This window comes from Tachypleus tridentatus, chromosome 9 (assembly GCF_004210375.1).
Source record: "Tachypleus tridentatus isolate NWPU-2018 chromosome 9, ASM421037v1, whole genome shotgun sequence".
Classification (NCBI taxonomy): domain Eukaryota; kingdom Metazoa; phylum Arthropoda; class Merostomata; order Xiphosura; family Limulidae; genus Tachypleus; species Tachypleus tridentatus.
Window position 1 is genome coordinate 95,453,129 of NC_134833.1, and position 67,102 is coordinate 95,520,230.

Here is a 67,102-nt window from a genome sequence, read left to right on the forward strand (position 1 = left end):
AACCGACGTTGAAACATTACACGTGGATTATGTGGATGTACATTACACTCACCTTGTCTCATCTAATCTCAGCCATCACATCAGTAACTAAATGTACTAAACTTTCAAGAATGGATATAATTTTGCCCATTTTATAAAGTACTTGATAATGACTAGAACGTACTAATTATGCATTAAGTAATTCAGCATTAAATTGAAACAAAACAACCTCCTATGCAATTAAATAAACAATTCAACATTACACTAAAAATAAACTCTTTATTAAAAAACATGTTGGAATCAAAGTACAAATCAAACACTTTTCAAAAATCCACAAATAAATATAAATATTTTAGATTAAAAAACACCCTTGGATATTAAATATACAAATATACACGTCATTGCAATCTCAACGATGAAAAAACTAATTCCAAGAAAAGAAAAAATTATATTGTATTATATGACTATTCTATCCAGTAGCACAGCTGATTTATAAGACTAAAACCGAGTTTCGATACTCTTTGTATGTAGAGGATAGATACTCTGTTGTGTAATTTTGCGCTTAACTACAAATAAATACATGGCTATAGAGAGTACTTATATTTTTGTATAAATTACTTCAAATATATTTAACTGTTTATTCACACTAATAACTACATGTGCAGGTATATTCATAGAAATACAGAAATGTTCATTAGTGTTGAGTATTAATATTATACACAAAGATACAAAAATATCATACGTCAATATCTTCAGTCGAAAATTATGTCATACCACAGACACGTGATGGCAACGCTTTGACTCAGGATAGCATTTTAAAAATTTGTCTAAGCATAAGTATACCAATGCTCTTAAATGTCAAACTATTTGAAAGTTTACGTTCATTTTTCAAATCTAAAAGAGAAAGTAATACCGCGTACAGCACGGCATGGCCAGGTGGTTAAGGTACTCGACTCGTAATCTCACCGTCGCGGGTTCGAATCCCTGTCGTACCAAACATGTTCGCCCTTTATAACAGCCGTGAGGGTGTTATTATGAGATAGTCAATTATATTATTAGTTGGTAAAATAGTAGCCCAAGAGTTGACAGGGGGTGGTGATGACTAGCTGCCTTCCCTCTAGTATTATACTTCTAACTTAGAGACGGCTAGCGCAGATAGCCCTCGTGTAGCTTTGCGCGAAGTGTCCAAAAGGCATATACCAAAATATAATTTTCAAATTACAAAAGAAGTAAAAAAAACTGAATTTTTGTCAATAAAATAAAACACTAAACTTTTCATTATATCATTAACTATACTAGACGGAATCAGTTTATTTGTTTTCAACGTTTTTCTAAGCTTAAACACTTTTAAACTGTCATAATTTATTAGGCTTACATTTACAGGCCAAAAGGTAACACAAAGCAAATTGATATTGAAAAAAAAATTGATCAAAATACCAAATTTAGTTTGCAGAATAAGATACGAACGAAGTGTCAGTTTTTGATTGTCAAAAGATAGAAACAGGTTACAAAATGCAAAGTTTTTGCCGCAAAAATATGTAAAGCAGGAAACAAAAATCCATCTTCTAATTGCAAATCATGAAAATAAATACCAAAAGGTAAAATTTCGATTGTAAAAAAACCCAAAAAACACACAGAATTAAAAAATATTAATTTTTAATTACAAAATAATACAAACGATTACCAAATATGTTACAAATATGTCATAACCTAAAAGTGAAATTTAAATTCCTAAACAAAAGATGACTCTCAGAATTTCGTCAAAAAACACAATAACATGCCCCATAAATAGTTCTCCAACAAGCGTATGTTAATTTACACTGAGAAAATCCAACCATTAACCATCTTCTAAAATAAGGCTGAGACATGCAACATAATCAATGTCAGATCAACCAATTTTATTCCTAAAACCTAATAATATTACTATTGCAACATTGTTCTTTCTATAGTGGTTTTCGTAAATCATTAGATGAAAATAATTCAATGACCAGTCTACTTTATGAGACAAAAATCAGTTTATTTCGTTTTTATACTTGTTGTAGGTAGATCAAAAATAGCTCATTGTAATGATTTGCATTTAATTACAAACAATGCAGTTAGATTTATTTTAGATTTTAAAGAACTTTTAACTTTCAGTCTCATTATTCAAGATCTCCTCTTAACTTCCTATATCTTTCTTTCAATTCCCAGTCTCGTTCTTCAAGAGCTTTTTATAACATATTGTCTTTCTCTTCTGAACTTTTGGCCTTTCTGGTTTATTTTTAATTTTCTATAACGTTGTCTTTGTTCTTCCTTTAATTTTTTATCTCTTTGTTTTAATTTTCTCTTCTGTTCATTCTTTCTTGTTCTTCTTCAAATATTTTGTTTGTTTTTCTATTTGTTGTTATTTCCATTGTTTTATCATGTCTAGCAGGTTTGCTGTCTCACTCTATCCTTGTGGTTGTCTTCTTCAAAAGTTGAAATTTAGTATTTCTCTCTCTCACCACAGAACCCTACTTCTGACATCAAATGTTGTAATGTTATTTTATCATTGGCGTGTTATTTTATATTATCTGTTGAAAGTAACTCAAATTTCAATCCTGTAATCAAACACATTTAATTTATTTCTTCCTTAATGTTATTACAAGCTGTAACTCTGTTTTAACGTATAGACTCAGATTTACACCCATGTTAACTATTCTACACAATGTAAAAATAAACTTACTTGGACACAGATCCGAATACTTTATTCACTGAATAAAGTGACCTTCTTTTTGTTTCAATTAACTTGATACTTTACAAATGTCATGTATTTATAGTATTCTATTTATTTTAGATTTTTATTGGATTACCTCAAACTTAATAGTCAAGTTCCTTGTGTTGATAAAGTAAGGTTTTGTGGGAATACTCTGTTAATTTTCGGAAACATACGTTGTTTGTTTTTATTTTCTTAAAAGCCATTATAAAGACCTTTTCAAATATATAGGTTTTCATTTTTCCTCTGAGGATTAAGCAAAATATGGCGTGATTAAGATTAGGTGTTGAAAACATCAAAAAATCATAATTTTTACAACATTGAATTGTAATTTATTGATTCAACAATTATCCTTTTATGCTATGTGATTGAAATAATGTGACACAAATGCAATTCAACAATTTGCATAATGATGAACATGTAACACGAAAGTTAAAACTCTTAACTTTGTAAGTTTATCCAAATCAGCAGCAAAAAGGTATAGATTAAACTACTATGAAACTAGATTTATTTTCGTCTCGTGTTTATTTTCATGCTATAAAACATACGAAAATCTACGTGGAATTTGGAAATAAATTGTATGTACACCTTGAATTTGTCTTATTTCAATAAACGTATGTCAACTTTATGATTGTTTCGTACTATCTATTATGCCTTGTAAGATACTCATTTTCTTTGACAAAGGTTCCATCTTTAATGATGTCAGCAATTTCAATGTCAGAGTCACCAAATTTAACCTCATTGGGGTCCTTGTTTTCCCAGTCTATACAGAGATACAGATCAGTACAGGTCATACCATTATGTTTGTAATCATATCGAGTTGAAGCGCGATTGCTATTTTTACGTCCACAGCACACTTTACGAACTCCAATACTGACACAGGGACTGATTGGAGGTTTGTAAGGAAAGGCATCAAGGTACCGCTCACTTCATTCCATTTATTTTTCCTCAGATCCAGATGTTATTCCATAGCAATGTGAGCCTGGCTCCGTATAGAAGCCTGAATGTGTGCACGAAGAATATGTTCAAATAAAGGAGCTTTAGCAAATGGCAAGTGCTCTCACTCTCTGCTTGATATTTGCAGAACAGATGCCACCTGAGCTGTTTGCTATCAGTGGTGCACACAACCGTTAGACGATATACCATGCACACAACTTTTATAAATGAATCTTCTGTTTCAGAATCAATGTCAAATATATTTCCAAGAGCTTTAAAGACTGCTGTGATGCCCTTCTCTATATTGAAAAAGAGCCTGAACCACGCCTGTTTGCTTTTATCAATAAACTTCTCTGTGCTATCGCTTTCCGTAAATACATAAAATTTTGGTAAGGGTAATGCTTTGTCCGGATATAGCATTGTAAATTTGCTGTTCGTCAACCTTTCCAGATTTCATACACATTGTTGTATTTGAAATCAGTCTGTCATAGTTTGAAATGATAAAGATAAAGACATCGACATCAGTATAAGGAAAGAACATACAGAGGTCTGAAGTTAAAAGGGATTTAGTGAGAGCAAATGAAGCATGCCATATCATTAGAGTGTCAGCTTATTCATGGTTATTAACACAGATTAGTTCATCTTCTTTACCACAGAGGGTGTTTTCATCTGCAAATACATATAGCACTTTGCCTGTATATTTGTAGGCTTTAATAGATATCTCTGAAAGATACACAGTCATATCCTAATTGATTTTACTTCAGAATAATAATTTGTGAGTTTGAACGTTTGCTATATTTGTTTTGTCATCCACTTTGTAAGTGATCTCCTTTGTATCATTCTCCCTTCTCTGCCTAATGCTGTTTTGTACTGAATGAGCTTAGTAAGTGTCAAAACTAAGCGTACCTTATCATATGCATTTATTGTAGTTCGCAAGGTCATCATGAACTGATAAGCAAGATCAGTAATTGTTTTTGCTACACATTGGCTTCTTCAGTTTTTACACTATAACTATACCATCTACAATATCTATCTTATTGTGGAAACCATTACATGGATTATTTTGTTGCAGCAATCTGTATTAGCAAAATGTATTAGAGAAATTGATCAAACTAATGTAGAATGAGCATACGAGTTCCCATCAACTCCATATGTATTATTTGCATTTGACATGGCCCTTCTTCCATGTACTAACAGGTCAAAGCTTATGCTTGAGTTAGAGAATCTTATTTGCACAGAAACTGACCATGAGGGACTTAATGGAAACTCGTATGCTCATACTACATCAGTTTTATCAATTTCTCTAATACCTTTTGCGATGGCCATGAGTCTCTGAAAGAAAGCTCTTGTGGTCCTTGAGATCTATCATGCATTTCTCATGCATGAGTCTCTGAAAGAAAGCTCTTGTGGTCCTTGAGATCTATCATGCATTTCTGTGTGTTTGAGTCGTGCGTGTCTGTATGTGTGGAATGCTTAAGGTCTGTTTTCTTTACAGGAGTTCAAAAACTTACTGGTCCATGAAGTTGTTCCTCCACATACTATTTGTATATCTGCTACTCAAGCTCATTGCTCTGTAAAATATAATGTGTGGTTTTTGGTGGTACTATGGTCTGGGTGACGAAATTTTAAAGTGTGTCATTATTCTTCATTGTAAATGGGTTGTACTATGGTGCTGTTGTATTTTTCAACCTGTTGATGTTTTCATGGTCAATGTAGATAAAGCGTTCGAAAGAGCATGATGTTTTCTTGCTTTGTTGTCCTTCTTTGGTTGTTCTTTGTACTCTCGACTCATCTTTTCCAGCTCTGAACCAAAGAGAAAGAACCTCTGTCTTCCATTAGAATTTGTTGAAATTTCAATCAATCCTCAATTTTGTTTCAATTCCTATTTTCTTGTTCACGTGCATAATCAGGTTCTAGGAATCAAATTGGACATTACTGTTTCTAATAGTAAAGCTACCATCCGCAAAAGCTTTCCACATATTTGGATCACTCTTTTCCAAATCATGCATGTTAGCTAGCTATTTAGGACACAATTTATTGTATTTAAAGCGGCCATTGGTAAAGAAAACTTTGGCAAGTTGCTCACTAGATTGCAGATACTAATTTTTCAGTCTTGATGTTTTTACAAATTGCAGAAATGTATCGATCTGACCCATGTAGTTTACTTTTTATTTCGTCATGGTATTTTCTTCTGATCTTGCTCTGATGAACTCGTTCAACTTTTGTATAACTTCATTGTCGCCAAAGTCTTTTCTTTTAAATTTCTGAATGGACTTGTTTTGTTTTTTCGTGGCATGTTTGAAGAGACTTTTCTTGGCAGGCTTCCTCCGCAATTTTAGTATTTGCCTCACGTGGCTTTCTCAGCTCATGGTGTTTATTCAGAAAGTTACCTAACAGCAATTCAAAGAGGTCCGTGTAGGTATAGATGTAGGCACTCATGGCTCTTTTGTAGCAGGTACAGTAAAAAAAATTGTTGTATTTCGGCCATACAGTCCTGACTCTATCCAAGCATTATCTAAGCCAGAGTTAACAAATGAAGGCGGAATGGCTCTTAACTGTTTTGAAGAATGTATAACAGATCAATGAGGCGGTTCTGGAAGATCACAAGACTGTCACCACCCTTGATGTGGTTCTATATGAGAAAGCTGAACAGTTGGTGGACACTAAACCAAATATGTGAAACAAGTTCATCTTATGGCTTAGGAAGCTGCACTTACAATGAAAGCATAAATTAAAGATCGTGCAAAATATATCTTCAGGCACCTCTGTGAAAAATGATAGCGTAAGCAAACATAACTTTCTGTTCATGTCCATATATGATAGTAAATAACCAGTAAACATAAAATTAACAAAATGTTATTATTATTACAACAGGCTTAAAATCCGATTTTCCGACAAACGTGACGCTTATTTCAGGGGTGACGAAACCTCGACTCGCGAGCCACATACGGATGTATGTTGGCTGAGCTCTTTTCTGCATCACAATTAATATAAAAGGTAAATAAAAAAATTTCAAGTTTTATAATTGTTTACCAGGTATAAACTGAAAGTCCACTGAATTAAAACGTAAGTTTAATGTTCATGGTGAGTAAATACAGTTAAGAATTTAAATCCTTACTTTAATGCTAGATTTGAGTCAGGGATTAAAGAAATTTCGAATCAGCAAAGATTACAGAGAAATTATGCTGGAGAATCAGTAATCGTACAAGCCGGTGTTGACAATATTAGTTTTAGTGGGCGTGGCTTGCAATCGCAGGATTGTGGCGTGTGTGGCTGTGTTGAGGGTAATGAAATTAGCTGTGTGTTAGTTTGATACTCGGTGCTGTAGAGTTTGATTGCGTTGCACGTATTGGAGCTTATTGCTTCTTTCCACTTTAATTTTTAGAAATGTCTGTGAAAATTTTATGAAGGAAGATGGCATCATCAAATTGTAAGAAGCAAAAGTATGAAGATGAAAGCAAAACTTTTAAACTAGAGTGGAAGCAAAATTTTGCACTTACCGTTAAAGGAGGTAAACCTTTGTGTCTTAGTTGCAATGTGTTATTCAGTCATTACAAAGGCAGTAACGTAAAACGTCGCTATGAAACAAATCACAAAAACTTTTCGTCTGATTATCCACCTGAATCAGAATTACGGAAAACAAGTAAACTGTATTAAAATCATTACTAAATAGCCAGCAGACACTATTGACAACGTTTAGTAAGGAAGTTAATACAACGACTGAAGTAAATGTTGTTATATCATGGAATATTGCTCGTGCTAAATGCCCATATTCTGATGGTAAAGTTGTTAAGAAAAATATAGCTGAAGTTGTTGCAGCGTTAGATCCAAATAACACAAAACATCAGCGACTAATAGTACAAACACCAGCTTCACGCCACACTAAAGAGAAACGTATCTCCCAGATCAGTGTTGATATTGCAGGCAAAATGTAAAATTACTTAAAGAATTCCCTTGACAAATCTACAGACATACAAGATAATCCACAACTGGCGATATTTGTTAGTTATGTTTCCTCTGATGTAACTGTGAACGAAGAGATGTTGGACTTAGTGGCAGTAAAAGAAACAACTCGTGGTGTTGCCATTAAAAATGCTCTTCATAGAGCCTTACCAAATGCTGATTTTCCACTGGATAAACTCGTCAGTGTTGCAACAGATGGAGCACCTACAATGGTGGTGAAAAATGCAGGATTAATTGCACTTATGAAAAGTGATCCCAGCTTTCCAGAGTTTCTCCCCGTTAATTGCATTATTCATCGTAAACACCTAGCAGCCAGATACTTCAAGTATGAAAATGTTATGAAATTCATTCTTGAAATTGTCAATTTCATACGCTTAAATAAAAAGACCCACCGACAGTTCAAACATTTTACTGAAGAACTGGAGCTTGAAGACAAACCCAGTGATGTCTTCTTCTACTGCATTGTGAGGTGGCTGTCAACCATCAATGTCTTAAATAGGTTTGTGGAACTGTTAGAGCCTATTATTACTTTTCTTAAAGAAAAGAAAAGATTCTATCCTCAACTAAGAAATAATGAATGGACGCAAGATCTAATGTTCCGTTCTTTACTGATATAATGAATCATCTATAAACTCTCAACTTGGCACTCCATGGGAAGGATAAGATTGTTCCTGATTTTACTTAGACAGTTTCCAGCTTTCAGAATAAAATAAGACTTTTTCAAAGAGACATACTGTCAAGAAACTTTAGTTACTTCCCCAATCTCAAAAGGAGAGTAAATACATTCCCTGATATTAAAATAAAAGATCACAAACTGGAAGAATATAACGACAACTTACAAAAATTGCGTGATAATTTCCTAGACAGGTTTGAAGACTTGCAGAAGCTGAATCCCTGCTTCACCTTTCTTGTAAATCTATTCATGGCTGATGTGATCAATGATGGTTGTCCAATTCTAGTATTTCTGGTTACAGAATCATCTGCTGTGGAAATGGAACTAATAGAACTACAGGAAGACTTGAGTTTAAAGATGATCCATAAATCTCATTCTACAATTGAGCTCTGGAAGCAAGTTTCAGAAATAAAGTATTCTGAACTGAAAAAAAACTAGTGTGCGACTCATTTCAATTTTCAGCACAACATACTGCTGTGAATCACTGTACTCTCTGTAATGACGTTTGTGAAGTCAAATCATCATGCAACCCTTACAAATCAACACTTGAAATAGCTAATTCGTACAACCTTGAAAACATATCAGCCGAAATTTCAACGACTCACAAACAAGATGGAAACTCACAAAACCTCTACTAGCAATAAATTGCCTGATAATTGTATCAATGTCTGTTCGTGTCAGAAAAATATTATGATAAGACTGAAATTTTATCTGGTGGTATCTGATTGATATATCTCTAATTTTATTGTTTTACATATTTTCCTTCATATTTTGACCAGATATTTACTAAGAGAAATAAATATCATTAAAAATATCTGTTTTAACCCCTTTTATTTTTATTTTTTGGCAGTCTCATTTAATGTTTATGAAATACAAGTTTGCATATTTATTTTAGATGTTTCTGTAGTTTCATTACCGTTCAATACGCTCAATATAGTTAAAACAGTAATCTGCCAGGATTTTGAAAACATTTGGTTTATATATGCGTATTTTATGATTATTGAAACTGATACAATTTAACAGTTAAAAAACTACATACATTAATAAATATTATTACGTACATGTATTCCTTAACATTTATATAAAATTTATGTAACAAAATGTGCATGTAACAATAAAAACGTGTGTAATATTTGTTTATGTGTTGTGACTCTCAAACATATGAAGTTATCGTATGTGGCTCTTACATTAAGCAAGTTTGCCCACCCCTGATATATATATATACGATATGTTTATGGAATGAAAAACGATTATCATTCAACAATATAACGTAAAGTGAGGAAAAATAATATTTTCAACAGATTTTTCTCTTTAATATTACGTGAAAAAAAATCTGTTTGAATTAGTTCGAAGTGCGGAGCTTCCATTCAAAAAATCCTCATTAAAAAATAATATTGGAGCATATGGAAACATATATTTGTTATTTCCTAATGCTACAAAGATTGCAAATAATTAATTATATAAAATTAACAAGTAATTATCACAAAAGTACACAAGGAAACACAATATAAGATCACATTACGTCATGACAAATTCGCAGATTCCTGTAGCAGACAGATACATTATAACATCAAACTTTAGTTTACGATATCATGTTAATGATTTTTTTAAAATCGTAAATTAAAATAAAGCTTATTTTGGTTATGTATTTTTATTGTGAACTGCTTATGATATAGATCAGAATTTCTTGAAAATTTCTTCAGATCATTCTCTAAGCTAGAATAATCTTCGTTTAGAAAGTCATGCTTACGTTAATAGTACTGGTGTGTTCAGAATACTAAATTTTTATCAATATAAAAAAAAGTTGAATTATAATATACAAAGCATAAAAGCAATCCACAAACTAAATTATGTGTAATTGAAAACCTATGATATATTATTGCTATGAACATGTCTTATACTCTCTACTTTTCTATATGAGAATAATTTTATGTAGAAGTCAAACAATTTCTAATTCATTTTGGTTCTCGAGTTTGTTAAGAAAATTTTCACTTGAACTTTTTTACAGCTGCAGATCACGATACCCAAAGAAATGTAGTTAATTTAGCACAATGACATATATTTATTTTACTGTTCATGTAATTTGTGTTCTGTTTACTGGAGATACTGAAAACCGATTTTAGGAGGTAATAAACCCCCAGACTTATTTATGAGTTATCAGGGGACCAAGTGGTAAACAAACATAAATCGGTACAAGTCTATCGTTTCATTATATAATTTCTTAAATAACTGAAAATAGTGCAAACATGCAACATAACTACAATATGTGTATTATTTGGCAAGAATATTACAAGTTAAAACTACAGAAAATGCCGAGTCATATTTTCTAAGGCTAACAATTTTAATTATCTTTGAAACTTCAGAAAATCCTCCTTTTTATAAAGTATATTTACAGAAAACAAAAGGTGACATCCTTTCAGAGCGTTAAAATACAAAACTAAAGTAATAGTCCAGGGTTCACATTTTAAACGAGAGATTTTAAAGAAAGTTTTTGTTATTAAATTTCAATTTCAAAAACTTGTACTTTTGTTTGGTAAGAGAAATCAGACTGTTTACGACTATTTGATACTTAATTCGCACATGCGTCGTAGACAAAGAAGGCGTATGGGTTGTACAAAGAAAGCCTTTGGTGATCAGGTCTTTCTGTAGAAATCATTAGAACAAGCGGTTTGGAAATTGTACTGTAATTGTGGTACGTTACACTTGATGTGTTTTTGTATATGTAAAAAAAAAAAAAGGCCCTGGCTTAATCTTAACAAATTCTGATTTATTAATATTACGTGTATATTCATATTAAGTTAGTCCTCATTGAAGTAAAGTGAAGAACTGTAATAATACTACATAGTCACTTTACATCAACTAAGCCTAACATAACTATATGACATTATTATCAGTATTCGTGATTAAATTTAAGTACTGAGTAGACCACCAGGCCATGTTCAGAGGACGATTTTCCTAAAGTTAAAATAGTTCTTTCGAAAGAACTAAAGTTATAACTTGTACTTTTTAATTTATTTCGGTCTTATTTAAATATTAATTAGAAATAGTATTTGTATAAATATGTTTAAGTTTTATGTCGTATATTTTCATATTCAGATTGTTTGTTTTGCCTAGATCCATTTATATAATTTAAAATTAAGGATAACATCTTAAACAAGGGACATGTTGGTTTATCTAGAACTATTTTATCCCAGTCCCCTCCATTAGGAATTAAGCTAGGCTTTAAATTTTTTTTTTCAAAATAAGCCCTTATTATATGATATTTTATGAAGAATACTATGTGACCTGTACAGTAAATATATTCTTAGTATTTCAGTGGATGTGACCAAAGTACTGTTTGCCCTACCACTACCCAACAGTACACTGCTTAGATGTCAATTATTTATTAAGAGACAAATCAAGAAGAATCACATGAGGTAATTTGATAAAAAACCATATAAAGCATCTTTTCTGAAGTTTTCAACTTTTCCCATCACTGATGTGAGGGTAGCCTATAAGTTCCTGGATAATGTTTTTACCTCCCTTTAAAAGAAAATAGGTATAACATTAGCTAATTCCCAAAGCCTTCCACCTTCCCATTATACAAGGGATTATGATAAATATTAGAAGGGGAATTGCACATCCAGTCTTTTATCCTCAAAATTCATTATGAAAAGATTGTCCAGAAGCTTTGTTTTTAAGCTTACCTTTTTTTTTTAACAAACCCAGAATTATTGTAATAATTTTCAGTCTTTACATCCAGCAATTGTTTAATGAGAATATATATATATCCAACCTTCATTAGTAAAAACACAAAATTAATTTAGTAACCCAGCTATTTTGTAATTATCAGAAACAGCTTTTCTCTATAATGTCTTGAAAGCTTTAAAAAAGAAATGTTAACATTTCTGCTTCCCTTCCAAAATGTTTTGCCTTCAAATGTTTGGAGACATTTTATCCTATTTGTTGAAGCTTGTAACCACTATAGGCATAGTATCTTGATTTCTATGATGTAATAATTAATATTCATTGATACTAAAGTATTAGAGATGTTACATCTACTATTATACAAGAGTATGTTATCCATAGTTGGTGTAGTTTATAACAAAAAAAAGTTTTAAATTATAATTGTAACAGATTTCTTTATTTAATAATAAAGAACAGGTAAGGCTTTGCACTGTTGTTTTTAACTCGCTTTTCTGACTAACCATCTGTAAGATCTGTAACAACAGGCTGTGTTTCCTATGCAGCTGCAGTATAAATGTTCTTTGTACTATGTTAATGCATAATTTGTTTGCTCTGTGGCATTCTACGTAAATGGACATGTACCATAGATTTGCAATTTCTTTAATGTTAAGCACACTAAAAAGTCAATAAAAGTAATGCAAATTTATAGTGTAATGGGATTTAAACTATTTAGACTCAGCATTTGTTTTCATGTTAATTTGTGGTCATTCTAAAATAAAATTTATATCTATTTCATACTTTTTTATGGTGGTTACAATGTCAATCAAATCATCAAAACTTGTACAAAAATACAATAGTGAAAATAACAAATACAATAATTTTTTTATTTAACCAAAAGTTGTAAAAATTTTGCATATGAAACCTAAATTTTTTTATGAATAAAAGTACTTTTAGTTTTAAAATCAAAATTAAATTGAATTGTTGCTACACAACATTTGAAAAGATAATGCACTAGAAAAAAATTACTTTGTAAATCTTAAAAATTTGTAAAGATATATTGCTGTATTAAAAGTAATAATGTAAACTAAAACACAAAATGGTTAGGAGATTAGATATAAAAGTGCTGGAGGAGAAGACTGTTTATTCTAACCAGCCAAACATTTTTGTTCTAAAGACTGATAATTACATAAAATAAATTCCAAACCATAAAATTTTGTCACTGGTAATGAAATTAAAAAAAAATACTGCAGAAATAAATGCAGCTTTTTTCATAGATGAGATAAGACTTGTGTAACCATTGGCCCACATTTATTTACTTCTCTACCAGAATATTTGTTACCATAAGCAATAATGTTTTTGAAAGAGCATCGTATGAAGCTGGATGGATTTTTTTTCTTATCTGAATTTTATTTTAGGGTTATATTCAGTTAAATGCTACCTAGGCCTAAAACTCATAAGTAAAATTTTTTATGAATAAGTACTTTGCTGTTATTACATTGTAGATGTTTATCAGAAATTTCAGTAGTAAAGAAAAGGAATATTAAAAATCAAAACGTTCAATTAACTTTTGTCATCACATAACTAATTAGATAAGTTGTAACAGTATATGAAATTTGACATGAATAAATTTCATTTCTTAATGATTAAGACCTGAGTTTGTAATGTAATATTTTCACCAAATTATTTAAGTTTTCATATTTTTAGGTTTCCATCTTATTGTAGATACAAATGGGCCAATCACTATAAATACACATTTCACACATTTAATATTTGTAGATTTGTTGAACATCAGTTAATTTAACTTATTTCTTGTAACATTTAATGTGCAAACTACATTTCATATAATATATAAAACATGAATTTTAGAATTGTAAATTTCCCTTTTCAGTTGAAATGTGACAGTACCACTATCGTATTATTTATGTTTGGTATTTGTGGTAATAACATAAGACTGTACTGATCAATTTGATACAACATAATTCATTAATTGTAGTGAGGAGACTGAAGTTTTGGCCATTGCTAAACTCACTCATATAAATCAAACCAAACAATTCATGAATTGTGTGAGCTTAACAGTTACAAGTAATCAGCTGACATATATTTCCATATAATATATTTTTGATTTCATAGTTTTAAATATACTATCACATTTTAGATCTGTATTTTGAAAGTAATTACATTTACTAATATGAAGTAAAAGATGTAATAAAAAATAAACTGAATTATCACGTGCATATTTGAACTTAGAGTATCTTATCGAAATGTATCACCTAAAATACAACAGAAAAGGCTTATGACTAATTATGATAGTATGGTTTTTCCAACAAATGTATTAACAACCAGTCAATATTCATAACTTCTGGATTATCAACTTGCAAAAAGAAAAGGCAATATCCCTTTACATTCACAGGCTAAATGTAAACATTAGAAACAAGTAGCATTTTGCCAACTAACCACATCTGGACTTTAAAAACTTGTAATGAGACACTATTCTAAGACACGCAAATATCAAAGTTAAATTTCTTTATGTACATACACAAGGTGAAATATTTGTCAACTAATGGTGAATGTTTAAACTTGATTAAAACAAAGTTTAAAAGCAATCATGTTTCAAAGTGATAACTTGAATATAAACTTTATGATAAACATTTTTTATATAAAGCTTGTTCATAAACAACATTTGCAGTTTTCTTTCCATCTGTCAGCATATAAACATATTAAGGTGATCTCACAGTTGTACTCCCTGTATCTCATTGACCATGACAGAGGCATGTTTGCTTGATAAACAGTGCAGCAAAGTTCATACTTTGACCTTGAATCCCTTTAGAATATTCATTGTTGTCTAAAGCATCAACCTGCCAAGATTGAGATTAACTCAATAGGTTGGGAGTAATTAACTAACAGGTTTTACAAAACAGATAAGGTTAAATTTAATTTTGGCCTTCGTAAACATTCCTTGTTGTTCACAGTGTTTACATACAAAATTTGGTTGAAATTAGCCCAATAGGCTCTGAGTTACAGTGTACATTGTATATTATAATTCTTTCAACCTAGTAAGTTCTGGTAGTAAGAGAAAAAGGCCTTATTATAAGAGGTGCATAACAATAGGTGTGATTGAATGGCAGTGTGTACTCTTCTTACTAGAAAACTAGACTAATAACTGGAATTTAAATTATCAGGTTTATGGTAGAGTAATTCATTATTAAAAGGTATTTCTGTTCCTTTAGTGAAAGATGAGCAAAATATATTATTTGCAATGTAATTGTGAAACCTTTTTATTGAGTAAATCAGGTATATCAAGAAGAGCTTAAAACCAGTAATCATAAATTGTACCAGAAGGATGAAGCCACTAAGATATGTGGCTTGAATACTAAGGATGCAGTGAAGTATAACTAGCCATATGAAAGAACACACCCTAACTAACCAATACCATGGAAGTGTGTGTTTTGTGAAAAAGAAACATGGAAGTAGTTTGTGTGTGATTTTTATTTTTTTAGATTAATGATGATATCCTTGCTGAAAAGATATCCTAATATCATTCTCAGAAGAATGAACAAGCATAAGATATAAAAGTTTTATTTGGTGCACGTAAAGCTGTACATATTAATGTTTATTATAATTCTGAATATTGGAAAGCTGTTTAAACTTATCATGGCATTTTGAAGGCCATATCATTGCATTTGTTGACTTGCATTTAAAATTGTATTGAACTACTATTTTATGAATTTATGTCGGTAATTTCAGTATTAAAATATAAATTTTCATTCAAGTTTTATTATTATGTATTAATTTTGTAATTTGCATGTAAATGTTGAAACACACCAAAATATCGATTTTTGTATGTCTTATGATATGTTGAATACAGCATTGGTTTGTATTAGATGTTTGTAATGTCAAAATACTAAGTCTGTATTTTCATACAAGTTGACTCAAATAACCAAGTGCAGATAGCCCTTGAGTAGCTTTGCATGAAATTCAAAAATAAAGCAAATAACCAGAGTTAATGAGCTAGATTATAAAAAAACAACTGTCTTTTCTATTTTTTGAGATATGGCTTATATACCAAATCAAACACAGTATCCCTGTTTGCCTCTTTCCATTTTTGGAAGTTGTCTCATGTATACACTTACTCCAACATATGATGTGAATAACCAATAGAAAGCTCAGAATGCCCCTCTTATCTCTTAGCCATTTTAAAGTGCTTGGAAACCATTCTTTCAAATCAAAATTTCAAACAGGTAGGTTGTCTTTAGGCTGATTCAAATTACATATTTTGTTAGACAAGATGTAGCATAGTTAAGCTTGATAAATTATATATTTTTGTGGTTATTTCAAATGTATGTGTAAAACTTCAAAATAATTGTTTTGTTTCGCATCTTCCACTTGCAAAACTTAAATGCTCGACAACCTGTATAAATGAGTATAAAGGCTGCCAGAACTAGAAGATATAACTGTTTGCTATACATATTTACTGTTTTATGTTGTTTGAAAAATAAGTCAGTGAACTTGTTTGTAAATAATAATATATATGCATATGTATATAGTCCACTACAACACAGCCAAGATAAGTAACTTTGTCAAGACTAAAGGTCAATTTTATATTATTGGATACATGACATGAAAGCACAAGCAATGTGTCAGTGTAATAAAAATAAGAAATGTATATAAATGTATAATCATACGTGTTTTAAGGTTTATAGATTAAACATTTGTTTTCTTGTTGTAATTTGTAGCCATTCTAGAATCAGAAAGGCATAGTTCATATTTTTAATTTTTATGGTGATTACAAGACTGGTAAAATTTACAGACCCCATATAGTTAAGGTAGAGAAAATGACAGACAAGATATAATGTTTTACTGGAAACAAATGTTTAAAATGTACTTAGGTGGTTTTGCAGAGTACACAAATAATATTTGAGATTTTTGGGACAAATTTTCTCAATTATAACATGAAAATTTCTTTGCATTTGGACTAGTAAAAAAAAATTTTACAACTTTTTATTTAAAATACTTCATTAAAAATGTGATATGCTATGTACAAAAATCTGCAGTCGTTAAACATCTGCCAAATTTTGAAGTTGCACATACTGTGTCAAAAGTTACAATATGAATACTTGTGTATATTATAACAAGCATATTGCAAAATGGTTAATTTTATAGTTTTACTGCCTGTATAATTTAGAACATCACCATCTGTAAAAAGGAAAATTGTGAGAAGTGCCTTAACCATGTCATAAGTACTATGACCAGAATGTGTTAATTGTATAGTTTTTGTAAGTGCAGGCTGTAAAATGGCTTGGACTAGCTTCTTTTGTTAAGTTGTTCCAATAAAACTTCATGTAGCTTTGAAACATACATTTTAAGTCACAAAAAACAAGTGAGATACTAAAGCAATGTCTCAAATCTACTTATGTCCCTTTTCCCAAAACAAAACTAGAGGAAGATTTTTGTAAAGGAAGAAATTCTCTCTCTCTTGACTATAAATATATCCATCAACTTCACTTATTTCTCTTTAAAATTTATTGACATGCATTAATACTAAAGTTGTGACATGTGTGCTTTAACAGTGTCATGCATGTGGGATTAATGGATCAATATCCTGCTTAATTTTATTTATTACTGTTTTACATACAAGGCATGTATTACAAATGATTGATGTAAACTCAACTTGTATGTTACTATAACCAAACGTTTCTTTTTGTATATATTCTAGTTTGCAGCAAAACCATGTCAGGAAGATACAGAGATAGTGGCCCTTTGGATTGTAAGGTCTATGTTGGTGATCTTGGAAATAATGGTACAAAACATGAATTAGAAGAAGCTTTTGGTTATTATGGTCCATTGCGAAATGTATGGGTGGCAAGAAACCCTGCTGGGTTTGCTTTTGTAGAATTTGAAGATCCGAGAGATGCAAGAGATGCTGTTCGAGCTTTGGATGGAAGGTGAGTGTTAAATTAGATTTGAGGTTGTGTCAAAATTATGTTTTCATCTCTGAATGAAATAAGTGGATATATATTCATTAGGGTGATACAGATTTTTAATTTTACATAAAGATTATTTTCCATTTAAACTTAGCAGTTTGTGTTTGTTTACCATGCATTGCATGGTGTCTTTCTTTTTTTTTAAACCAATTTTTTTTTTATTACTATGAATATTCATTTTCTCTGACAAGGTTTTTATTGCCAAACTGTAAACATTACAGTAGTATACGTAATGTTCTTTATTTTCCAAACACATGGTTTTGTTGTGTTTAAGTTGGAGCTTTAACCTGAGTTAACATGACATTGTTTAGTGACAACAAGACCTGTTGGTTCATCTGGAATGTTTCATTTTTTAAGCCAAATTTAAAACTTAGTTTTTCTTCATAGCCCACTATTACTGATTTACACCAATAGATGGCATTAATGCATGAATATATTATATTGCAGTTAGTTTGATCCAGTTTAAAGGCATAGCTTATGTATTATACTGTCTATATTACATTGGTAAAATCTTCTGTAACGTGTGTTACTTATTCTTCCTGTTAGAACTTGTATACTGTTATGAATTATTTTCAACAATTTGTTGAGCTGGTATTTAGAAATGCATACAAGCCAATGTAACCACCTACGGAAATATAAAACTAGTAACAATGAAATTTGATTGGTGCTAATAAATAACAGATTGCTAATCATCAAGTTTGTTAGTGATATACAGATAATTTTTCAGTACTATTTTGTATTGGTTTCATAACATTTATATGTATTATGTGAAGTATAAGTTTGGGTTCTATAGATTTATCTTTGTAGTGTATGTATTGTTCTTTATGATAGGTGTATGACACATGCAAATTAAATATTATATAGAAAAGCTGAATTGATTGTATTGGATCTGAATTATTAAATATTTTCATAGCTGAGTAAACTAAAAATAAATTTTCTGATGGTTAGTTCAACAATATATGAAGCTACACAACTTCACCAGTATAGACAATGATGGCCAGACTCTGTTGTGAATAAAATAAACCTAAATTTTGAGATGGACCTTGTATATTTAAAACACTTTGTGAAAAAGTGTAGAATTCATTGCACATGAAAGATGTTGTCTGGTAAGCCATTATCAACACAATTTACTATGTAGAAAATGAAACCTTTGTTCACAGTTCCTCCTTACCCATAATACTTTCAGAATTGCATTCTTGTGCAGTAACAATTAATTATGTTTTACATATAATTATGTTAAAATGCTAACCTTGTCTGCATAGTGATATTGTGGTTATTTTGAAACACCAGTTTCATTTTACATATTACAGGAAGGCTAATACCCCTACAACAGATATAATTAGAAATGCCCTATTCTATAGTCAGGTCAAGTAATTTGCCTTTTGCAAGTTACAACTACATTGTTTAATTACTAGTGTACAACTGGAAATTAACATGATTGTAGATAAAATGAGATCAGGTGTCAAGAGGTATGTGAAACTGAACTTCTTGAACTAATAAAACTTGGAAAACAACACAATTACGAGAACATAAAACGTAACAAAAATGCATCATATTCATAACCATTAATAAGCTGTTTTATGAAACCACTTGCTAGTTTTTGTGAGAATTTTAATGGTGGTAGTGTTCAGAAGATATCTTCAACATTTATGAACTGGAAATAAATATAAACCTAAAAACACGTAATTTTTACATATAAATAGTTTTATGAATGTGTAAAATGAAGAAAAAAAATTTACGATAATAGTTCATTATACATAGCAGTTTGAGGGTTTTGTTTGCATTCTTGGCCATGAACTGAAAGAGTTTCTCCTTATTTCAAATCAGTGTGTAAAATGTGGCACATGACTGCTATAACAACAGGGATAGTGTGTGTCCACCCTAACAGCCTGACACTCTAACAGAAGACATAAACACAATGCTGGAAGAAACAATTACAAATACTTTATTTAGAAGTTCCATCTGGTAAATAACTTTATAGGAAAACTGTCGCAAAACCTGGGCAAATTTGAAATTCATGAAGTAAGGAAAGCTGTGATTTTATGTGGTTGTTTTAAGTAAAAATATTTGTAATAATACAGAGAAATAACTGCAGAATATTGAAACCATTTATAAACTTATTGTAATGTATTTTTTAGTGTTCTTTATATTACATGATGAAATCTAACAAAATTGTTTGTTTACAAAATATCGGAATGAAAAACGTAGTTGTGTATTTTGGAATATAAATGTAATAATGTAAACTGACAGTGCAAAAAGGCAATTTTTTTTTAAATTTTTATTTGTACTAAAAATACTTGTATTTGAAAACAAACATTCATGGCATAAAGGATAATTCATAATATAAATGCTCAAGATAATTTGTTTGAAGATGTGTATACACGATAACAAATGGAAATCACAAAGTCAGTGATGCCTTTATCTCAAAACATTCCGTATATTGAAACATAGGTTCAAAGAAACCTTAAAGGTTTATATTTTGTGTTTTCACTTCAGCCTTTCTTTTTAGCCTCAAGAACTTAGTTTGGTTCTTGTAAAATCATACTTGTAATTCTTGGAACTATTATTTCTGGTAATAGTGCATGCAAATAAAACCAACCCAGTGCAGAGAGCATTTTTTCATTCCAAAAATTGTCATCTTGAGTCATTTGTTCAATACTCATGTTGAGAGATGTTCAAATAATGAAATCATGAAATTTTTTACAAGTTATATAAAGTTAACCATGTACTTGGTAATAATGTATGTCTGTATCTTTTATCAAAGTATTATCAAGTAAAGTACAACAGAAATCTTTAATCAACAGTGCACCTTGTAAAGGAGTCATTCCCTCAGCAGGCACTTGACTTCAGTAATACTGTCAGACCTGACAATGGTATCTGGGGATACTGCTGAGTATCCTTTCTCAGTGTTTGTAGATATTCCATGCTACTATACTTGGTTTCCAATTTTAGTGGAGTAATTAAATGGGGCATTTCTTTCATTGCTTTTTCCATACACTGTTGCAGATGTAGAGAAAGAACTTTATAAAATTCTTTAACAAATCATTTTTCAGCTCTATGAATTTCATAGCACAAGTTTTTCTGACTCAGACCCATAATCCTTCTTTCCATTGTTATCCACAAGTAGAAGTTTCTTGGATTTCCAGCAATTATCTTTTGTCTTGGGAGCTAAATGTATTTTGTGAACTGCCATCCTTTGAGTTTGAATGTTAGCTGTATACTTCTTTAAGAGTGCAGATGGACTTATGGTGGTGCTGGATTTCCAGGCCAGTTATGCCATGCTGGCCTAAGTTAATATTAAGCTTGCAATATATGGTCTTCTATTCTATGATCTGTGTTTTGATCTACAGGTCTGTTTGCCACCAATAAACATGGTCACAAGATGCATACAAGTCTGCTAAATTGGTTGTTGAATTGCTTATCAGACGGTTAATCTTTCTGATTAATGGATTGACAGCAGTCATTATTCTTTTTGGTGTTTTATAAAATATCTTGTTTAAATAGTTTGTTTTGATGTCAGTTATTTTGTCACTGGAACAGTAACAGGATTTACATTTGCTATGATCACCATGGTAGGGTGCATTCTTTAAGTCTTCCTTCAGTTTCTCCATGGAATTATTGTTTTGTGCATTATGTCAAGTAGCTAAGCATGTTATTTAATCTCAATATTCTGTCTTTACTAAAGTGTTTGCAGTTTTCTGCACTTTCTCCTTACATTTGGAATAGTTTTTATGTACAGTCTTGCAGCATGATTAGTACATTCCATTTTGCCTACATTTCTGCCAGAAAAAAATATGCTCCATACCTTTATATATAGATGAACTGCCATCATCAATCATTTTCTTATATGAGAGCTTATGCATCTCATCTGACTTTTGAAATCATTCTACAGTTATGTCATATTCCATTGTACAAGAAAAATCATTCCAGTTTCTCTAACAAAAGTGCTCAAACTTTTCTCCTTTCTTTGCTGATGCTGTACGTACATAACAATGTATTTCTTACATCTAAGAATAATTTTTTGTCCTGTGACCAATAATAACTGCTACTCCTGAGTTGGCAGTGTTCCTATATCAATAGCTTTTCTTACTCCATCTGCAATTACAGTAAATACATCTCCATACATATCCACGCTACCAGCTTCTACAAAAGGATGTCTTTTCACAAGTTGCTGATGGAACAGCACTACCCATTTCTAAGCCAGAAAAAGTAAAATAATTTTGGTTTATTTGGTATGTTTATAAGATAAATTAAAGCATCAGAAAGTAACAGTTTGAAAGCCAGAATGCATATTAAAATATTTGTTATTCACAAGGATAAAAATTAAAGCTTATTGTGCAACCATCTTTCATCAAATCAGCATAGGAATTACACACCTTGGCTAATGGATAAATAAAAAAAAGTATTTAAATATAATTTCTTTGGTTTTACACATACATTATATATAGATATACATAAACTTTTAAATTTCAGTGAAACGTGCACTCTTACATGCTGAATATTACCTTACCAACTTTTTCTTCACACTTTTGAAAAGTGTTGAGGCTCAAACAGGTACATTCATGATAGAACACACTTTTTCCAATTGTGGATGTCCAGCATCTCAACCTTTAAAATTTTTAACAGCAGAAACATTGAAGTCATGATGTCATACTCGTGCATTGTCTGTTTGCACTGTCACATTCTTACCACATGCACATTTAAACACTAAAATACTTTTCAATCCTTAATGAAGGACATGTTTTTGGGCAGTTGAATGAATGATATGATAACCTCCTCACTTCTGTGATAAAATGTGGAATTTCAACAAATCATTATCCCATAAGCCTCTGTAGGCCATGATTGTTGATACGAGCATGTGGTTCTATCACATATGGTAGTTCTTGGGTATCTTTCAAACTGAAAAGTAATGAGATATATAGTGAAGTTGCCTTATATCTTAGTAATAGACAAAACCTCATTTTGATGTGTATGTGTGTGTGTATATATTTTTGTTTTTTTAGAAAGTTAATAGAGCTAAGTAAACAAAATCAAAAAGAAAGACTGCATTAAAAACAGCAGATCCAAACCTCTGACTGATTATATTAGTTTGTTATAACCAAAATCAAGCTGAAACAAAAATTAAATTGTGGTGGGTAGACACCCTCTGTCAGTCTTAACCTCTGTTTGTCAATCTTGCATAAAGAAAAATAAATTACTCTTGTACACCACAATTCCATTAAAAGATTTAATCTTTGTTTTAAATTCATTGATAGAACAATTCTGTTATGCTTTCATAAACTGGAAGAAAGAAAATTTAGCTCCAAAAACAGATATTAAGTTTATGCATTTATAATAACTATATTTTTTTTAATAATCAGGCTTTAAAGAAGTAATAACGTTTCAGTGGGAGGTAACTATTCTACTTGTATAGCAAATTTATATCTTTTCTATTATGAGCACTGCATAAATCCAGATATTTTTAACTTAGATACATAGAGGACTTAATCAGTATAAATAATCCTGAAATAATGTTATTAACACTATTTATCTAGTAGAATTAGAAATTGCAAATACTTCAATATCTTATACAGAAGTACATTATTTTGAATAAAGAATTAAAATTATTGATAAGGATATTAATGTAAATATGTTTGGTAAAAGAAAAATTTTGCCTTTCCAATTTATTATTAATGCTCTTGTGATAGTAATGTACCATACTCTTCTGTTATAAGAACTATAACTTCACAATTATTCAGATAACATAAGATTTATAATAAATTACATTTTATTAATGTTGAAATACTGATACAAAGATTAATAGTTAATGGATTTAATAAAGAAACTTTAAATAAAATTAAACTATTCTGTAATAAATATAAAGAAATAAAAATTAAAGTTTACTGAAAATTTCTAATATATATTTTTATCCACTATCACATATTCTCATTGGATGTGCTGTACTGAACTCTAACTTCATCTACCATATTTCAAGGCAATCCATATAAAAAATATACGAGAAATAAAATATCCAATTTTGGTTATATTTTTTTCCTCCTTCTCCCCATTCTTCTAATTCTTCCCACCAAAAATACAGAAACTTTATTTGATACACTTGTGGGTCTTTACAGCCTATAATTTGTCATGTGGTCCAAGTATAACCCACAAGTGAAAAGTTATTCAATAGAAACTGCTCAGTTTTGTTATTTCACATGGGCTATCAGTCTGAAATTTTTGATACAGCTTTGCCTAATAGTGAAAATGGATTTGTTAATTTTTTTTTGTTTCTTGAATTAAAGGTGGCTGATTCACAAAAACAAAATTATATGGTGAAAGCACATGCAGATATATAAGTATTGTTTAGACTAATCATACTAATTAGTTTCTCGCTCAAGTTTTTAAAAGAATCATATGGGTGGATGGCTGTTACTCATTTCAAACTTTTAAGCACATATGCCAAATTTTTTTAACTTCTCCAAAGCTATCCTTAAATGGCAGCCATCATCAGTTGATACTGATACCTAAAACATTCTCGCTCTTTAAGGGTTAAGTAGAATATTACGTCACTTTATATTTTGTGTAGTTTCCATGGTATTACAGTGAGGCCTGGCATGGCCAGGTGGTTAAGTTGCTCGACTTGTAATCTGAGGGTCACATGTTTGAATCCTGGTCACACCAGACATGCTTGCCCTTTCAGCCTGAGGGCATTATAACGTGACGGTCAATTCCACTATTTGTTGGTGAAAGAGTTGGTGGTGGGTGATGATGGGTGGATGCCTTCCCTAATGTTACATTGCTAAAGTAGGGATGGCTAGTGCAGATAGCCCTTGTGTAATTTTACACAAAATTCAAAAACAAACATTACTGTGAAGGAAATTATTAACAATGTTTTATAGAGGAGAAACTACCAGTACGCATTTGATAAAGAATGTTCTGTGAAGTATATGTCTGTTCTGAATAATAGGGTTGTGATCCTTAATCTGATGTTGGTTACTGTTGATTGTCTAATTTTTTTCTTGTGATTTTTTGGTGGTTATTAATAAAAAGTCATTTCTAGTAAAAAAAAATACCACAGGTGTGAATAGTTATGGCCAAAAAGGGTTGCGTGTGTGAGGTAACGAGTGAAATCCAACTGGTAGTTACGCTTAATAGCATTGACAGTAATTTTATAATTAAAATTACTTCATTAGATAGCTAGGCCTTGTGTTTTGTTCTACCTACTGTTATGCCCAAATTGAACAAAATATGCAACCTGGATAGCTAATGAATGAATATTTTCTTTAAAAAGTCTAATCAGTGCTATAAGTGTAGCTGCTGGTTTGGTCACTAGTTTTGATTTCATTCTTTTAAATATAATAAATATAACCAAAAGACTACTAATTGTGACAGTGATTAACATTGGTTTTATTTATCTTACCTGTTATCACTTGGATTCATTCCTCATTTCATGTAAGATCACTTTGTGGAAGACGTGTGAGAGTGGAGATGTCTAGTGGTAAGTCCAGGCACACCCAGTATAGGGGACCACCGTCAAGACCTTTCAATCCTGAGGATCGCTGCTATGACTGTGGAGAAAGAGGACACTATGCTAGAGATTGTCGTAAAGTGAGCAGGCGATACAGATCCAGGTAAGTGACAGCCAAAAGATAGCTGAAAGGTTAACACTCCAGGGTAGGAAGCATGTTTACTACAGTATTATGTTTCTTAAACTTATTGAGTTGTATTTCTTGATGTGTGTATAAAGCACTGGTAATTCCAATTTCCTTGGTTTTAGTTTTTTTTTTATCTAAGTAGATCAATTTCAGATGATCAGAATTCAGTGCAAAAGAAAATGTTAAAACACTGGATTATTTGTCAGAGCTCACAGCTGCTAAACATAAGTAATACTTATATTTCTAACTATGTTTTTGTAGGCTAAGTCATCTTCATGTGGTAAATATCGGCTAGTTGCGGCTAGAGTTGATACATCAATGACACCTGTCATCACTGGTCAAGTGATCAGCTGCAGCATGTCATCATTCGGCTAGTTTTTCTGCATAGTTCAGCTCAGCACATGTCACAACTTTGTTTTGCCAACATACCAGTGAGATGTTGGTCATCTGATTCATCTCAACTGTTCTGGTTACTTCCGTTTTCATCTTCAGTGTTTGTTACATCTGTCACTGTTCGTCTGTTGTCATCTTTGATCAACAGACATCGAGGGTTTACACAGCTATCCTGACATTTCCACCATAAATATTCAAAAGACATACAGTTCACTTTGATTTTTTTTTTAAATACAATAAAGTAGAATGGAATATTTCCAAAATTTAAGATTTTATGTTATTTAATTGCTCTTGTTTTGGCAAACAACGAAAGATAATTCTTTTACCTGGAAAAAAAATTTTTTGAGGAAATAGAGCTACTTTTTTATATGGATCATTTGATAATGTATTTTCATGTTAGAGTTACATACTAGTTTTGTGGAAATGCTGGGATGTTGCAACACAAGGTAAGTTTAAATACGCAAAATGTTCAAGATAATTGGAGGTGACATGCTGAAGTAACAAACACAGTCATGCTTAGATGTATTAACTTTTTGATAAAAAAATGTTTCAGATTTTTTCATTAAGTATACAGATCTACATTTTCATTTAATTGATAACAGCATGGGATGTATGCAGATAAATGTACAGGACAATTATCTTGTACGTCACAATGTTGTATGGCAGCTAAAATAAGAAAGAGGGCAGTAGAGTTTTGGGGAAGAATGTATAAATAACTCAGACTGAAGAAGGTAGTGAGAAAAGTGCTCTTTATAAAGTAGGGAAAACTGGTTAGATGTGCAATATAAGCTATTGAACTTGCATACATATTAAGTTTCATGCTGCAGAGGTGAAAAGTTTGCTTCAAGTTTAGTTTTTTCTGACACATGATTTATTTAGACTCTGTTGTTTTTTTATTTCTTATCTTGGTTCTTTCCTGCCTAAAACATGGTTCTGGAATAGTGTGTCTAGTATCTTAGTTTCTGTTTAAAGGTGCCATCTTGTGGTAGTAATTTTAATATACATATTCTTCTCACTTTATTACTGTCTTCCTGTTGTTTTTACACTTGTCATGAAATGGCCTTGCAATAAAATGTTTCTTAGTTGAGTGGTAAGACGCATTTATCATTTAGCTTTGTCAGCAGATTGTAATTGGTTCCAAAAGAACAATGTTTTTTTTGTTTTTTTCTAAATAACACACAACTTAAACTTAGGGTATTGCTAACAAAATTTTTAGTGTTGCATCTTTTTTTCTATTACACAAAAACATTTTCAACTATTGACTCTGTTAGCAAGTTTAGTGAGTATGCTAATATATTGCATATCAAAAGTAAATTGAGTTTACGTTATTGTATTTTCTGCTGTCAAGGTTAGGTATGTCCTAGTATTACTTTCCCTAGACTGTCAATCCAAGAATTTTGATTTGGATAACATTGCTGTTAAACTATGGCTGTGTTATAAGTTATTTGGTCAGACAAGTGTGGCCCAAAAAATTGACAGTGTTAACTGACTGCCTTCCCTATAATCAATTAATTAAAAATTGGAGATTGTAGGTAGTTACTGTGTAGCTTTGTACAAAGTTCAAAAACAAATGAAACTTGCAGATTAGTAAATTTTTATTATACTCACAAAAACTATACATTGAGAGTGATAGAAACTGTAAGGAAAACACTGATGTTATCTGTATTAGAAAAGACTAAGTCCTCTAGATCTTGAACTTTATGTGACGTCTTGGGAATAGTTTAAGAAAATTTTCCTTTTTTTTTATTGTATTTATTGCTGATTGTTCAGTTGTTTGTTTGATCATGAGAAATTAACCCAACTTTTCTAAGTATGTAGCTGTTATTAATACTGTCAAATGCCTAAATAAGAATTATTGAGGTATGCAACTTTTTTAAATTTATTTAATTATTGTACCATTGGATTTCAGTTTGGAAAACAAATACAGCTGATATGGATTCAAAGCTATTAAAATGTATTGGATAAAAATATTGGATGGCTTGTAAGAATGTGGTGTAGTTAAATTTTCTTAGATTTTAAAATGCAATGTGAAATGTGAGTTTTGGGGGGGTTTATTAAGAGAAAGTAATGTTTACTACATGAATAAAATGAATCCAGAATACAGTGAAATTCTAATAAAAATGAGGTAACTGCCTTTTTTTTTCCACATTGTTCTTAATTTTTCCACTGCAGCTTGAAATGAATGTATGTAATAAACAGCATTTCAGATCTTATCTTTTATTAACCAGAAATGGTCATCCAAAATTTTTGTAAAATTATTGATTTCCCAATATTTGACCAGCCAAGACTGTCAGACATTTTACTGGGAAATGTTGACCATGAATACTCGCTTGTACAGTCATGTCAGTCTTTTATAGCTTGGAGCAAAAATTTTCCAGCTGTGACTTTGATTTTGTGTAATTTAGTTATGAAGATGCATCCAACAAATAATGAAAGATGTCTGGAGAACACTCGTGTGATAGAAGTGTCCTTTCAGTGCCTTTACCTCTAGCTGAACAATAAATGATGTTGTGTTAAACATGCACTTTCAAGTTTTATGATTGGTAAGAGTTGTAATTCTTATTTACATAAAGTATTATTGGAACACGAGTTGGAAACTGTTATGAATATGGTCAACTATGTTTAATAGAAACATCTTTTGCCCCTGCTGATGTGGATCAGCTAAACCCTGGTTATGTGAGTGTACTGTGCTAAAACTAATGTTAATTACAACAAACAAAGGTGCAAAGTGATCAGGCATAGCATTAAAACATGTGGTAGTCTTGTTCAGGTAAATCTTTATTCCTTTTAAGTGTAAAATTGTAATATGTTTGACACTTCTATTTAATGAAACCCCCCCCTAATGTTTGATATCATCACTCAGTCGGATTGGACATCCTTCACTTTACTATATATACATTGACCATAAGAACATTTATGAATAATTTATCTCTTTCCTTTTAATAAATCAGTTTGGATTGCAAGCTGATATATTTTTCTTACATTCAAGGTCTAGATCGCATCGATCACGTACTAGAAGCCGCTCACGTGGCCGTTCTGCTAGTCGCAGTCGATCTCGGTCTCGAAGCAGAAGCCCAGTGGCCAAGGTCAGCAGAAGTCGTAGTGGTAGCAGAGAACATAGTGTGTCTCGAAGCAGATCTGGCTCACGCAGCCGGTGAGTCCATAGCGAACCATGGATCCCAGGTTGGAGAGCTTTCTCCTTCCATTTATATATATATTGTAGTGAAACAGAGAAAGGAAAGATCTATATTTTATAATTTGTCAATATTATTTAACAAAAACTAAATTGTGTTGGAATAGCATGGTTGGTGTGTTTTTACTGAACAAAGGTTGATTTTACATTTGTGTAAATTAGTGGAACTTCATGTTTTGCTGCACATCCAGTAATTTGGTTATTTAGTATATTCTACTGTACAGTGATTGAATACAATATATTAAAATGTTTGATTCTTACCATGTTGTTACAGTTAATATTGCCACCTTTGTCTTGACAATATCCCTGCAGTATAGTTTCCATCATAAGGCTATCAGATTCAGAGCGCATGCTTTCTGTAATTCATCTTTGTGATCCGTACAAATTCAGATAGTAATGGAAAATGCTATTTTGCAATTAGGCCATGGAAAATTTAATGAAACCTGAAGCAATCTTTTATGAGGGGTCAGTGTTTTAAAAATGTGGTGAATTGAAATAATTATTACAGTACACTGAGTATTTTTGCTTCTGCTTTGTGCTATTTTACTTATTAATGGCATAAATGGTTCATTCTCATAAATAATGAAATTGTGATGCACCTTTGCTCAAGGTAAAATCTGTTAATCTGTGAATATTTTCTTTTCCTCATTAATATCTAACATGTGAGCCAGCCAGTATCTTTATGTGGAAAGATTTAGATTGTTTGACTAGGCAAAAAGATGTGTTTAGAAGTACTGAGTTTCATTCAGCAAGATATATTGAAATCACTCTAAATTTGTAGTTTCTGGAATGTCTTCCTCGTGGCTATTCTCGACTCAGTACTAAATAATGCTCAGCTAGCTCTGTAACAGGTTAACAAATGTTTAATTTCAAGATAAAATAATCCATTAATGATGTTGAGGTTTGATCTGTTCTTCTCCCTCTGCCGTAGACTAGTTTCACAGAATCATTTCTTATCGATACTGCTTGGAAGAACAAATCAAAGAAATACAGTAAGGTCACTTATATTGATAGGATGTAAACAATTTCTAGGGTTTTTCTTGATAGCCTTTTTCTCACTACTAATAACTTGATTTAGGTGTTGTAAATTCTGGCTGTGGTGAACAAGATGTACAAATTAGTTTAATTAATGTAATCTGTGAATTATATTCTTGTAGGTTTTTGATCTGTATAAACAAGGTGAAATTGACATGCATAGGATTCTAATCATGTGTCACACATTACCTCATAAAAGTAATACCACTTGTATATTTATGTGGTGTATACTTTGTAAAATGAAACACTTACTGCTAAAGTTATTGGATCTTAGTTGGCTGAATCATGTTATTACTTTTCATCTGAGTTCTAAGAAAGTGTTCAGGGCAGTGTTTCTTTACAGCTGTATTGCTAAACAATTTGTGTAGTGAATCAAGAAACATTGGAAAAAGATAAGTACTTAAGTGAAAATAAATTAATGAGAGCACTTTTAACATCAAGAATGTAATGTTGACATACATGATATGTTAAGACAATATTTCACAAGAATTGCAGCTGCACAATGCACTTTCTAATTTTGACATGGTAAAACAATAAATCTATTTTTGTTGTATGAAACTCCAGCAGGTGATTTAGCCAGCAAAAAAAGTTTGGCCCTGTGGTAAGGCTATTGTTATCTCAGTGTCAAGCATCTGTATAGAATCTTTTTAATCAACAAGTGGATAAAGTCAAAATCTTAGAATAAATTTACTCAGCTCATAGATCATGCATGGGTTGGTAGAATTTCCAAATAAATTTCAGTTGCATGTGCAAGATATGAATGAGGCATATAATAATTTAGGAAAGTAAAGTTTTATATAACAATGTCCAGAAATAGCAAAATATTTTGCAAAAAAGGGCAGAAGCAAAGACCTTTCTAAAATCATATAGTTTTAATGACGTAACTGATGTTTACTTTATTCTTTACATTTAAACAGAAAACTCCAGGGATGTTCTTGTTAAAAATTTGTTGTATCAGTGAGGGAACTGTTTGTTAGTCTTGTAAAATTAAGTTCATAGAAGTTGCCACACTTTTTTACCATGGCTGCGTAAAAGTTATTGCAGATTTCATTCTGTATAGTCCTGGAGATCAAGTTAATCCACGTTACTTTTTTCTGTAACCATTAAGTACAGAAGATATTCGTATCTTGGAATTTTAAAATTCTGATCTAAAGATACCTTTACAATCTGAGCATATTAAGTATACATCAGAAAGAGCTCTTGTGTATTTTTACCAAAATCATTCAATCTTTGGTGGCATTACATTACCTATTAAATGTCAAGTAATATCAACATGAAGTTCTTAAACACTCACTACCACCATGACTATATTTGCTGTGGTTGTTGTATGACTTGCTGATTTGTATGTTCAAAGTGCTTGTGAAATAATGTACTTAATACTGTTTAGATGTTGCATTTATTTACCTCTTTGTACAACAGTCTTGATATGGTTGATCCACATATGTAAAAACACACTTTTCTACACAGACACAAGAAAAAAACTAATTTAAGTTTTGTTGTAATTTGTAAGTGTACTATACTTGATAAATAATATTAGATTGGGATATTGTGTATATACTCTATCAAATCGGCTGGTAAATTTTTGATTGATGTCAAGTTCAATAATGAAGATGAAAGTTGTGAAATAGAAGTTACCTTCAGTTTTCTGTGCAACTGTAATTATTCTTTGTCATTAGATCACATTGAATTTTAACCTGTTAATTTTAGAGATTCCTTGTTTTTCATTTTATAGGTCAAACAGGGGTAAAAAGAAAGAGCCATCAGACAGATCAGCTTCCAAATCCCCTGTAAATGACAGTCCTGGCAAGTAGTTTGATGTTGCATCAGCCTTTTAACTTTTCACATTCACCTGACTCAACATAGAAAATTTTGGTTTGTGGTTGCTCTTAGGATTATGTAGTACATTTCTATAACATAGTTCTGATATGTAATTTTATCTTAGTAATTTGCTGAACATCACAAAGAAATTACTTGATTTATTCAACATATAACATATTTTTTAATCACCAACCAATCTGTGTTTTTGTGTTTTATGTAAATTTGTGTTTTCTGTTTCATTCTAACATGGAGAATTATCTGGTAAGTAAATGGATAATAACTACTAAATATCATTTGTTCATTGTAAGTTTTTAAAAAGTTTATCTAGATTTCAGGTATATTTCAAAAAAAAGTTTAATTTTTTTGCATAAATGAAAGAATGGAATAACAAATAGTTGATTGTAGTTCTGACATAAATTTGACTGTGTGTGTTATGAAGATGCATTCATTGTTTGCATAGTGATGTCACATTTGCTTGTGAAGTTCAGAATTTGTGGAATAAGAAAAATTTGAAAATAAATGTTGCATGTAGCATAGCATCTCTATACTTGCTTTACGTTTGTATTCATAACATCAGTAGGAAAACAGTTCAGCTTTATTACTTCTCAGCTCAGACAAAATCTTTGTTTTTTCTCACAACTGACTGTGTATCATTTGTTTTGGTGTACTCTGAACCCAAATAAATGTTTTTGTAAGGAACTGCATATTTGTTTCAAGTTTTATTTTATACAAGTGTAAAACTTTTCAAATGCTTGATAATGTACAATAATGCTGAAGGAGAAATTATTGTTTTGTAATTTATTATAATTTTGTCAAAGTTTGAAGATTAAAGTCAACTTCAACATTTTTCACATATTCTCACTGATTTTTACGAAACCCGAAACATGACTCTATTTGTGTTCAGTATACTGTAAAGTGTTACAAAAATGTTCAGTGTTAAAATTCGCATGGGCCAAACATTTTATATTTACCTTTCTTTATGTTGTTTAATTTAAGATGTAAATTATTTGATAGCTACCCGTTAACAATGTAATTAACTCTACAACTCTCTTATTAATGTTCATGTATTTTGCTTTTCTATTTTGGTTATTGGTGTTGATAATATATTGATGTATTAAATATTGATAATATGGAGTTTAAGAAGTGAAATATATTAAGTAGATTTGTGTTGCAGTGATTTCAGTCTAAGTCTTTAAAATACTTTAAATCCAGAAATATGTTTAATGGCCAGAATAATGATGAATAAATATTGTATAATTTTGTAATTTTCGGGTGTTTATGATTCATACAAAATGCACACATGTAACATCAATTGTGGACAAAGATTTACTATGCAAGCATGTTTAGAAGTATTGGTTGTGTATTATTTGTTTCTTGTAAATAAGTAAATAACCTGTGTATTTTTAGGAGACTTATTGTTCTTAAAAACTTTTCATTTATGTAATATATTGCACTTTTTAGTTGTTGCAACAGGCAGAGGTAGGCAGTAAATGAACTGTTAAAATAAATTAGAAGTAGAATGTGTAAGGGAATTTTACGGTTAAAATTGAAAGGGATCAGCATAAGTAGGTGTAATCACAAATTACCTGTAAACAAATCTGGAAAATAACACTTGGTAGCAATGTAAACCTACCAATAAATGTTTCAAGAACCCAGTAAAAACCATGACTGTCAAAGTAAAATTACACTTTCCTTATTAATAATCGTTTCTGTATGTGTAGGGAGATGATCAAGTCTCTTGAAATACATTTTACAAATATTTAAGTTCTATATTACTGTAGTAATGGAAACTGTCAGACTTACTTTTGACCTTCTCTCTGAAGGAGTAGAAGGTAACAGAGTGGATATAAACTCAAAAAATGGATTGATGACTTGGGTAAACTTAAAATCATTCAGAAAATAAAGACAGTATGTGCATATCTTTTTATCTCAACCTTTGTGCACACAAAAACCATCCCAGATTTAGCTGTGCATTTGACTGGTGTATTTTAATACAAGTTTTATAACTCTTTGTGGCATAATACAATTTAAAGTGGTGTTAATTAGTTTGAATTACAAGATGGAATTAAACTCGATTCTTTGAAGTCAGAACTATTAGACTGTGTGTATGTGTATATAAACACACAGAACCACAAAATGTTCAGATTGTCGTAAATTTTATATTGAAAAAAACTGAGCTAACTTGGTTAGCGTAGGGGAAAAAAATTAACCACCCCCTTCTCATGTATTTGAACATTTTCATGATAGGGAACACACAATCCACAAAATTTAATTTTCTTCTATAGAGGAAATAAATGTAAACGGGAAATTAAGGAAGTTATCTAATTTAAAACTGTTAATAAATGAAATTGGATCAGTTAATTTATATTTTCAAGCAGATAGGGTATGGACCTTATTTATTTTATGGTAACCCAAAATGAACTTTTCTTAAAAGTGGTAGAATATAATAGTGAAACAATTTCATGAAAACCTTTAATCGAAATGTATGATAGAAGGTATTCCAATCTATATATTCGAATTTCTGAAACATGTTCAGGCTAATTTTTATTTTAAAACTAACTACAACTTATTATCATTTTGTTATTTCCTTAATTGAAAATTGATATGTTAATTTCAAACTTGGTAAGTGATATTTGATTTTTTCCCCTATTTTAATTTTAAACCATATTAAAGTAGAAAGTGTATAGGGTGATAGCAGAAGTAGTTCAAGATTAATTTTGCAAATTTATTTTCGATGGATTACTGTTATTTTCTTGGGTACCTATTATTGATATAATTTGTTCGTAATATGAATATTTACTGCGAATTGTTTTTATCGTTTGTTTTAAATGACAAGCAAAAATTGTTACACATGGTAGGAAAATAATTATCCATGTATATTTCACACTTCGCTATTATTTTCAGCCTTTTTGGTTTTGCATAAGTGTAGCCAACCCTCAAGTGGTAGAGCGGTAAGTCAGCGGACATACAACGCTAGAAATTGGGTTCTGATACCTGTGGTGGGCACAACGCAGATAGCCCATTGTATATCTTTGTGTTTCATTACTAACAAACAAACATAAGTATAGCGTTAAATTTTATTTTTGGCTTTGTTTTAGTTTGTTTTCATAACGTGATTATCATGTAACCTTCTGACCAGTTAATATAGTTATATTAACCAACATTTATATAGGTTATTTCAAAGCCTTCGATTTTCATAGCAGGCTATACAGCTTAGAATTCTTGTAGTACCATCAAATATTTCTTACACACTAATCTGTAATTGTGTCATTTAAATGACTCAATCTGCTAGGGTGGATGGTGTGTTGTTACTAACTATTGACGTTATTTTAATCGGAAGTTCAAAATTAGGGATGTCAGAGCAGGTTATTTTAATAGCTTTGCCATGAGAAAAAATTATATGTATGGTGTTTTTAGTGGTTTTTATTTTAACTCACTGCAGCAAATCTATATTCCCCGAATCCTCGTATTATTGTGGCAGTCGTTGAATCCAATGATAGATTTGGTTTTATTTTTAACATATTGCATCATGGACATTGTAACAAACCATGCAGTGAGCGAACATGAAACTTAACATGCGAATTTCTGTCGTAATTTTACCACTATTGAATCAAATAATATATACATTCTTAACAACAAACCGAAGTTTAAGAATATCGTCGAGTTGGTACAACAAGAAACAATCAAACAAAAGTTTATTTCAGGGTTATTTACACTATCGGGAACGCCTCTTGTGGTGGTTGTTTATGCTAATAATTATTTTAATTGTAGTATTCAAATCTCATTGACAAAATTAGACAGTGGACATTTTTTAAAAGAATTTTTTTTTCCTGGAAATTGCTGCACGAGAAAAGTGAATTGTTCTTTTTAGTTATACGCAACTCATCGCATCAAAATGGTTCAATATACAGAACTCAAAATTTCTTTAGTTTTGCTGATACAAAATAATGTTTTTATAACTACAAGTGGTACCGTCTAATGAGGAAAAATAATTCTAGTTCCTCAGTGTTACATTTAAAAATTGCATTAGTATAAATATAATCAAATCCACACGTACAGTGTTAGTGAAGGTCTTGTTCTTGTAAGAGTATTTAAAATTGTGCTCTGTTACAAATTTGTTTTTTCTTGGTAAGTTTTGTCCTTCTTCATGAAAAGGTTAAGATCCTAAGCATACAAAACATATTATATCACAAGTTTTTAAGAGTAGAAAAGGTTATCACATTAACAACAGCACAAATCTCTCCTTAAAGTTCTTTTTCATTCCTTTGCCACTGTTTGGTTTTTCGGGATCTTAACCTACAATCGTCGGATATCGGGTTCGAATCTCGTTACCGTACATGCTTTCTTTTTGCAGCTGTAGGAGTGTTAGAATGATGATCATTCTCAGTTTTCGTTGTTAAAAGAGTTTGCGGTGACGGATGTTTCTAACAGCTTCGCTTTCGTTTACTACCTTTAAATTAGGGATGGCTATCTCAGATAGCCGTTGAGAAGACTTGTGTAAAACTAAACGAACATTTTATTACACGGGAATTCATAATTTACAGAGAAGGCATAGCTGATGGAGCACTCGGTGTTTCATTTCTAAGTCTTAAAGTTCATAACGTTACACAAGGGATTCGTACCAAGGTGGGAAGAACACAGACACCCAGTTGTGTACTTAACAAGCGAAAGTTAATAATTAACAATTGTCTAAATCTCTTATTTAAAGTTTTTATTATTATTACTAATAAACAAATATCTTTTCGGTCAACAGAGTTAAATGTTGAAAGGTCTTCTCAGGAACACTGTGCTATTTTACATTAAGAATTAAAAACGAAACCTACGTTTGTCGGCATGATGAAAGATAAACTCTTATTAGTTGTTTCAACCAACAAGTTTCGATAACACGATTATAACCAGGGCTTGTGCTTACAGTGTTGCGTTGCCTATGTTAAACTCCAGTTCTTACTAAAAGGTTATACAGTAGATTTTATTCCCCAGAATCAAATTTTTAACCCTTTAAAAACACTAAAGATAAAAAAAAGGTTGAAAACAAACACGAAATTTATCAAACCAGTTGTAGCTTGGGTAAAATGTAAATAGGTCAGACAAGAGTGTTTGTTTCTTTTGTTTTCGATTTTCGCGCAAAGCTACACGAGGGCTATCTCCCATAGCCATCCTCAATTTAGCAGTACAAGACTAAAGGGAAAGAAGCTAGTCATCACCGCCTACTCTTGGGCTACTCTTCTCCCAACGAGTAGTGGGATTGATCGAAACATAACGGCTGAAAGGGCCAGCATGTTTGGTGCGACGAGGATTCGAACCCGCGACCCTCAGATTATGAGTCGAATGCCTTAACCAGCTGGCCACCCCGGGCCCAGACAAGAGTGAAAAAAAAAAGAGGAGGGATTGAAGGAAAACCAGTATGATATAATATGTTCAACTGTAACTGAAGTACTATGGTAAATACGATCGGAAAATTGAGTATCCTAAAAATACGAACAAAGAGAAAAGAACTTAAGAGAAAGTAAGTGTCTGGAAAACAGGTGTTTGTATAAATTGAAACGACGAATCAATCCACTTGACCTAATAAAATAACTGTCTTAAGTATTCCCCTTATTTGGCCCTTTGTGGTCAGGTGGTTAAGACACTCGACTCCTAATCCGAGTGTCGTGGGTTCGAATCCCCGTCACACCAAACATAGTCGCCTTTTCAGCCGTGGGGGCGTTATAATGTAATGGTCAAAGAGTTGGCGGTAAGTGGTGATGACTAGCTGTCTTCCCTCTAGTCTTCCACTGCTAAATTAGGGACCGCTATCGCAGAGAGCTTTGCGCGAAATTAAAAATGAAACGGTTTGTTGTATCTCAGCTGGTTAGATTAGCCCTGACATTGAGTGAAAGGCCTCATCAGCACCGAATATAGTAGATACATTGTGGTTGGCATATTCTTATTTATTCAGGTTCTAGCTTTTTTATTCAACTGTCAAAGGGGATGAGACATATAATGGCGTTAAATCTAAACTTAGATGAAGAGATGGCCTTAGTTCGCGGGATTAAACCCCTTGCTAGCGCCAGCCCTGACTATTATATTATTCTTGGCTTTCATTCATAAGATCGTACAATATACAGTCACAAAGACTCTTGACATCGAGTGTAAATGAATAGCCAAAATCACCGTGATAAGTACCTGTTCTTCATTTGCTGCGAAAAATCTACTGCTTTATAAACTAGTAGACAACAACAAAAAAAACTTTTTTTGTCGGATTTGTAGTTTCAATGTGGTTTCTATCAATAAAATACGTAAGATACAACTAATACTTTATGTATATATATGTATATAATATATGAATAACTGTATAAAATAGTTTTCAAGAAAAAAACAAATACCACCCGTCTTCTGGGTGATGTTTGCAGCACTTATTTTTAATTAAATGAACACGCACGTACAAAACCTAAAAACACATGACAATTACACGACTGTGGCAATATAATATTCAAGTACAATTTTAATTTAAGCTACAGGTCTGTAGCTGTCTATTCACAGAAACTATAAAATCATTTTATTTTGGTAAAAAAAGATAGGTTTGTCTCACTCCTTAATTATACAAACATAAACCCTCTGAGGACGTTATATGCTGGAGGTAAACCAGTTCGCGCAGAGTGTCGAATTGTGACATTTCAAGGTCAGTGTTTGTTCAGCACAGTCAGGCCAGACGTCGTGAGCAAGTTCAGACGCTTAATATTAGTCGTATGGGTAAGGCTGTTTTCTGTTAATACATCTCCTTTACTGTAATATTGATGTCCTAGTGTTATAAGCTCAAACTAATTCTAATGTTGTTGACATATTGAGATGATGTAGGTCTAAAACGATGCATCCACATTTATCCCTAAAGAAAGAAAATTCATTTCTAGAAAGAGCTCTATTTAATGGTTTCTTGTCAAGAATGAAGTCAGTTGTGTAACAAGAAGAAAAAAAATAGGCATTTAGGTATAGGTAATAAAATTCATCAGGCTCTATAGGAGGTAAATAGGGTATTTGATACTGAAAAAAGCAGAGACTATTAGTGTTAGTTCACGTTACTTTCAAAGGAAAGAAAATGAATGTTTCAATATTTAATATAAAATATATAATTACTACAAAACTTGGCGGGTGTAGTTTATCCGAATTTTCTATATACACATAACTTGGAAGTTATGAAATGCACATAATAGCTAGTTGAAATCGCTTTTTTTTTTTTTCACTTTTGAAGCATCAAAGCTTGTAAGCAGTGAAAACGTGCCCGTGAAATTTCAGTTATTTTATCGCTAGGAGTGAGTACTGGATACCTCGTACTGACAGCTCAACAGCAATTTTCAATTTGTATTGAATGCCAATCCTTCAAAAATCTGTAAACAAAAAAAACTTACTCTTATATTCAGTTGCAGAATCAAAGACTGCAAATCTCATGAAATATTTAACTATAGGAACTTTTAAGTACGATTACGTTTCGGTGTAGTAACAAAATAAGTCATGAGAACAAGTAAAGAAACACCTTTATCTATTGCTGTGGATGAGCGGTTCGTAGAACGGCTTCGAGTTTTCTATCTTTTCTTTATTTTTTAACAAGTACAAACTTTTATAGTTTGCATCTCTCGACCGATTTGAGTTCTAACTACAGTTTTTGACTCAGGAGGTCAAACCCTTTCGACTGATTTATTTGACCCTTTTATAGTCTTGTATATTAATTTAATCCAATCCTGTTTAAACGAATTTTCAGTTTGAGGGTAGATTCGTAGAGATCTTCATAAGTAATAAAATTGAATAGGGTACACGCGCGCCTCACGCTTGATATTGCTAGCCCACTAAAATGTAGCTAATAAATATGGAAACAAAGGTGTCATAAATTATTTTGTTCTAAGCCTGCTTGAAGTAATTTCAATGCCGTGTATATTGAGGATTCCCTCTTGTTGTAAGATATAAAAAAGGTAAATGCTGTTCTACCGATAGGCCTGGTAAACATGATTCCGAACTAAGGTTATATAACATGTAAACTATTAATAGTTCAGAAATGAAGTTAATGTGCATTAATCTAAAAAAAAAGTGTAAGAAAAAAAGAAATCTAATAATCCTAGCGCTTTCAGAGGAATGATCTTTCTTCTTCGGAGATGAATTCATCACGAACTTTCCTGACCAATTTCATTGAATCTTTCGACATTGCTTGGTTTGTGTGTGTTTTTCTTTTTTAGCAAAGCTACATCGGGCTCTTTGGTGAGTTTAGTTTGTTATTTGTAACATTTAAACAACTTGTGTTTATGGTGTTAGACCTTCAGGGAATAACTACGTTTTAAAAAAGTATTATACATAAAAATAAGCCCTTTATTTAACCTCGCTTGGCGTCATTAAAAAGAAACTAGTTTTGTTTGTGAGATGTTAGTTCAGTCAGAAAAGGTAGGGAAAACTTAATATAAACTATAGTAGTCATCAAAACCCCATTCCAGTTTTCTCACCGTTCGTTTGCTATTAATTCTGATACTTATCAATCATTTCATGAGAAAAGAGGGGTAAATTTATCCCACTTTAACAGGTGATTAACTCTGTGTACTTTTTTTTCACAGCCGAGAATACGAATGTTATACACTTCCTAAGTATTGAAACCAGCATTCAAAATAAAACTAAGTTGCTTTGTTGCCTAGTTACAGCATGGTGATATTGCTACTACAAGCACACACACACATACACATACACAAATATGCTTATGGTTATCGGCCGTTTATGTCTGTATTTATGCATTACTTTGTCCAAAAAGTAAATAGAAACTTAAGAAAATAGACACAAGACACATGGGACAACAACAGCAAAAAAAGCAGTATGGACAGTCGGCGTCAGTAACGTACTGAGGCATACAACCAGCATTTTGTAGGTGCTACATCAAAGAGAGCGATTAATTTGATTAATATAATTAACATTTCAAACTTTAAAGATACAGAAAACTTGCACTTGTAGGGGCTAGTTCTTCAAATACTGATATTTAGTAAAAGTTTAAAAGTATTGGTCCTAAAAGGGAAAAAACAAAACGTGATATGGCTTATAAGCCGCATAAATTTGCAGCTTAGCAAATACTCACTAAATTAGAAGCAGATCGTGCACACGTGTGTACAAACTTTAATACATTTCTGTCAAATTGTGTTCTAAAGTAATCGAACAAACCAATGTGTAACTTTGACAAAAAGAGACAATTATTTAGGGCTTTGGATACAACTGTAGTAATCATTAGTGTAACGTAAGTGAAGTTATTGCCGATCGTATTGTAATAACGGAGCCGAGAACAATAAGTTTTGTCGATTGTGTTCCAAAGTAACTGAATCATCTTGTATGGCCTTCGAAGAAAAAACAAAGATGGTTATTTAAAGTTATGGACACAACTGTGACGGTTAACTGTGGAATGAATACTTGTATGTATGTTTGACTTGTTTTAATACATTTATTGTAAAACAACTGGACTGTATGCTGTTTGTTCATTATTGACATTTACCACCAACAATTCACAGACACTTACTATAATTAATCTAGCCCATACATCCATGCCTAAAACCTGACATTTACTAAGATAAAGACGCTTGTGACCTGAACACATTTGTCCAACTATCAGGAATGCATTTAACAGTAAGGTAAATGTTTTATAAATCTCTGCTGGGTGAGGGGGAGACACATTTGCCAATAAATATAGCATATTATAAAACTGAAACTTGTAATGCGGAAATAAACCTGAAACTTTGCACTGTTAGCATGGTAATGCTAAATAAAGTTCACACTAGTAATAGCATTATCAAGGGTATCAACACTGGCATCAGGCATCGAGTTACCAAGGTATATAACAATACTTTGTTATCATGCTTCTCTCTAGTAAGCCTCCCGCTGCTAACCTGGCGCCACCTATCATGGTTGACGGATTACCTCTCGACTTCTTTCCCCGGGACACCGCTTACTTTATCCGCACATACAAACCTCGAAATAAAATTTATGTCCGAGCTTACTAGAAGCTTGCTTAAATGGGGTATCATTTTTCAACAACAAAAACCCAGACGATTTCGAATATCTCCGTCAGCCTTGGGACACTAACCCGGCTGTTACCTGCCAACCACTCAAAAGCAGCTTTAGCCTTCACACGGTCTTCTTAAGGAACCTCCACCAATTTTTCTCGACTGACGAAATCTTTCTAGTCTTAGAAGAAATCACCCATTCTAAGATTCATGCTGTTCCTCATCCAACTTCCAAAAATCAATATTGCCATCTCATGGAGAATTGAATTGAATTTGGTGCTTTTTTTAAGAGCTGATAAAAACAGAGAGAGACAAAGCCTACTTTTCAGCAATCCTCCACAAGCGTCAGGAAAAGCTGTGAAGAAGACTGGAAAGCCATACGAGCTGGATAGAAAAATTACTGTTATAATCAATCACAGTTTGTTACCTTGTGAACTATAACCTTTTTAATCCAAAAATTTGCTGCTTCACCACAGCATTGATCTCCTTTGACTTCCTAGTTATCACTCTGATCATCCAAGTCTGTTTGCTTGTTTGTTTGTTTTTTGAATTTCGCACAAAGCTACTCGAGGGCTATCTGTGCTAGCCGTCTCTAATTTAACAATGTATGACTAGAGGAAAGGCAGCTAGTCATCACCACCCACCGCCAACTCTTGGGCTACTCTTTTACCAACGAATAGTGGGATTGACCGTCACATTATAACGCCCCCACGGCCGAAAGGGCGAGCATGTTTGGCGTGACGGGGATGCGAACCCGTGACCCTCGGATTACGAGTCGCACGCCTTAACTCGCTTGACCATGCCGGGCCTCATCCCAGTCTTCTACCTTTTTTTACTTTCAGTCCCGGTTCACAGCTCTCCCCCATCGTTTTTAATGTTAATGGAAACTTAGATCAACCCCAGGTAATACGGTATTTACCATACCCTTCTAGTATTATCATCACTCTATTCTAGTGGAACCTAACCTTAATTCCACGAGCGGGGCTGAAGATAAACTTTCATGATTAATTGAACTGACTGGCATATTATTTCATTAAGATCATAACAACTTCCCAACAGACTGCAGATTAAATCTTAGTATACTGCTGTATTCTCGATTTCTATCATTTTAAAGTAGAAAAACCTCATCACAAGTCTCGCCCAGCCCCACCCTATCCAAATCCTCGCCACTTCCACTCCTCTCCTAACCATCACCCGCTGCCAACCAAGAAACTCAAACCGTCTATTTAAAATAAATAATTTCAAGGATTTCGTCAAACTCACTTAACGCCCTATTCGTAGACACCTCCATTGATTATTCTTGTCCGCTGTACGATCGAACATACAATCCTCACCTACAGTTCTGCCTCATTTATCGCCAACCTCTTCCCAACACAAACATTTTCCTAAATAATATCTTCGCAGATTGAGAGATTTCACGTTACACTAAGTAACCCACAACCTCGCCTGTCACACTGCCTCCTTATATCTTTATATTAACCGGGCACTGGATTGGCGTAAGTTAGGTATGGGTATAGGTATACTATACGAATAGTATACGTCTTGAGAATACAGAATGTTTTTTAGCTTTTGTAAAACTAGTTGGGGTACCTGTTTCCTGAACGGAAGTTATGTAAATCCATAATTAATGAAAGTTTGTTTCCACTATATGTGATTGTACAAAAACGCCCATGAAAACTGCTAAATAAAATGTGAACCTGAAAGTTTCTGTGTATATCTATGTAACCAATATATTTTTATGTACCTTAGCATGGACCTATTGTACTTACACACCAATTTTGGTGATGATTTATCAACATTCTGGGATAGTTACACGAACATACAATAGACAATACTATTTAAATAGATGCAGATTAAACAAATTGGCTTTTAAATACACCTATGACCTTCGCAGTAACTACCTTATTTAACATTCTGCAACAGGCTTAGGTGTAATATACCAAGCAGTTTTTGTTGTAGACTGGCAAGATAATAATAATTACAATCAGATTGTTTGGAGCAGTTTTTCGTTTCCTTGTAAATCTAACATGCATGCTTTTTTGTGCATTTTAATATGTGCACAACCTCAACAATCAGTGGTAAAGGTTTTAAAGTGTTGCTTAAACTTAATCTGTACTGCTGAAAATGTTTTCTGCCCGAAGGTTCTGTTGGGGTTTTGTAATATTCCTTGCTATTATGAACCACTATCATGGTTTATGACACTGACATACAAATGCCATAAATTCAAATAAAATTGCACAATAAATCTATTTTCAAAGATCTATGAAAAAACTCGTATCATCTCGTCAGTTGTCTGTTAATAATGTTTCACTGTTGTTGTTTTTTTATAAATTATACAAATCTAAGTTATTAGGATTATATAATAGTCTACATGTTTAAATTTTTGGCATAATGTGAGGTGCTGTTATGATAATTTCTATTAGTTTGTAGGTTTTATGGAATATTTTTTGAAAAGAATAGCTAGAAGTCCAGTCCACTTAAAGATTAAAAAATATATCATTGAATTTCAAGTTCCACAGTTAGCATAAACTACATTAACCGAAAGACCTTATTTCCCAAAGTACTTCTTGTAGAAATTCCGCTTACTTATTGTTTACGCCACTGAATTGACTGAATAACTAGTTATCATTAACATAGTAATAAAATCATTCATTGGTTACTCATTGACTGTTTAACATAGTAATAAAATCATTCATTGGTTACTCATTGACTGTAATCGCTCATTCAAGAACTCTACTTTATTCAATTTTGACTAATTACGCCTAACTTAATTTTGTCTTTTATACATTCTTTTAATGGTTTTTATTGTTAGGTGACTTCTTTTGGATTTTTTAGTAAAAGTAATAATGTAAATTCCAGTACCATTGAGCTGTTTATCAGGTTGATATACCTTCTCAAAGTCTTCTATGAAACTAATCATTTGGTTATTATTTCATCTGTGCATTCCATAAGATAATATCTACCTTGGATGGCCTGTCTTTCTTTATTTTATAAACCACACCTTACTCAAGATCTACTTAAAACTGGAGATAGTCGTCTCGTGAGACATGGATCGTTTAACCATACTTTGTTATCATGGTAAATTCTAGTCTTATCAACATTTATATCACAGTAGTGTTTCATCTTATCATTAGCTAACCAGAATCTTTTATCAGGTTATGTATAACATGTTGTGTTCTTTAACCTTACTGCATACTTTGTGTAATGGTTCTATTGTATGGGCTCAACTGGCACTTTCAATTCTCGTTAAAACATAAGTGATGCTAGTGTTTTTCTTGTTCAATAACTTGTGTCGAGCGGGAATGGATGATCTCTATCCCACGTTCTTTACGTTTATCTACATGAATAGCTAATCGATTTAAAAACATGTGGTTGTATCTCTTCATCATTACGTTAGAAGAAAGATGATTGGTCATTGTCCTGATCCATTTATACCATGGATTTGACACATCTCAGAACCACAGACTGGTTCAAAGTTCCTTTCCTTGTCTGAGTAAAGTTTTGTAACCACTCCAAATCTTAAAACAAATTTATTGACAAAATTCCTTCCTAAAATTTACCCGTAGAAACAGCATATGCTTCTGGCTATTTAGCGAAATATTCCATCATTTTCCAACACAGTTCTGCTGTAATTGCCTTTGTGAGTCTTTTCACTCATAATTCAATACTTTACATCAGTTCTTTGTAGATTTCTACTTGTAAGTTCATTCTTTTATCCCCTCCAGTGTCCTATTAACTCAAGTGTCCAATTGTTAGGGTGATAGAGTACTATTGATTATAGTTATCACAGAAGCACCAACTCATGTTATAATATCTGTCCATCGTATTTTCTCATTTTTGACGTACCAGGCCTTCTCATGGGCATAATAAATCTCACTATACCCAGTACATCTTTGTCTGTGGGATCTATGAAACCACTGCCTGTCATTTAATTTATACTTCACTATTCTCGATTGATTGAATAACCAGATTAATACTCAATTTTTCTGTTTGAACATTTTTGGTTACATGTTGTATTATATTAACTTATAATATCTGAGTGTTTCATCTTCAATTCTGCTCTGTTGTGCTTCAGGCATGTTGTCTCTTTTATCAAATGCTTACTTATTTTCAGCTCATATTCTTTTGTAATACGAAGACTTAAGATAATGCATCAGCATTTTGATAGTTCTGTCTGTGAAGGGCCCGGCATGGCCAAGCGTGTTAAGGCGTGCGACTCGTAATCCGAGGGTCGCGGGTTCGCATCCCCGTCGCACCAAGCATGCTCGCCCTTTTAGCCGTGAAGGCGGTATAATGTGACATTCAATCCCACTATTCGTTGGTAAAAGAGTAGCTCAAGGGTTGGTGGTGAGTGGTGATGACTAGCTACCTTCCCTCTAGTCTTACACTGCTAAATTAGGGACGGCTAGCACAGATAGCCCTCGAGTAGCTTTGTACGAAATTACAAACAAACAAACAATCTGTCTGTGAACGTGCACGACATTGAAGTTGTAATTCTGAAGTTTCTGGAGTATTGTGCTACCTGGTCTTCTGTCTGAAATGTAAAGTTTATTCCTTACAGTTAATTATGAAAATTGCTGAAACGATATCAAGTATATCTTTTCTGTTGCAGAATTCGCATGCCCCGAGTTGGATATTTGTCGAATTGTTTTTAATTAAAGTAAATTAAGACAATGCATTTAGATTATCATATTTTGAATTACAGTTTTAAGTATAGACTGGAAACAACTGAGTAACGTGACTGGAAAAAAAAAAAAAGGATCTTGACATAATGGTCCATAAGTCACTCAAGCCATTGAAGCAGTGATCTGTTACTAGTAGTAAGTAAAACCAATATAATTTTAGAATATGTTCAAAGACGTTCCGATTATAATTCAAAGAATTTAAAATTGTTTCTGTACAATTTATTTAGGCTTCACTTAAAATACTATGTTCAGTTTTAGTTTGATTATCTAAGAATGAATACTGAAATACTGGAAAAGGGTTCAAAGGAAAGCTACTAGGATAATTCTACATATGGAATTATATAATAGGGATAGGTTAAGACTTCTCAACTTATTTTCTCTTGGAAAAAACAGGGTAAGATGGGGAACATATTGAAGTTTTTAAAATTATCGGAGGATTAGTGAAATAAATTCTTATCTTTTTGTCCTAGGTTTCAGATTTGGGAAAGACAAATTAAGACAATTTTATTTTTCCAACAGGGAGAGTGAGTTATGAATCAAGTTGCTCCTGACATTGGTGGAGTTCGATGATTTTCTGAATAGTAAAGTATTGATATGACAGGCGTAAATTTAGAAATACTACTCATTATATTCTCTCATTCACGTGCCGAATTACACTTGTCCAAGTAATCATCATGTTTAAAGACGTAACAGTAACAGATGACGTTACTGTGATTGCATTTCAGTGGGTATGCAAGGACAAATTTAAAGTACGAAATGTTGTTCATATCATTAGAAATTATATTTCTAATATTTTAATTTAAATGTTTGTTAAAGGGTGCTTTATGCAGTATCTAGAAAGTTTAGTAAAGATAATTCCTCTTTCGAATGTAGACATTACTTGTAGTATGTAGATACAATATAAATAATTCGTGAATTAGTCAATCAGAAAAATAGTTAGATAATGGGTGAATCATTTCCGTGTCAATATGTGAATCAGTCAGTTTTTCAACTCTACGATTCAGTTTGCTTGCTTGTTACTAAATGATTAATACCAAGGAATATTTTGCAATTAAGAGATTTGTGTTTTATATCGAATTTAGGCCTACCACTAGTCTCAGAATTACTGTTCAAATGTTGTTTGTGAAGTTAGTCCTATAAGTTAAAAATATTCTATAGCAAACACTACTGAATATAAGTATTATTTCTAAGTGGATTTGCCATTAATTTTTTAAAATAATCTAAAACAAATCCCCTAAACGATAGAATAACGCTACAACAGCATATATAGCCACCATTCAACTTTATTACTTCTTTAGTTTCACATATATCTGGGGAAATGTGATTAAATACCATTATTGTATTAAAATATTGAAATCCGAAAACTGTTGTAGGTAAAAAATAAAATTTCATAAAACATTAGAAAACAACAACAAGAAAATAGCAAGAATTTAAAACAAAGCAGTTAGAACTTCAGCTGTTTTTTTTACTATTTTTATGCGTAATTAATATTTCGTAAAATTAACCTTAATAACAACTTAGTGTTTATTCTATACTTAGATACACTTTCTTAAATAAGTCGTTTTCCTTTATCCCTAGCATTTAGTTGCATTGAACTTTCTTTGTTTTTGTAGTTAGAGCATTCGCAGTTTGAAAGTGGCAGGCTCGAATCCCATCAGCGAACATGCTTGCCATTTTTAGTTGTGAGGAGATACTGTGACGATACTGTTTGTTGGTAAAGAGCAGCCCAAGAGTCTGTGGCGGGTAGTATTGATTAACTACCCTCCTTCTTGTCTGTAACATCCAAAATTATACTCAACCAGTACAGATGACTCTTGAATAGCTTTGCGTGAAATTCGAAACAAACAACCCTTTCTCTGTAACGCAAAACCGCATAATGGGGTTATGTGCGAAAAGACTGACATTTACAATAAGTAATGAGATATTAATGTGTTTCAGAACGACTGGTACGGGTATTAACACTTTTACTATTAAAACAGACAGCAACATTTCAACCTTCCTAGGCCATCAAGAGATACACACACGAGTTGACGTCGAGCAGGGGGATTCGGGTGGGAAGGTTAGATATGATGACGGCATAGCGCCACGAACTGTCACCATAGGACGCGCAATAAAGGATGGATAGAAACGATGATGTATATATCAATGAAGTGGAACAGGGTGAGTTGTTAATGGAGCGATGCTCTGCCGCCATGAGAGTCATATATGACAAAAGAGATTTTCCAGAAAACATGTTGCTAGTTCCACGAAGTGCAACCAGACGGAGTAATGATATAATATAGGCTGATATTAAATTATAATAACAAAGTCACAAAACGAATAACTTAATCTCATTTAGTTATTCGTGTGTATACAGTTTCACTTTATAAGTAAATCATTGAATACAACTTACAAAGGCTGAAAGTCCTGTAGAACTCGAAATGTGTGTGTATATATATTATATATAATATAAGGCTCAACGTATGTTTTTGTTTGTTTGTTTTGTTTTTGGAATTTCGCACAAAGCTACTCGAGGACTATCTGTGCTAGCCGTCCCTAATTTAGAAGTGTAAGACTAGAGGGAAGGCAACTAGTCATCACCACCCACCGCCAACTCCTGGGCTACTCTTTTACCAACGAGTAGTGGGATTGACCGTCACATTATACGCCCCCACGGCTGGGAAGGCGAGCATGTTTAACGCGACGCGGGCGCGAACCCGCGACCCTCGGGTTACGAGTCGCACGCCTTACGCGCTTGGTCATGCCAGGCCATGTTTTTGTTTTAATTTATATATCTATTTGTCTTAAATGTGTTTTTCAAAGATGTGCAATGTTACTAAGGGTTGCATACATATTTCAACTTGTATTTAATTGCATATGTTTTACAAAAATGTTTTCATGCTTCCATATGACAGCATGTAAGTTTCAACATGTCTCATCTTATTTTTTATTTACTTGTAACACATTTAACTTACCGTTTAAAAGTTTTTACAATAGTAATATGTTTATAAATATTGAATAAGACAGTTGAAAACTGTTATATGATATAGTACACATTTAACATATAATTATTATTGCGAATTGTGAACCTGAAGATAACCTAGGAAGGCCGAAACGTTGTTTTCTGTTTTCATAATAAAAGTGATAATACCCATATTAGCCGTTCTTAGACACATTTTTATTTCAAGTGGGTTTCTCGTCTTCAAGAAATATTAGAAAGTTAATTTCTAAGACTGAACACTTGAAGTGTAATAATTAATACTGTATTTTGTGTTTTTGTTATCAAAATTTTAGGAAGAAACGCTATGAAAAGAACGCTCAAGATACTTATGTTTGGAAGAAAATTTTCGGCATCTGCGTCGGATCGTTTCAGACATCAAGTTGTAAACACCACTTCTTCATCCAGAAAAGATCAAAGCTCAGAATTTATTAACGCCAAGCAATTTCATTCTATCCCTTGCCCTCTGTCATTGCCTGTTGTCGGTCATCTCTATTTATTCTCGAGATGGGGCAAGTTTTCAAAAATATAACTTATCTTTCTATATGGTTTGTAGTTATGTTTAACGTAAAAAAAGTTGACAATTTATATACTAAAAATAACAGTGAAATTCAATGTTTCAGTTGTTTCACCAGTTATTAGGTTATATTGCATTTGGAGAATTCCACACCTCATCATTAACCCTGATTTGACAAATTGCCCTTGCAGTATAAATGCTACGTATTCTTGAAATCCTACTGTATGACTGTAGGCTCACTCTTTTGAGCAAAAGACAACTAAAAGCATTCTGTGTGATTATACTGTTCAGTTCCCTGGTATATGAAGTCTTTTCTTTTATTGTCCAGAGTTACTGATGAAGGGGGAATTTTCCGAAAACAAGGATACTTTATATTGTCTGAAGCGTGGAGAATGAGATGTGAGAATGTTTCTGTTAATCTGGGTTTTACGGAGCTATCGGCATGTTTATGTTACGAAACTGTGGTCAATCTTTGTTAATCGGGGTTTTAAAAACTGTAGACATTGTTATTTTATTCAGGGTTTTTACTTCCTTAGATATTACTCCATTTGGAAGAGGATTAATTTTAATTGACAATAATTTATTGCTGATAGTAATGAAACTATGATGGAAATATTATGGGCATATCAATTCTTTAATTGTTTTTCTGGTTTTAAGAGAACAAGAGTAATAATATTAATACTAACAGTAGTTATGAACTTGAAACATACTTTCAAATGTGAAATCCCAAAATTCGATACGTTATGTACTTGTATTATGAGTAAACCAATACGTTATTCAACTATAGTAAATTTTGAGGAAAATTATCGTGTTTTCATCAGGGCCGTACTCTTTTGAAAGACTTTACGATGCTTACGAAGACTTAAATAGGAAATATGGTCCAATCGTTCGACTTGACCTGGGAGTTTGTTTCTTGGCGCTTTTTGACCCTGAGGACATCAAGGTCATGTTTCGTCATGAAGGTCGTTATCCCACAAGACCTATATTTGAAGCACTGAAGTTATGCAGAATAAGGAATCCACACAAATATCGGTCAGCTGGAATAATTTCAGAGTAAGTCATGACTTGAACACGCATCTGCAGTGGTTACCTTCGGCGTAGGCAGTAGAATGTATTTGAATAGGGGTATGGGTTATGTTAACCATGACCGTTAAATTCAAAACTGAAACAACGACTTTCCATGATAGTTATACACGATTTCTATATTCCCATTCAAATGGGAACTTCGTTAGGGGTTCAGGTTGAGAGCATGTTTCACATACTCCCTCTCCTCGTTCTCCCGTTTATAATCTTCAGTTTACAATGCAAACTGGTGTTCATTGGTGTCACTAGGCATTGGTATATGGGGCTCATGCCTCGATTCTATTTTAGAGCTGATGTTTCTAAAAACCAGCATAGAAAATCATGATCGATATCATAAGGAAACGCCTAACATTCGTGCGCATATGGGCTCAGACCCCGAATCTTTTAAGCAACAAGCGACACCTTTGCTACTAAATAAGTCCATTCATAAGCCTTAGAAGATTCAACTGCACTTCAAGTAATTAAGGACTGATGTGTTTCAGGGTGCGTTAAATGATTGGTTTGTTTTGAATTTCGTGCAAAGCCACATGAGGGCTAGCTGCGCTAGCTGTCCCTAATTTAGCAGTGTAAGACTAGAGGGAAGGCAGCTAGTCATTACCACCCACCAACAACTGTTGGGCTACTCTTTTACCAACGAATAGTGGGATTGACCGTCACATTATACGCCCCCACGGCTGAAAGGGCGAGCATGTTTGGTTTGACGGGGATTCGGACCCGCGACCCTCGGATTACGAGTGGAATTCCTTAACCCCTGTCCATGCCAGGCGCGTTAAGTGAAGTAGACAGTAGAGGCCTTTTTGGCTTAATAAACGAAGTCCGCTTGTTATGTAAGAGTCGAACATTTCATATTTACACAAGTTACTTTTGCAAGCCGTTAAAATACGTTTCTTTAGATGTGCAGTGCTTCTAAGTGGGTTTCTAACAAGAGTTAGCTGTAAAACAAGAGGGGATCCTCAATATCAGCGGCACTAGAAAATGTTTTTAGGCAACATTAGAATAAATTAATCTAAGAGACCTTGGGGCGGCCGAATGCATCAATCGAAAGAATTTGACTTCCTGAGAACAGAGCTGTAATTAGATCTCAAAACGGCCAAAAGATTACAGTGCTGTGAGCTAAAAGTTAGTACTAGAAAAAACAAATAAACAATAACAACAGAAATTCAGTGCCTTTCTAATAACTGCTATATCACTTTTAAAACACAGTTCATTGTCAGAACATAAAACAGCTTCTCAGCATCGAGCTTATCTGAAACAGTTTCGTGTATTGTTTTATTGGCGATGTATTCAGTAATTATGTTCAAAACTGGATATTGCATTTGTTTGAAAGTGTCAGTTTAGAGCTTTAAAATGAAGGTTGTTAAACGACAATATTGCACAGGTCCGAATAAACACCAAATCATAACTGTAACAATCAATAAAATACTTTAAGTAGGGCTAAAATTAGAAGTATGTACTTGTGTGATGGCAGGGGAGTGTGTTTTAGGTGATGGTTTTAATAAACGAAAATACAGATATTCATCAAAGCTGCATTTTATTCGGGTTTAGACAAATTAATCCAAAAGGTTCCAACATCTAACCTAATCATCATGCCGAACCCTAAGAGTTCTCAGTTGAAATGTTTGCAGTATGATTTGCCTATTTATTTAGCATTATTTTGTTTTGTTTTTTTATCATGCAAGAAATGGTAAAGAGTGGTATAGATTAAGACGCGCCATTAATTGGATGCTTCGACCTGACGCCCCTGACCATTACTTATCATCACAACAAGCAGTCGCTGAAGATTTTGCAGAAAGAATTCGATACATAAGGAATGAAGGAAACGTGTGCCAAGATATCTTAAATGAACTCTACCGGTTTACCCAGGAATGTAAGTTGAAAATGTCAGATATTAGTGCATATACGTAACGCTCGTTAAGCTGTTAGAGTTGGGTTCTGTTGTTGGCTTCTTTGCAAACTTGGATCTTAGTATGTTGCTGCTATGAACAAAATATCAGTGATTCATAAGGTAAAGAGACACACGTTTAATTTAATTTCTAGTTTTTATCAAGGCTTTCTTTACCGTTTGTTTTATTCATTTTGATATTCCTTTAAAATTATTTTTCATCTTGTTTGTTTTTTTAGCGGTTGGTGTTTTGTGTTTCGATATCCGTCTGGGTTTAGTGTCTGCTGGTAAGAATAAACTTCATGACCGTGAGAAGAAGGTACTTAGTGCTGTGAGTGACACTTTGGATTCTATGGCTCAGACACTACTAGGATTTCCATGGTGGAAACTTTTCAGAACTCCAACATTTAAAAAGTTAGAAGCTGCTCAAGATTTTTATTATTCGTAAGTACTGGAATATCAATATATTGACTGGTTACTTTTTCAGGTTACTTTTCTAATTTTGTGTTGAATATCATTTCTTCGCGATTTAGCCTAGATTTAGTGTAGTATAGAATCCAAAATATGCAGAAAATTGTCTTTTATTATTACACTGTGGACTGTCATCCACAATTGGTTCACATATGTCAGCATATATTTTTGATGGCACATGTAGTGTTTAAGCTGATCTCAAAGATCTTTGAATCTGACTGAAATCTTAATAGATAAAATCCACTGTGTATTGTTTAAAGTATCATTTTGGAAGAACCCTTGTAAATTATCATTAACGATAGGGTAAAATTTGGATGTTACCCACATTTTTAAAGAAATTAAAGGATCCATCTCTAGAGAAGAAAACATTCCAGACACTAATATACCATTTCCAGTAGCTTGAAGTACCGAAACAGTGTAGACATTGTCCAGTGCCTACAGTGAGTTTTTCATATTTTACTAAACTACTAGGACAGAAAATGAGGAAGCAAAACTTATCAAACCACTGTTATATCGATATGACAGTAAATTTTATTGTAGGTGGCGTAATGTAGTTGTAAATATTCTCATATGGCAGTGATTAGATTTTTTGATTCCTTTAAAAAGATAAATGTAATGCCTGGACGTTGTTGCCAGTCGTTTCCACGCCCGTTATTCTAAGCTCAGGATTATTCAACGGAAGTAATGCATCAGATCATTGCGCTCGTACTTCCCAATAGCTAAGAAAATACAACGTCTACTTCCACATTTTATTTTTCATTGACACATTAATTGGATCTCAATACGAATAAGCATATTTGTAATTAGCTTTAATGGTGTGTCGGCCACCGCAATATTCTGCTTATGTCTATGAACTAATTGTAGAGCTATACATCCTGAGGAAAGGACTACAATCGAACAAAAAATGTTCAGATATCTTGTATGTGTGTGTTTTCTTATAGCAAAGCCACATCGGGCTATCTGTTGAGTCTACGGAGGAGAATCGAACCCCTAATATTAGCTTTGTAAATCCATAGACTTAACATTGTACCAAAGGGGTACTCCATGAAAGTAAAGAACCATTAAAATAGCATATAGATATTTAATGAAAAAATGAATTAACTATTTTAGCATCTTATACATTATTATGTAATAAATCGATAAAGTGATGAAAAACAAAGAGTTGTTATTATTATACAGACAATTTTCATATTTTTCGTACAGCATTTCTTTTTTTTCCATTTTCAGCATGGCAATGGAAAACCTGGAACGTGTAAGACCACATCTTGAAAGAGCTGCAAAAGGGAATGACTCTTCCAGCCTGTTGTTTCTTCAGAAACTTTTCTCTAATGAGGACATTGACAAACGAGACATTGCACTTTTGATGACTGAAGTGTATTTTGCTGGAATTGATACGGTGTGCGTTTTTGTCTTACTCATGTTGAAATTAAAATTCAGCAAAAAAAAATAGTAGTTAATGTCTTTGACCACATCTTGTAACTTTATAACTTTATGTATTGGAAACAGTTTCTAACTCCGTCTTGTAATATTTTTCACTCATAATCTTAAATCATCATTTATAGCTATATAGTTTTTTTTCATGTGAGTTGACTTAGTTGGCGAAATAGCTTGAAATAATATTTTCCTTTTTTTCGGTTTGAAAATACTGTTTATGTTATGTTTTTCTTTTGAAATAAAATTTTGGTAACGTTTTCGTCTTAATATTTATTTTTAAAAATAACTTACTGCTCGTAGTATTAAACTTAATATTTCCTTACCATTTCACAAATTGAATAGGTTTAAGACAAAGGCATAATCACATGCGTTTAGTTTACAGGGTCAGTGTAAGGTCATAAATTAGCAAAATATTATTGGTGGCCTGGTATTTTGTTTAAGTGTACGGACTTAAAGTGAATACTTACGACTGGAGGAGGTTATTTGATTATTTTAATTCTCTTTTCCATGTTAATTAATTTCCTCCATTTGTTTGTATGTGTGTGTGTGTAGACAGCCAACTCTCTTGCATTTCTTCTATACAACCTGGCTCGGAATCAAAACGTTCAGGAAAAACTTTATCAGGAGATAAAAACAAAAATACCACCTGCAGGACAACTGACACCTACCATTCTCCAGAATCTGACGTACCTTCGAGCATGTAAAAAGGAAAACCACAGGTAATTTCCGTTTAATCATATATAACACAAACAATTATTGGAATAATCCTTATATTCCTAATCATAACAGGTCTTTTTTATCTTTCAATACAATTTTCAACAAATTATCTATTTTTGTAACATTTCACCAAATATGAAACCCGGCATGACCAGGTGTTTAAGTGTGTGTTTGTGTTTTTTCGTATAACAAAGCCACAAAGGGATATCTGCTCAGCCCACCGAGGGGAATCGAACCCCTGAAGGTGTTTAAGACACTCAACTCATAATCTGAAAGTCGTGCGTTCGAATCTCCGTCACACCAGTATGCTCGCCTATTCAGCCGTGGGGGCATTTTTATGTGACGGTCGATTTCACTATTCACTGGTATTTTATCCAAGAGTTGGCGGTTGGTGCTGAAGACAAGCTGTTTTCCCTTTAGACTTACAATGCTAAATTAGGGACAGCTAGCACAAATAGCCCTCATGTAGCTTTGCACAAAATTAAAAAAAAACAAACAAACAAGTTACCAAGTATGTGCAGCTTGGGAGAGGTTTTGGTCAACTTATGAATATTAACTGGGTTAATTGCTTTCGTAAAACAAAATACATTTATTGTAACTTATCTCTAGGACGAAAAAAATGTATACTTGTCACATTCTTTCTCTCTTATAACAATATCATATAAATTTCTATTTTTATGAAAGAGTTTTATTTTAAAACCTAAAACAGTCATTTCTATGCTTTAGCCTAGCTAAGAGAGACAATATTGCATAGTCTGAAATTACGTTTAAAAATAGCCTGTTGGATATATTTTTTTAATTTACAGGGTAACTCCAACATCAGGTGGAAATGCTAGATTTATCACTGAAGACGTTATTTTAAGCGGATACCACATACCCAAAGGGGTAAGAAAAGGATAAAAGTAATTAGATTTATTCTACTTGAAAAAACAAAGGTTAGAAGTATAAACGTTAATTACGCTGCACAACAATTTTTTTGAAGAATTTTGCTTCCTGAAATGTTTTTGCTTATTGCGACAGGTACCTGGTGGGTATGCACACACATAGTTTTGGTTTTGCTTCATCACGTAGGAACTCTGAGAAATAGACAGTTAACTGTTTATCGGCAATAACGTATTTAATTGCGTTTATATTTCTAATACGCTATTAATTTCAAGATAATTAAAAGTGTTTTCCTTCTGATTTTCGTTTGTATTCAATGCCCAGTGCAGTGTGTAACAGTAGTTAACAAGCATTGACGGATTCCAGTTGCCCTGATATCGTTTTTCCATTGTAGCAATGTCCTGGTGAAACTGAAGGTTTCGATGAAACGGTAAGTGATGGGCAAATCTAGATGTGATTTTCGTGATCAGCAGCCAAAAATCTATAAGGAACACCCAACAGTGTTCAAGAAGCAAAAACTTTGTTGTGCAGCGTTATCTAATAATGTTAATACGCATTGGTTTTAGTTGCTTGATGAACAGACATACAGTTTATTTATTAAACTAATATATGGTGAGTTTCTTTACTTCAGACTTTATGTATTGGAATCAACCCCACCATCTGTAAACTGGATAAGTATTTTTCGGACCCAAAAGAATTTAGACCAGAGCGTTGGTTAAACAAAGAAGAGGAAAATCATCCATTTGCTACCCTACCATTTGGGCACGGAGCTCGGCGTTGTGTCGGTCAGAGATTTGCTGAACAAGAGATGAGTTTGTGTATTATTAAGGTTAGCCACAGGGATTTAAAAATCGTTATTTCTTGTTCTGTTTCTCAGTTTTACTTCACGAGAATAATTATTTGCTTTAGTTCTTTGCTTTATTAAAGACTGGAATTTATAAATGGTTTATAAATAATTTATAATTAGAACAAAATTTATGTAACTGAACACAAAGTGCTTTATAATTTTAACGCTGCTTTTCTACTATTTTTAATCTTCATGTGTTACATTTGCTGAGTTATTTTTTTTATTAGTCACTTTACTTTCATAATTTAGTTCTCTTTTCTTTATTGACTCGTGGTCAGTGGCATATGGGTTCACCCAAGTCTAATTATTAAATGGTTACTTTCATTAATGTTTTTTATAATACTTGCTAGTTACTAACTAGTTTATGTACAACGTTTCAGTTGTTGATCTGGTACCGTCTTCAGAAAAATGAAAAAAAAAAAAAGACGTAGAAGATCATATCTCAGCAACAACTGATATATGATTGCCACAATCATGTTGTAACTGCTGTACTATTATCTTTTATCTTAAAAAAGGGCTGAAAAATACATGCCAGACTATATATTGTACCAGATAAGATATGAAAGTGCAATTACTTTATTCTACAGATCCTTCAGAAGTTTCGATTAGATTATGCAGGTGAAAAAAGTGTTAAGATGAAGATGAAACTGCAGATTATTCCAGATAGACCGATAGCAATCCGTTTCCATGATAGGAAGTAATTACAAGAAATATTTCATTTATTATCTGACAGTTACTTAACATTTACTTTATATATTTACTACTGTTCTTATTAGTTATAATTCAAATGCATTTTAACTGAAGTATTGAAACTTTTGAATATTCAAACCCACAAAACACAGAAAATATTCTTTGTAGTAGTTTATTAAATGCCTTGTGAATATTTGTTCAAAAAATGAATTTAGATTTAAAGCATTTTCCTAATTATTTACCCATTTAAAAATGATTTTATGTTATTTTATCACAGAAAGCATAATTATTAGTAACAGTGCACTAAGTTAAACCAATAAAATGCAATTCATAGAAGATAATAATTGCATTCTATTGTATAATTTAATAACTTTGAGAGCAGATGCTGTTTTGTATTTCAGACAAAAACATTTACAGAAATTATATGCATGAAGCAGAACATAATTAATGACTGCATCACAAATAACATATACCTAGCTCTACAGTTGTTCAATTAAAATTCATATGGGAGTTGGAAATAACATAAAAATTGACTTGAATGCTAAACTTATTCCAAGTTTTTTTTACTAGAACAGTTAAGTAATGTTTGTCATTCTCAAGTATATGAAGGATTTCTGCACTAAATAGAAGGACAGTTTGTTTTTTTCTGTCATTAACATGATCAGTAGGGTGGTTGGGTGGGCTCAAGCCTTTCCTTTCCTGCCCTCATCTCCCACAAGTTCTCTTTTTCTCAGTCAGAAAAGCTTATCAGCAAATACTGAAAATTGTATACCTTGTTTGCTGCAAGTTATGAGGAGAAATAAATATTTCTGTTTTAAAATAAACACATGACTTGTAGGTCTTTACAATAAAGAAATACTTGTGATGTACCTTATATTTGAAAAGATGAGTCACTTCAGTGATACATGTACCACTCTGATAATGAATTTGTATCCATGTAGGTAGTGGTCAAGTGCTTGTCCTAAACATTAACTAACTTCAAACAGTGCCTTCTTTTCATACAATATTGACTTTAACAGTGCTAAACATTTTAGTAGCATGTACTCTATGTCATATTGAACATATGATAACTGATTCAATGCTCTCACAAATTCTCATTTTCACTTTGAAACATGCAGCCAGGTGCATCTGTATGGTTAAGATGCCATTCAACTGCAAACTACATAAGATGAATTTACTTAGCAACTCTAAAGTGGCTGACAAATAAAATACTGACATGAAATAAATGCCATGAATCATAATTGATACATTTTGCTGATGTGAGTAACAGCAATAGTGAAATGATGTGTTTTACCTGCTTGACGTCAACAATGAAACATGGCATCCCTTCAGAAGCACAGCAGATGTCATCCAAGCACTCTTCAATGGTTCTGATACTTTTAACTTAAGCATACAAATGGTTTTAGTGAGTGATAAGTCCCCAGTGGCCCAAGAAAATTGTCATAGCTGTTACTTGATTGGATATGCATTACTAGTGTTGTTGAGTTGATAAATCAGGTTTATTCTGCCTAGGGAGCTTTCTGACCCACAAACACTTTTATAAATTTTAAAAAGCAGCTTTGTGACTTCAACAACCATTTGAGATAGTGTCATTACCGTCACTTTTTCTTAAGTATAAATCTACTTCGGTACAACTTCTGTTGTTGGTGTTATTTCAGTCAAAACAAGGGTGACATTTAGTTTGGAAAGAAAATCATTTTATATGCAGATTTCTTAGCTGAACAAAAACAACTTTTATGCACAAAAAGGGAACCTTTTACACAAAACAACCGATATAAACTTTTCAAATACAAGAACAAATCAGCTTATAATAAACGTAACATTAAATATGTGTCAGGTCACCCCTTAAATAATGTCCAATTTTAGATTCAGAAAAAGAGAAAGGATTTCAAATGCTTTTAATGTTATTTAATCAATAAGGCATGTTCCATTATTATTAATTACTTACTGCCAACGATTCACAAGCTTCTGAATTCAATTTCTATAAATATCTTGGGGTTTGGAAGAAAATTGTAGAGAGAGTAGTTTTGACATCTTCATGTCCTCCAAGCTCTTTTCTATGAAGATTCTGCAAACTTCAGAACAGATGATAATCAGAAGGAGCAAGGTCTGGAGAATAAGGAGGCTGTAGAAGTTTTTCCCAGTCTATCTCTACAATCTTTGCAGATGTGATTCTTGTTTTATGGTGCCGTGCATTATCCTAGTGTAACACAACACCTTTACGATTGATCAAAGTAGGCCTTTTTTCTTTTAATGCAACATTCAAGCGCTTTAACTGTTGACAATAGAAGTCTGATGTAATCGTTACAATGAGTAGCAGCAACTGAAAGTGGATCACACCAATAATATGCCACCAAATGCTTAACAAGACTTTCCTTGGGTGGAGGTCTATTTTGGGCTGAGCTTTAGCCAGTTTACCTGCACTGAATCATTGTTTGTGGCGTTTAACATTTTTAGAAAATATTCCTTTTTCATCTCCAGTCATTAATCTGTCCAAAAAGGGTGAGCTACGTTCACTAGAGTGCAGAGAAGTGCAAATGTCTACTCTTGCTCTAAGGTTGGCTTCTCTCAAATCACTGGGGGCCTATTTTCCAAGTTTTGACACCTTTCCAAGCTATTACAGATGACGGTGAACTGTTGAATGGGTTGAATTAAACTTCTGTGCTAGTTCTTCAACTGTTACAGCACAATCGTCATCAAGTGCAGCCAGCAACAAGTCATCATTAAACTCAACAGGACGACCTGAACATGGCACATCACTTAAGTTGTAGTCACCTGATCTGAACTTCTTAAACCACCTTCAAAATTTCCTTTTATTCAGAGATTCTGCACCATAAACACCTTGAATGTTTTGTGTAGGTTCTGCTGCACTATTGCCTTTTTAAAACTCATAAAGCATTATATGCCTATTGTGCTCCTCGGACACGTTCATCTTCATAAGGATATATTTGATTAATGATCTGAAAAAGTGGAGTTGGGTTATTTTCTTATATTTGTCTGAACATTTTTATACACGTCCTACTACATATTTTAGTCATTAAAGCCTTCTACAAAGACAGAAATAATTATGCACTTTCTGTTTTAAATTTTCGGACATTACTTATGGAAGTACCTGATATATAATACGAGCTAATATGTTCGTTTTTTGTGCCGGTAATGAGCTACAAAATGTTCGGGTGAATATTATAACAAATAACAAAAATGTCGTAACTTTTATATAATATATTTACAACATATTACTCATTATTACCTCACCAATAGTTTTGTATAAGCTTTGAGAATTCAATGTGTATATAATTAAAACATGGTATACACTGTGTGATAGAGTGAGTTTCTGGGAAGAGGTAGGAAGAGATGTAGTGATCATTGACCACAGAAATGTTTTATGGAATGAACCTGAAACGTCATGGGTCAAAGTAGAAAGTATGTATAATTCAAGAAACAACTGTTCATATCAGCCATATGGTGACTGTTAGGGTAGAAACTTCACCTGAGTTTATGAGAGTATCACAATAGTGGAGATCATTTCTATTTCATTCTTTCCTGAAAAGCGTTAGTTCACTTTTTGAGATATATAAAACATTCGTGTTCCCTCCCCAACACTGTGTATAAGTTTTTTTTAACAGAAAATCTTATTGTTTTAGTTTTTGGTGTGACGACATGGCAGCATCTATGAATATAGTTGACGTTAAACTTACATAAAATATAATAAATATTTAATAACAGCAATAACGATGGTGGAAGAATTATGAATCACCCATTAACATGCTCTTTGTTTTAAATTATCATTCCACAAAGTTTGGTTAAAATTGGCTCAACAACCTACGAGTATTTAAATAAAGAACAAAAAGACGAACACACAATATATTATTACACACAAAAACTCTTAAGAGACGTGTGTATGTATATATATATATATATATATATATATCTACAGACACACATGTGTTTGTGTGTGGAAATATGAAAATGCTTACATTATACATAGCTATATTTTACATTCAACAACATAATTAATGATGATAATGGAAATGACCCATACATACATTTATATAAAATATATATAGGAGTATTTATGCAATTCTGCTTACAGTATTCCCATATATAATGCCCCCCCTCAGTGACACAATGATATGTCTACGAACTTATAATACTAGAAACTGAATTTCGAAATCCGTGGTGGACAGATAGCCCTTTGTGTATCTTTGTGCTTAATAACAACAACAACAAAAAAAAAAGACAGCAAACTTATATATAAGATTGAATAAAGCTAAAGATAAAAAAAAGGAAAAGATAATGAATAAATGACGAAAATACCTTTTTTGCATTTGTAAGTTTCTACACAAGTAGCCAAAATAGGCAACCCAATTTATGGGTCATAGCCTCATTCTTCAAACTAAAGAAATACATTAATACCGATAACTAACTTTCTTTAACACCTTATTTTGGGAATGAATTTAGCACAGCCCAAGGCAATAGCAAACCATACTTCATGTGTGTATCTCTATTTATACATCCAGTATCTGAAATTTTGTTCAGTTCTACCTTTATTGAAATATTGTCAAACATATTCAGCAAGACTATATTTTCACAAAATACTTCTTCAACGTACGTGAATGAAAACATTCTAAGATAAGAAAACAGCCTACTAGATGCATCAAGTGTGCGTTCAGTGAATTTCACTTTCTACACATAATTTCACCTACTCATGAATATTTCAATATGATACAATGAAAATATTATTAGCTATTATTAACGACAACGACAGAATTAACTTCATTTTCTCCTAAACATGACGTAAGTCTCATCATTACTTTAATTACTTCAACAGAAAAAACTCTACTTAATGAATATTTCGGTGTCGAATGTAAAATATTCTCTCATCAGAATTAATGAAAATATTAAGTGTACTGGACATTTAAATAATGTCTTATAAGCCAGTAATCACAGTTAACTTTAGATCTCCAAGTCGTAGCATCAAGATAAAATGTTTTATTTTACACTCAGATAATACATGATAGTTATGTCTTCAGTGTTATTGACCCAGTTTGTCATGCAACACTCATAAATGATTATGTGTAACATAAACATTTATTTATTATTACGTGTGCATTGTCAATCTACATACCCCTCAATATTAAACATCATCACATACACTTGTACAAGCTTCGTTCGCACGGATTTTGTTTGTTTTGAATTTCGCTACACGAGAGCTATCTGCGCCAGCCGTCCCTAATTTAGCAGTATAAGTCGAGACGGAAGACAGTTAGTCATCACCACCCACCACCAACTCTTAGACTACTCTTTTACCAACAAATAGTGAGATTGACAGCACATTATAACGCCCCTACGGCTGAAAGGGCGAGCATATTTAGTGTGACGGAGATTCGAATCTGAGACCCTTGGATTACGAGTCGAGTGCCTTAACCACCTGGCTATGCCGGGCCCGTTCTCACAAGAAAGATATCGACTAGCTTGTATTAATGTGTAATGGTTTTTGCCATACAGTTAGAAGACCAAACTTTTCTGATAACTATAGGAACTTGTCTGCTTTTTGCATGTAATTTTCTCGTTGATTGCTTAAAGAAAAAATGAATTCATGGGCGGCTCGCAGGTTGGATTCAGTTATGTTTCAAGAACATCTCTCGGGCTGGATAAAAACTATCTCGCAGGCTGCAAGTTGCAAATGCCTGTGTTAAACTAAACTTATTTTATTGGCATCACAAAATGAATAATCATAGGCAGAATTCAGGTGAATTAAGACTTTTCAGCAAAATATTTTGAGTGATGATTAATAGTCTTGCTGTCGCTACTGTATTCATCAATATATACTCAGAACAATCGAAGTGAAATACGATACTCTGCAGAAAAATACAGTGAATGTCCAAAACGGCTGTCAACACCAGTAGAAATTAGCCCCAAGCATTTAGTGAAATAATCAGTAATGACCAACACATACAGATTGCCATGCTCTGTTTCTGGGAGAGGACCAATAATATTCAGAGTCGTTCATTGCAAAGAAAAACCAACAACTATCTGATGAAGCTTACCCTGTCTTGGGCAGTTTTGCTACGAAATAGCGTTTTCACCATCACTTAATGTCAAGTCTTGAGTGCAACCAATAAAATCATTGTCACAAATTTTTGCAGTACCTTGATGTCCTTCAGACTTTGCATAATACAAAGTCTCAATGGTGAATAATAATGGTACGACAGACTTCTGTAATTACCTGTGTTATATTACTGACAATGTTTACCTTTCTTCATGGCAAGGAGCACCCACACTTGCTCTGGGTTCTTCAATGGCGCTTCCTGGAGCTTCTGAAATATGAATTGTGATAACCAATGACAATTGTGGAATTCAATACTGCATGACTCCATGTTGCTGTGGCAGAAATGGCTTTAAGTTCCTTTTAGTATCAAAGGTCAGGACATTTAAGAAATAGAGAGGTTCTCACCATGCAGCGAGAAAATTAGCAAGCATTTCCATGTCACTGGCCTTCGTGACGCAGTAGAGCAGTCAGACTAATGGAGTGTTGTTGTTATTGCGTACTGTGTATACTTTATTTCGACAAGCCTCCAATGTATTATGTTACGTACCATTAAACCATTTCAAAACGCCTGAAACTGAGTTGAATTATGATTTGGATTTAGAAGTTAATTAAATGTTGATATGTGTTAAATGTATGATATTTGCCAACAAGATTGATACATGCAGTTTTCTTTCTTTATAAAAATATTTTTACTTGTTTGTTTTGTTTTGAATTTCGCGCAATGCTACTCGAGGGCTGTCTGCGTTAGCCGTCCCTAATTTAGCAGTCATCACTACCCACGCCAACTCTTGGGCTACTCTTTTACCAACGAATAGTTGGATTGACCGTCACATTATAACGCCCACACGGCTGAAAGGGCGAGCATGTTTATTGCTACGGGGATTCGAACCCGCGACCCTCGGATTACGAGTCAAACACCTTAACACGAATATTTTTAATATACAAATAATAATACAATTCATAATAACGGGCCCCCAGTGGCTCAGCGGTATGTCTGTGGACTTACAACTCTAAAAACTGGGTTTCGATACCCGTGATGGGCAGAGCACAGATAGCCCATTGTGTAGCTTTGTGCTTAATTCAAAACAACAACAACATAATAATGACGGTTATTACAAATAATGAATTATATACAAAAGTTTTATAAACTTACAAACAATACTGAGTCTTCTCTCTGGGTGTCCTTGTGGCACAATGGTACATTTGCAGACGTACACCGCTAGAAACCGGGTTTCAATACCTGTAGTGGACAGATTATAGATAGCCCTTTATATAGCTTTGTGCTTAATTTGCTTATCTTGTATCTGGTCTGGAACTGAATATATTATCGAAGGTTCACCATGAGTGAATTGATTTGGAGTTGATATCGGTATGGCTCACTTAACGAGTAACTAGCTAGCTCTTCACTGATCACGCATAATTTTTTTACCGCCAAAGTTATCTCTTGTTTTTGTAGAAGTACTGATGTCCGATGGTAATTCACTGAAGTTAAACGGTTTATAATGTTTGAAATATATTTTAACGGTTTTGGTCAAATATCTATAGTTTCCTCATTAATAATATTTTATTACAATTTTAGTTTTGGATGTTTATAGTAACTGTCACAATCCAACAACATACACTGTCTCCCTGCGTTGCGTTGGTTACCTTTGAAAAAAATAAGAGGAGATTTTCTAGAAATTTCTGCTCAGACAGCAATACTGGCAACAACTAGTATTTACATACACAGATGGTACATTGTTAATTCTTACACTCAAGAATCTTCTGTAACTTTAGTGAATAGGAAGAAGTTTTGCAATACAGATTTAACAATTAGGTTGAATGCATTTCTTACACATTTGCTCAAAAAGCTTGTTACATGTTAGATAAATGTGATTTTTGGTCATTTATATCATTTTAAAACTAAATTCACTTTGCGTATTTCCCTTAAACTCTCAAGTTTTATTTCTCTACTACTCTGCATTACCTGAGTTCATTTTGAATCGATTTAATCCTTTGAATATTGGAGTGTTCTGAGACTTGTCCCAAACGCAGTGTCTGGGTTGAGGTATAAAAGCCAGGGATTTTTGTGTTACTTTTGTACCCTACCTGTTGGCGACGCGTTTTTAACTCTGTAAATATGTTAGACATTATGCCAGGTCCTACTAACGTAGGTTTGAGAAATCTGATGGTTGCCTACGACAACGCTGGGTTGAAACAAGGCGACATTGCAAGACGACTTGGTGTATCCAGGCAGACCGTCAACAGAGTTCTCAGAAGAAGAGCAGCAACCGTAAGTTTGAGTCCAAGCAGACCTACGGGGCATCCACATGCCACTACAGCACGCGATGATCGTTGGATCCTCACCATTACTTGTCGAATCCGTACGATGTCCTCCAAGTCGATTGCTTCTGAGTTACATGCGCAACAACGGATCCGGATTTCACGCCAGACGGTTAATCGACGATTGGTGCAAGCTGGATACAGAGTAAGACGGATGTTCAAGAAACTTAAAGTGACAGCTAGACATCGCCACAGCAGGTTGCAGTGGGCTCAGCGATACCGTAATATGATGATCGCACACTGGAATCATATAGTTTTTGCTGACAAATCCAGATTTCTGCTCTACCTCACTGATGGACGGATACGAGTGCGCAGACTTCCTGGAGAATAGCTGAATGATGAAAATGTTCAATCTAACGTCGCAGGAGGCGGAGATTCAGTGCACGTCTGGGTGCATTCTGTTCTGCGGCTGTCAGCCAGTTGATCATTCTGAATCAAAACGTCGCTAGTGCTGTGTATCAGGATATCCTGGATTTCCACTTATTGCCATTTGCCCAAGGTATTTTCCAGGACAATTTCCTGCTGCAGCAGGACAATGTACTG

General features: G+C 32.8%; 2 protein-coding genes across 6 annotated transcripts; both read left to right on the forward strand.

Moving 5' to 3' along the window:
* The first annotated feature begins 10,839 nt into the window (after positions 1-10,839).
* On the forward strand, positions 10,840-33,267 carry LOC143225804 (serine/arginine-rich splicing factor 3-like). Of its 4 annotated transcripts, none has more exons than XM_076455839.1 (6): positions 10,859-10,977; positions 11,594-11,701; positions 17,665-17,893; positions 25,366-25,539; positions 28,946-29,110; positions 31,917-33,267. In XM_076455839.1, the coding sequence occupies exons 3-6, from the start codon at positions 17,679-17,681 to the stop codon at positions 31,993-31,995; spliced, it is 633 nt and encodes a 210-aa protein (XP_076311954.1). In that variant the 5' UTR covers positions 10,859-10,977; positions 11,594-11,701; positions 17,665-17,678; the 3' UTR covers positions 31,996-33,267. The 4 variants fall into 4 exon arrangements, with proteins under 4 accessions (XP_076311955.1, XP_076311953.1, XP_076311954.1 ...); XM_076455841.1 differs by having other exon boundaries at positions 10,860-10,977; positions 28,946-29,139; XM_076455840.1 differs by lacking the exon at positions 11,594-11,701 and having other exon boundaries at positions 10,840-10,977; positions 28,946-29,139.
* A 5,331-nt stretch (positions 33,268-38,598) lies between these two features.
* On the forward strand, positions 38,599-59,125 carry LOC143225806 (cytochrome P450 302a1, mitochondrial-like). 2 transcript variants are annotated; one of them, XM_076455842.1, is made up of 10 exons: positions 38,599-38,734; positions 49,959-50,174; positions 51,001-51,232; positions 52,942-53,129; positions 53,384-53,588; positions 54,843-55,011; positions 55,602-55,768; positions 56,573-56,651; positions 57,280-57,477; positions 58,083-59,125. In XM_076455842.1, exons 1-10 carry the CDS (start codon positions 38,731-38,733, stop codon positions 58,194-58,196), a joined length of 1,572 nt encoding a protein of 523 aa, XP_076311957.1. In that variant the 5' UTR covers positions 38,599-38,730; the 3' UTR covers positions 58,197-59,125. The 2 variants fall into 2 exon arrangements, with proteins under 2 accessions (XP_076311957.1, XP_076311958.1); XM_076455843.1 differs by lacking the exon at positions 38,599-38,734 and adding an exon at positions 46,801-46,820.
* The last annotated feature ends 7,977 nt before the right edge of the window (positions 59,126-67,102 follow it).

What these genes read in the sequence shown, in the direction of transcription:
- LOC143225804 (XM_076455838.1), top strand. Translation starts at nt 17,679, where the DNA reads ATGTCAGGAAGATACAGAGATAGTGGCCCTTTGGATTGTAAGGTCTAT. An exon ending in AGCAGGCGATACAGATCCAG is followed by an intron (nt 25,540 to 28,945) that starts GTAAGTGACAGC and finishes CTTACATTCAAG; the next exon opens with GTCTAGATCGCATCGATCAC. An exon ending in AGATCTGGCTCACGCAGCCG is followed by an intron (nt 29,111 to 31,916) that starts GTGAGTCCATAG and finishes TTCATTTTATAG; the next exon opens with GTCAAACAGGGGTAAAAAGA.
- LOC143225806 (XM_076455842.1), top strand. An exon ending in CTACCGGTTTACCCAGGAAT is followed by an intron (nt 53,130 to 53,383) that starts GTAAGTTGAAAA and finishes TTGTTTTTTTAG; the next exon opens with CGGTTGGTGTTTTGTGTTTC. An exon ending in GCTCAAGATTTTTATTATTC is followed by an intron (nt 53,589 to 54,842) that starts GTAAGTACTGGA and finishes TTCCATTTTCAG; the next exon opens with CATGGCAATGGAAAACCTGG.